The 52,490-nt window shown below is 37.9% G+C and overlaps 5 protein-coding genes, 2 long non-coding RNA genes and 3 pseudogenes across 12 annotated transcripts; 5 read left to right on the top strand and 5 right to left on the bottom strand.

The window, feature by feature from the left end:
- Window positions 1–7,172: 7,172 nt before the first annotated feature.
- LOC126803477 (uncharacterized) lies at window positions 7,173–7,978 on the top strand. The gene is made up of 2 exons (XM_050531280.1): window positions 7,173–7,680; window positions 7,860–7,978. Exons 1-2 carry the CDS (start codon window positions 7,173–7,175, stop codon window positions 7,976–7,978), a joined length of 627 nt encoding a protein of 208 aa, XP_050387237.1.
- Window positions 7,979–12,990: 5,012 nt separating this feature from the next.
- LOC126803296 (cytochrome c oxidase subunit 6b-2-like) lies at window positions 12,991–14,379 on the bottom strand (annotated as a pseudogene).
- Window positions 14,380–17,436: 3,057 nt separating this feature from the next.
- LOC126803294 (protein FLX-like 4) lies at window positions 17,437–20,709 on the bottom strand. 4 transcript variants are annotated; one of them, XR_007673098.1, is made up of 4 exons: window positions 19,429–20,031; window positions 18,885–19,024; window positions 18,226–18,795; window positions 17,437–17,632 (listed from the first exon to the last, which is right to left on the bottom strand). XR_007673098.1 is itself a non-coding variant. In XM_050531077.1 (4 exons), the coding sequence occupies exons 2-4, from the start codon at window positions 19,962–19,964 to the stop codon at window positions 18,485–18,487; spliced, it is 987 nt and encodes a 328-aa protein (XP_050387034.1). In that variant the 5' UTR covers window positions 19,965–19,988; window positions 20,583–20,709; the 3' UTR covers window positions 17,741–18,484. The 4 variants fall into 4 exon arrangements, 3 of the variants coding, with proteins under 3 accessions (XP_050387035.1, XP_050387034.1, XP_050387033.1); XM_050531077.1 differs by lacking the exon at window positions 17,437–17,632 and adding an exon at window positions 20,583–20,709 and having other exon boundaries at window positions 17,741–18,795; window positions 19,429–19,988; XM_050531078.1 differs by lacking the exon at window positions 17,437–17,632 and having other exon boundaries at window positions 17,739–18,732.
- Window positions 20,710–21,251: 542 nt separating this feature from the next.
- LOC126803292 (malate dehydrogenase [NADP], chloroplastic) lies at window positions 21,252–26,399 on the bottom strand. Its single transcript, XM_050531074.1, has 14 exons — window positions 26,134–26,399; window positions 25,918–26,017; window positions 25,437–25,523; window positions 24,604–24,688; window positions 23,445–23,626; window positions 23,291–23,361; window positions 23,093–23,183; window positions 22,920–22,994; window positions 22,735–22,836; window positions 22,523–22,645; window positions 22,102–22,170; window positions 21,950–22,018; window positions 21,635–21,688; window positions 21,252–21,541 (listed from the first exon to the last, which is right to left on the bottom strand). Exons 1-14 carry the CDS (start codon window positions 26,286–26,288, stop codon window positions 21,488–21,490), a joined length of 1,317 nt encoding a protein of 438 aa, XP_050387031.1. The 5' UTR covers window positions 26,289–26,399; the 3' UTR covers window positions 21,252–21,487.
- Window positions 26,400–28,026: 1,627 nt separating this feature from the next.
- LOC126803295 (uncharacterized) lies at window positions 28,027–30,009 on the top strand. 2 transcript variants are annotated; one of them, XM_050531080.1, is made up of 4 exons: window positions 28,027–28,152; window positions 28,494–28,614; window positions 28,861–28,937; window positions 29,701–30,009. In XM_050531080.1, the coding sequence occupies exons 2-4, from the start codon at window positions 28,514–28,516 to the stop codon at window positions 29,844–29,846; spliced, it is 324 nt and encodes a 107-aa protein (XP_050387037.1). In that variant the 5' UTR covers window positions 28,027–28,152; window positions 28,494–28,513; the 3' UTR covers window positions 29,847–30,009. The 2 variants fall into 2 exon arrangements, with proteins under 2 accessions (XP_050387037.1, XP_050387036.1); XM_050531079.1 differs by having other exon boundaries at window positions 29,695–30,009.
- Window positions 30,010–30,575: 566 nt separating this feature from the next.
- LOC126803293 (serine/threonine-protein kinase STY8-like) lies at window positions 30,576–31,651 on the top strand (annotated as a pseudogene).
- A 10,326-nt stretch (window positions 31,652–41,977) lies between these two features.
- Window positions 41,978–42,796, bottom strand: LOC126803476 (pheromone-processing carboxypeptidase KEX1-like). The gene is made up of 3 exons (XM_050531279.1): window positions 42,700–42,796; window positions 42,350–42,526; window positions 41,978–42,306 (listed from the first exon to the last, which is right to left on the bottom strand). Exons 1-3 carry the CDS (start codon window positions 42,794–42,796, stop codon window positions 41,978–41,980), a joined length of 603 nt encoding a protein of 200 aa, XP_050387236.1.
- A 1,228-nt stretch (window positions 42,797–44,024) lies between these two features.
- Window positions 44,025–46,240, top strand: LOC126803291 (probable CoA ligase CCL5; annotated as a pseudogene).
- On the bottom strand, window positions 45,805–47,133 carry LOC126803299 (uncharacterized). Its single transcript, XR_007673101.1, has 3 exons — window positions 46,998–47,133; window positions 46,378–46,447; window positions 45,805–45,909 (listed from the first exon to the last, which is right to left on the bottom strand). It is a non-coding gene; the product is annotated as an uncharacterized LOC126803299 (long non-coding RNA).
- A 655-nt stretch (window positions 47,134–47,788) lies between these two features.
- LOC126803297 (uncharacterized) lies at window positions 47,789–51,506 on the top strand. 2 transcript variants are annotated; one of them, XR_007673100.1, is made up of 5 exons: window positions 47,789–47,941; window positions 48,212–48,449; window positions 48,632–48,809; window positions 50,793–51,054; window positions 51,178–51,506. It is a non-coding gene; the product is annotated as an uncharacterized LOC126803297 (long non-coding RNA). The 2 variants fall into 2 exon arrangements; XR_007673099.1 differs by having other exon boundaries at window positions 47,858–48,449.
- The last annotated feature ends 984 nt before the right edge of the window (window positions 51,507–52,490 follow it).

Raw genomic sequence — 52,490 nt, 5'->3', positions numbered from 1 at the left:
CTCTAGGATCAACGTTCACCACTCGTTGCAAGAACTGAAGACCGAGTCAGGCTCATACATTTTCTCTTAATTTCTCCAAGTCCTTTCTCAAAACTAGCTAGGTCAAAGTAACCAAAAAGCTTTGGGTTCTCCTTGTCTAACAGTTGAGAGGATCATGAGCCGATTTCATGGACTTGTTCGATCGTACTAACTTATTACCTAATAATGCACACCGTCCATTATGATCTTGGGGTATATAGCACAAACTAGATGTAGCAAGAAAAAAAATATTTTGAGGGGAAAAAATAAGAAGACACTGTAGACACATAAAATTTAATGAAGTAAATCATCTTCATTAAATGATTAAATCGACCAAGAACCCGATAAAATTACACACGTGGCCAAAAAGTCAACAAAGTTAGTGTGGATCTGAACAAAACTCGTGTCAGCACATAAATGGATGATCGTAATCAAAGATACAAGATTCCGACTTAAATCGGAAATTGAATGTCGTTGACGATTCGAAATGGTAATCAGACATTTGATTAAATTAATAAATTCCTTAACGGTTATGATTAAATCAATTATTTTCTGCTTAATTTAGTTATGAGAATAACTAATTTAAATTAATCAGAAAATACATATTGATTTAATTATACAATTAAAAAAATATTATTATTTTAGTGTCATTAAAATATTCTACAAAATTGAAGCTTTGACACTATAAATACCCCTTCCAACATGAAGAGAAAGGGACTTGAGAAGAGAGAGAAAATCACTTGAGCAAGATCACTCTCGAGAAATCCCGAAGTCTCCGAAGTCCACGAAGAATCATCAAACTACAAAATCGCTCGTTCTTCATCAAATACAAATACAAATCCAAACTCAAATTCTCAAGATCAAGTGCATGTCCCCTTGAGCCAAGTTACATACGGAGATAGAATTAAAGAAGTTCACAAAGATTGTAACCTCGCGCTTGATTATCAATAAATTACATTTTATTTGTACACGTGTCTGTATTTTCATTTGTTTTCAGATTCTCGTTCTACAAATTGGCATGCCCAATGGGACATTTTTGACCTCTCATCTCCTTCTCTGAAGAAATCTTCAAATTCGTTTGTGCGATGGCTTCCAAGAACAATCAAGCCGTTCCATCGACGAAGTCCAAGTCCACAACCGCGAGGTTAAGCGGTGAGGCCGAGCCAGTCATGATGGAGATGGTTGAAAAGCTCACCCGAATGGTTGATAAAAAGGACGTGCAAATCGTTGAAGTCTATAGCAAGTTGGAAGATCACGATGATGAGAACTCCACCAAAGCGTCGCATGGCAGGAGTAAAGTAAATGAAAATGGAAAAGCGTCCAAGAACAATGATGACTCGCTTGGTTCCTTGTCACTCCAGCAATTGCAGGACATCATCACCAACTCAATCCGGGCTCAATATGGAGGTCCTTCTCGTGACTCCCTCACTTACTCCAAACCTTACACTAAGAGGATCAACAACTTAAGGTTGCCGCCGGGGTATCAGCCACCAAAGTTCCAACAATTTGAAGGTAAAGGGAACCCGAAGCAACACGTCGCCCACTTTGTGGAGACTTGCAGTAACGCCGGGACAAAAGACAATCACCTTGTCAAGCAGTTTGTTCGCTCGTTAAAGGAAAACGCCTTTGAGTGGTATACAAACCTAGAGCCGGAGTATGTTGACAGTTGGGACCAGATGGAGCGTGAGTTCCTTAATCGATTCTATAGTACAAGGCAGACGGTGAGCATGATGGAGCTAACTAGCACGAAGCAACGGAAGGATGAACCCGTGGTCGACTACATCAATAGATGGCACTTACTTAGCCTTGATTGCAAGAACCGACTATCAGAGGTGTCAGCCATTGAAATGTGCATCCAAGGCATGAATTTTGATTTTCTATACATCTTGCAAGGAATCAAACCTCGTTCTTTTGAAGAGTTAGCTACTCGAGCCCACGACATGGAGCTAAGCTTAGCAAGTCATAAGGGAAAGAATGAGTCCCTAGTTGACCAACGAAAAGACAAAGTCTTCGGAAACAGATTTGATAAGGTTGTGAAGAAGCCTTCCAAAGAATCAATGGTCATCAATACTACACCGGTTAGATCTCTATGCGGAATAAGAGGGAGTTCAATAAGGTGGAACCTCCTCGAACCTACGATAGGAGTAAACGCACATTGAAAGAGATGGAGCGAAAGACGTACTCGTTCCCAGACTTTGATGTGGCGGGCATGTTAGACGATGTGCTCGAAAACAAGATAATAGATCTTCCGGAGTGCAAGCGTCCAGAAGAAATGCATCGTATCAACGATCCGAAGTATTGCAAATATCATCGCCTCGTTAGTCACCCTATAGAGAAGTGTTTTGTTCTCAAGGATTTGATAATGAACCTTGCCAAGCAAGGGAAGATTGAGCTGGACGTTGACGATGTTGCTGAAGTCAATTGCACTACCGTAACATTCAGATAGTTCGAGCCAGTTCCACTCCCTTTTCACCCGATGAAAGCACTGTTCTGTTTCACAGAGGAGACGCGCGAACATAAGAAAACCAAAGAAGTTAAAGAATGTCCTACTTCCATGCCTATCCTTCAAGTTGCCTCTAATGCTGATGATGAAGGATGGATATTGGTCACCCGGAGAAGAACTCGCAAATGTATGATGTCAAAGTCACTGATTGCCTAACCAAGTCATAAGAAATCACCTCCATGACGAGAGGAGAGTGGACGAGGACGTTTTGAGACGAAAGTCGTTCCATATTTGTGGAAGCCTCTTCGCCGGAACTTGTCAATAGAACACTTGCCTACAAAACAACTGGAGGTCGCTTCAATGGCCACAAGTTGTGAAGTCAGATCCAAAGAAGATGAAAAGTCTGAAGCAAGAGAAATAGGTCCAAGTCAAGTGTTAAAGAAAAATGAGGTGTTGAAACAATTGGAGAGTCTACATTTCCAACTTAGCCTCTCTGACTTGATGTAATTGCCAAAATCAACGACATGCGCACTTGTGGAGTTGCTCATTGATGTAGGAAAACACTCCACAAGCATGAAGGAATGTGGCGCGTGTGATGAATATTGTGATACCATTCACTTCACAGATGATGACCTCCAATTGGGCTCTAAGCCACATAATCAGCCTATTTTTGTGACAGGGTACATGCGAGAACAGAAGTTGAATCGCATGCTCATAGACGGAGGGTCCGTAGTAAATATCATGTCCAAGTCAACCATGTCTCAACTCGGCATCAACGTTGATGAGTTATCAAGGAGTCGTCTCATGATCCAAGGTTTCAACCGAGGAGGACAAAGAGCGATAGAGATGATCAGACTAGACATGGACATAAGAGAGCTAAAATTAAACACCTTGTTCCATGTCATCGATGCGAAGACCTCGTACAACTTATTGTTGGGACGACCATGGGTACATGAAAATAGCATCATGCCATCCACTTAGTGAAGAAAGAGATGCGGATGAAAGTGATCTAAACACTTTACACCAATGCTTCAAGTTCTATCGCGGAGGTGTGAAAATCGTGGTAGGAGATACCAAACCATTCACAGAAGCTGAATCATACTTCGCGGATTCTAAATTCTACATAAATGAGGAGTGAATGAAAGAAATCCTTCCGGTCAGAGTACTTTCTACGGGTGAAGTGTCGCAAAAGTCCCACCCGAAGCGAAAACATCGTCTGCGGAAGGAAAAGCCGGTCATGCCTTTCCGGTACTTCACTACGTTCCGAAGTCTAGACGAAGGGAGGGGGAGTCTCAATTTGTGGGGATAAAGTCACAAGAGTGCCCACGAAAATTAGAAGAGGATGACGTGAAATTGTTGAGGGAGGAGTCAATATACTACAACGCAGCCACTAAAGGGGTTTGTCAAACCAATTCAAAGTAAGACAGAACATGGATTGCTGCCCAAGAAAAGAACATGTGAAGGGTTCGATCCTAACACATACAAGCTGTTAGAAAAGGCTGGATACAACTTTGGTTCATCATGAAAAAAGGACGACCAAACTGCAGCAAAGATGGCGCATGAGCTTGATGAACCACAAAAGAAGTTAAGAGAGAAAGGGGCAACAATTGATTCTTCTAAGGCTGGTCTCGGTTTCACTTCGAGTATACCAATAAGAATTTCAGGAAGAAGAAGGGCAGAGTGAGCCAATGTGCAACATATCAGTGTTGAGGTAGTTGAAGAGAAGAGTCAAGAGATTCAGTCAACCCTTCGCATTTCGTCGTTCGATCGCATTCATCTAGGTTCCCGAATAGCAACATCTGAACGTATTGAAGTATCAATCACAAGGCTATCGGTTTTTGATCGTTTGAACATGACAGCAAGTAGAGGTTCAGTCTTCAATCGCATTGGTAGTACAACCATTCGGCCTTCCGTATTCAAAAGGATGTCAAGTTCAGACAAAGATAAGAAAAAGTCAAACCTCATTCTGTGAAAGCCTGCATTGGAAAGGATCCAAGCACCTAAGGAATGACAAATATGCAAGAGGAAAACGACTTGTAGTTGAGCGGAGAGCAAAGAAATCCGAAGTCTTATCCCGTCACACATGAAGAGGCATTGTCTGCTGGAAGTGGATTCCACGGATCAACTCAAAGTGAAGCAACATACCATCATATTCACTGGTGAAAAAGGAGATAACAACCTCGGTAATGGCGGTGAGGATGACATTGTCCAAACCTCTTATTATATCACGGTGGCAGAAGCAGATGCCGTAGAAGAAGACGATCATGAAGATTTTGATATTGAAATAGACAAAGCTCCTTCAGAACTTGAAGACGGGGGGGGGGGGGGGGGGGGGGAGGGGGGGCAAGCCACTATGGACGAACTTAAGGAGATTAACTTGGGAACATAGGGAGATCCAAGACTTATTTTTGTGAGTGCGTCTTTAAGTTCCGAAGAAGAAAAAGAATATCTCGATCTGTTGCTCAAGTACAAAGATGTCTTTGCTTGGACGTACAATGAAATGCCCGGTCTGGATCCAAAGGTAGCAGTTCATCAACTTGCTGTCAAACCGGAGGCTCAGCCAACCCAGCAAACACAAAGACGCTTTCAAACAAAACTTATTCCTCAAATTGAAGCATAAGTTGATAAGTTGATTGCCCCAGGCTTCATTAGAAAGGTTCAATATCCCAAGTGGATCGCAAACATTGTTCATGTCAAGAAGAAGAACAGAAAAATCCGCGTTTGTGTAGATTTTCGTGACTTAAATGAGGCGTGTCCAAAAGATGATTTTCCTCTGCCAATCATAGAGCTCATGGTGGATGCAACAACTGGGCATGAGGTTTTGTCATTAATTGACGGATCATCAGGTTACAACCAGATAAGGATAGCCTCAGAGGATGAGGAACTCACTGCATTTCGAACTCCCAAAGGAATTTATTGTTATAAGGTCATGCCATTCGGTTAAAAAAATGCCGGTGCAACATACCAACGTGCTATGCAGAAAATTTTCGGTGACATGCTGCAGAAGTATGTAGAGTGCTATGTTGATGATTTGATTGTCAAAACAAAGAAAAGAAGTGATCACTTGCAAGATCTACGAAGAGTGTTTGACAGGTTACGCAAATACCAGTGTGCCTTCGGCATTACTTTTGGAAAATTTCTTGGATTCATCGTGAAGCACAAAGGCATCAAGTTAGACTAATCAAAAATTAAAGCAATCTAGGAAATTCCAGAGTCAATAAATTTGCGCTAGTTGAAAAGCCTCCAAGGACGACTTACCTTCATCAGACGGTTCATATCGAACCTGGCAGGCCGTTGCCAACCATTTACTCGACGCATGAAGAAAGATGTTCCATTTGTATGGGATGAAGCTTGTCGCAATCCCTTTGAGAGCATAAAGAAATATCTGGCGAATCCTCCGGTGTTGGGTGGGGGTACACCTATCACCGAGAAACCTCTTATCCTTTACATCGCGGCTCAAGAGAGATCACTTGGGGCCCTTCTTGCCTAAGAAAATGAAGCCAAAAAGGTGAAAGCCTTGTACTACTTAAGTCAGACCCTCACCAGACCTGAGCTAAATTATCCGCCGGTAGAGAAGATGTGTCTTGCACTCGTCTTCGCCATTCAAAAGTTGAGGCATTACATGCAAGCTTACACAATGCACTTGGTGGCGTGAGCCGATCCAGTTAAGTTCATATTATCTAAACCAGTTCTAACCGGGCACATGGCTAAGTGGACGTTACTATTGAACTAATATGACATCGTATATATGCCCGCTAAAGCATTGAAAGGACAGGCGTTGGCCGATTTCCTGGCAGAACACCCTATTCCAGTGGATTGAGAATTCTCATATGAAGTCCCGGATGAGGAAGTCTTCCTTGCAGAGGTCCTCCCTACTTGGAAGCTGTTTTTCGATGGCTTATCTAGGGCAGACAGAGCATGGGCTGGTGTTATCTTTGTCTATCCACAAAAACAGATATTGCCTTATTCTTTCACTCTTGGGGAACTGTGCTCCAACAACGTTGCAAAGTACCAAGCGTTGATCATGGGATTGCAAACAACGTTAGAAATTGAAATCCAAAGTCTCGAAGTGTATGGAGACTCGAAGTTGGTGATTGATCAACTGCTCACTAATTACGAGGTCAAGAAGGAATATTTGGTACCTTATTTCCAACTCGTCACACAACTCTTGTAGGGCAGACGCATTGGCAAACTTGGCGGCGACCTTGTCTGGAGACAAAATTTTGGACATCCCAATTTGCCAAAGGTGGGTCGTGACAACAAAGCCTTCACTCCAGTGTGCCAGTTCTCATGTAGTGTCAGTTTACACCATTGATGTTGAAGATTGGATGCATCATTTTATCGACTATCTTGAGCACAACAAGCTTTCCGAAGATTCGAAGTAAAGGTGAAGCATCAAGCGGCGGGAACCGCGCTTTCTCTACTACAAAGAAACTTTATATAGGAGTCATTTGATGGAGTACTCCTTCGATCCTTTGGAAAAGATGAAGCGGCCAAAGCCATGGAAAAGGTTCATTTTGGAGTGTGTGGAGCACATCAATCAGGACAAAGTTATATTTTGAAGGAAGACGACTAGGGTATTATTGGCCCACTATGGTCAAGGATTGTATGGAGTATGCACAGAAATGCCTATTTTCATGCCAACTTCATTCATCAGCCACCTGAGACGTTGCATCTGATAATTGCTTCGCACCCATTCGATGTCTGGGGAATGGATGCAATCGTACCCATCACTCCGAAATCATCGGCTTATCATATGTACATTCTGGCAGCCACAGATTCCTTCTCAAAGTGGGCAGATGCGGTACCGCTCAAAGAAAAAAGAAAAGAAAATGTTGTCGACTTCATTACGGGAAGCATTATACAACGCTATGGTATACCGCGATGCATCATCACAGACAACGCTAAGTACTTCTTGAATATCGCAACAGAAAAGTTGAGCAAGAAATTCTACTTCAAGCTTCACTTCTCTTCGATGTACAACGCTCCGACAAATGGTTTGGCAGAAGCATTCAATAAAACGCTTTGTAACATTCTGAAGAAAACTGTCAGCAAGAAACAGAAAGATTGGCATGAGAAATTGGGTGAAGCTCTCTGGGCTTATAGAACGACCTATCAGACAGCCACAAATGCTACACCTTATTCTCTCGTCTATGGTGTCAAAGCCATGTTACCATTAGAGACAGAAATTACATCATTGAGAATCACTTTGCAAGAAGGTCTCACAAATGAGGAAAATGTCAAATTGCGCCTTCAAGAGTTAGAAGCTTTGGACGAAAAGAGGCTTGATGCACAACAACACCTGGGAATGCTACCAAGCTCGGATGTCACACGCCTTCAACAAAGGTGTTCGACCACAGTCATTTCAAGTTAATGATTTAGTTCTTGTTGTTCGAAGACCCATCATTATGGCGCACAAGACTGACCCCAGATTCAAGTCAAAGTGGTATGGTTGTTACGTCGTCAGAGAAGTATACACCAATGCAGCTTACAAAATTATGGCGGAAGACGGTTTGAGGATTGGTCTCATTAACGGCAAGTTCTTGAAGAAGTACCATGCTTGAAAATGTCAAAATATGCTCCAAGTCTTCACGAGCCTAAACTGCACAAGACATAAAAAAAGGCTCCACGCCTGCATGAGCTTAAACTACACAAGGCACATAAAAAACTACAACAAAGAAACTCTTGAATTACGTGATGACTTGATTCATTCTTTAGAAGGATATGTAGGTAGTTTGAGAATAACAATCTTAAGTTCAGTCACATCAAAATAAAAAATAAGGGTTTGTCCATCAAATAATAAAACAAATTCTTATTTCACTAATAATAGTAAGTTGAATTTCAAAATCGACTTATTACAAGATGATTGAAAAAAAAAACAAATAAAAAAAAAGAGCAAGTCTCAATCATTCAAGTCAGTTATCATATCCAGGTCAAACCCTTGAAGCTACTACCATGTTATTCAAAACTGGCTCGCAACTTCTTTGCCTCTTCAATCTCTGTTGCAGTCAGTTATGGAATCTCTCGGATTTGACACCCCTTATGTTTTAGATCAACAAGTCTTGCATCGTGAAGAAAAAAGTCTGCATCTAGTGAGTCCAACATCTGCTCTAGCTTATGTTGTTCTTTCTTCAATTTCTCATGGGACTCAAGCGTAGACTGACGCTGAACAAAAGTATTTTGTCGAATTTCTTGGGGTGTCGTGATTTCAGACTCTGTCTCTGCCAATTTTTGGGCACTTGTGCCCATGGCGCATTTGTGAGTGCATGCAAGTCTTGCCGAGTCATACAGGGTAGCGCTTGTCATCAACTGCTCCAATTTGTTTTTTTTTATTGTTGATGGGTCGACTTCATATTTGCTAAGTTCATTCGTCAACATATCAAGCTCATTCTTCCCAGCAATAATCATCTTTAGAGAATACGTCGCTATCAAGCCTTCTATCTTTGCACAAACTTCTGCAGGTGCTCACATGCGGATATCGCGGAGCCATTTACTTGTATCCACTACCTCAATATCACACACAGAAGCTTCAGGAAATATTTTTCTTTCTGAAGACTTTGTACTTTCCGTCGCCATGGACAAACCTGAGTATATGAGGGTGAAAAATGAGCAAAAATTATTGAAGAAATACGGGAAAATAATATATAAATATATTCGCGTGTACCTCTCTGGTCGACTGGCTGTGGTTTACTCTCATTTCGATATACGTCCTTTTCTGGGGGAATGTTAGCTGCACACTCCTCAAAAGGAAATTGAACGCCGTCACCTGAGCAGACTTCATCAAAATAACCGATATCTTCAAGCTGGGAGGAACAAAATTGGATCAAGTCGACAATAAGTGAACTGTTGAATATGATACATTCAACATAACTAAATGGGACAATTACAAAACCGAATACAATAAAAAACATTTATGTGAATACCTCAACATGCGCGGGCACGAGTTTTGAAGGACCAGGAGCATTCCTAAGAAAATTGCCGCCAAGATCAAAATTGGCATTGAGATTGTAGTAAATAGGGCCAAGATCAACAACATCCCGCTTTTGACATTTGAAGTGCACGTCACTATGGGTACTACTGCTGCTTCTACTACGCCTTCTGGATGTAGCAACCTTCTCCTTCGGCTTGGGGCGAAAATCTGATGAATCTCTGATTCCTTCCAAAACTGGAGAAGGTGGAACCTGAAAGGTATCAACCGGGGGAAAAACTTCGGCGGAAACCAAAATTTGAAGAGGAGTTGTCGCACGGTCGTCTACTTTAGCTTTTGGAGGCTCTTGTTGTGGCAAATTCACAATGATTATCTTCATAGGCGTCTTCAACGCACGATGATGAACTTTGAACCACCATTGGATGTAGTCCTGAGTAACCTCATGATGTCACTTTTCATAGGCTGGATTGCCTCACCCTTTCTGCCAAGCTTCATCAAGTTATCCCAAAACAAGTATGTCCGAGCCAAAGTTACGGGCTGACGATTTCCTTGGGAACCTCCGGGAACACCCTGAACATATCCGAATTGTCGGCTAAGTCATTGAGGGTTATAGGGTTCGACTATCACCAACTATCTTGCCGTAAGGATACAAATTTGGAGCGAAGACTAATGAGATAGGAAGAATCCGAACGAGAGGCTCTGTGGGTGTCAATGATCAGTTTGCACACACTTGGGACTTTGGTAAATCGTTCCATCTGCACATCATTACAAGCACTAAACAAGGCAAGGGCCTGCCCATCGTCGAAATGTCTTGCCGAAAATTCCCTGAAATATGAACCATCAAGGGCCTGAAGCTTTTTGGATGTCGAGAGAAGAAATATGTGCTGAAATATTCGCCCAACCACCCATACAAGTATTGAAAAGGAAGCACAGTTGGACAATTTCCTAGATCATTAGAGACATATATGGCATTCAAAACCTGATATATATTCGCCAATACGGGAACCGCCAAACAGTAGTTTTGACCTCGGGACATTCTGTGAGCGATCTTAAAAACTCTCGGACGAATAAAACCTGCATCATTCTTCGGGAATACGAATAAACAAAGCCAACACGCATAAAAGGCAGAGAGGTAAATAGATTTCATGCTTGCTTCTTCTACCTCTAGATCCTCGAATGGTGAAAGGTCTTCCGGAGTTCGCTGGCGAATCTTCGGAATGGCACCAGATGGATTGTGAGTACTAGCGGGCGAGTCCCTCTTGTTTCGTGTACTCTTGGTGGGAGGTCTCTTGTATCTCATTTGGCCCTTATACCAATACCATATCCATGTAGTTATCTTCACGTTGCTACGCTCTCTGTTGCACAATCTATGGTAAGCAAGAAACAAATAACGACAGCTTTTGGGGATGAGAAGCTCCGCTTCTTTACTCTTTGTAGAAAACTCATCAATGGGTGGAACGACTTCGTCATAAAATCTTTCAAGGATAGGCAAGCCTCCAATATGCTCAATGTCCAAAAAAGATATAGACATCTCCAATTACGATGTGTGCAGAGTGTTCGTAGTCGGGCACCAATATTCACAAAAAGCTCGCACCACGGGAGCATCACGATCATAGCTGAATAATGACACAAACACAACTCGATAGAGGCATGCCTTCTTGATGTGGTCTTTGTTTCAGTTTAATACATCTTCTACCCACTCCCAATAGTACTTTGTATAGGTAAAGCCGCCGGTAGTTAGAAACGCACTCCATTGCACAGAGTTGTTAGATATAGAGTCGTTGAGAAGCTCGAATGACACCGTAGGAGCATCTTTTTCACGATGTACAGACTTCAGCATGAAAACGTCTGAACCTAGCTCCTCGTTGCCTGACTTGGGCGATTAAAAGATGCCTCCACATGCTTAACCACATGTGGCCATGTTAAAACATTCTCCCCCACGTTTGTTTAAGTCATGTGGATGAGGAGAAGTAAAAAAGACATCTTCAACATGTTGTTGCCAAAAAAGGGAAAAGTCTAAGTCATGTCCCCCACACGCTTGGGGAAGTACAAATTTGAATGCTCAAACAAATGAAAAACAAATGGTAATGCTTTCGGTGGTGGTGGGACAAAATGATAGAAAATGGAATACTCCCTCATGCTTTCATTTACAAAATGTTGACGAGTGGCCTTTGCAAGAAAGGGAGGGTTCGTGTCTTGCCAGGTTAAAGTAAAGGATAAGAATTGTCAATGGAGGAGGTAGTGGAAAATGATGGTGGCCCTTTTGTAGTGGAACATTGTAGTGGTGTTAACGATGAATTTGGATGGAAGTATCTTCAAAATTAAATTCATCTGATTAAAATATATGATTGAAAGATTATTATAAAATTTGCGGAGCCTCGGAAGCTAACTCCACAAATTCTCTGAATCAGAGTGCATACTTCAAAGCTGCGCTTTCGGCACGTGACGATGACATGTCTGCAACACGACTTGAAGTTGGGGCATTTGCAGACACATGAATTTTAATGAAGTAAATCATCTTCATTAAATGATTAAAGCGACCAAGAACCCGACAAAATTGCACACGTGGCCCAAAAGTCAACAAAGTTAGTGCGGATCCGAATAAAACTCGTGTCAGCACATAAACAGATGATCGTAATCAAAGCTACGTGATTCCGACTTAAATCGGAAATTGAATGTCGTTGACGATTCAAAATGGTAATCAGACATTTGATTCAATTAATAAATTATTTAACGGTTATGATTAAATTAATTATTTTCTGTTTAATTTAGTTATGAGGATAACTAATTTTAAATTTATCAGAAAATACATATTGATTTAATTATACAATTAAAGAAATATTATTATTTTAGTGTCATTAAAATATTCTATAAAATATACGCTTTGACACTATAAATACCCCTTCTAACATGAAGAGAAGGGGACTTGAGAAGAGAGAGAAAATCACTTGATCAAGATCATTCTCGAGAAATCCCGAAGTCTCTCAAGTCTACGAAGAATCATCAAGCTACCAAATCGCTCGTTCTTCATCAAATCCAAATCCAAACTCAAGCCCATGAAGAATCATCAAGCTACCAAGTCGCTCATTCTTCATCAAATCCAAATCCAAACCCAAGTCTACGGAGAATCATCAAGCTTCCAAATCGCTCATTCTTCATCAAATCTAAATCCAAACTCAAATTCTCAAGATCAAGTTCATGTCACCCTTGAGCTAAGTTACATACGGAGATAGAATCAGAGGAGTTTACAAAGATTGTAACTTCACGCTTGATTATCAATAAATTATATTTTATTTGTACACGTGTCTGCATTCTCATTTGTTTTCAGATTTTCGTTCTACAGACACCTCGAAGAGCTATCAAATAGGAAAACTATATATGTGTGTTGAAAATAACACATAAAACAAATGTCATTTCAAGTGTATTTCAAGTTCTTCACAAATGCAGTGCTTTCAATGAACCCAATGAAATTTGAACCGTTTACTTATTGATTCAAAATAATCCAAGTGAAAATCATGATACTCGATCATAAGAGTCAAAATAGCAAAAGTAAACCAAAACTATTTCAAAAGAAAGATCGTTTCAAGCTGCTGATGTAAAATTAAAGCAGACCCGGGAAGGTACCACTTTCCCTCTGCTTATTCCACTTCTCAACCTACAACAATTTAAACGCGCATGATGAGGTTAAGAAATTAGAATTAATAAGGTAGAAATTAGTAATATCTTTTGTTATGATTCTGCACTTCAGAAACCTATTTAAGCAACTAGGGAAAAATACTACAACCAGTAGCACACGTACATGGTCTAATTAGCTGATTAAGAAACTAGTCTTCCCCTACAATACCCTCAACCCTCCCATCCATAAATTTGAAAAAAGAAAAAAGAAAAAAGAAGAGGAAACATAAAATTAGTTACTATGAAGAAACAATTGAGGAATATCAAATGTGAATCATATTCTATCAAAATCTTCACCAACTCCCTTTTTTTTATGAGGAAACACAACCATTCTTTTATATCTCTACTCATACTATATCTAAAACAAATGCATCATTCCACATTTCCAGATGTTGAAATAACACATTTTGCTCACCTTATAATAAAGACTAGAGAGCAAACTACCATAACTTTCTATGAAAGTTCATTTTATCTCAAAATTATGTAATAGAACTTGTGGTGTTCTTGATTTATTATTTTCCCACTATTTTTTATTTCTGCTGCTTACACACATGCAACCGCTTTATTAAAATTACAAAACAAGAACAATGTATGAATCAGCCTGTCAAAAATTTCCACAATTGCAGAAGAAATGAGCAAGAAAATACTCACCCATTCGCTTGGACAAAGCGAACGGTACTATTTGGAAAATCTTTAACATTCACTACTCTTCACCATTTGCTGCCAAGCACCTGCCATTGATTTAAAATGTTTGAATTACGCAGTCAACCGTATTCCATGGAGCTACTAAAGCAATAAAGTATGGAAATCTACCTATGAAACTCAATGTATCGCGTGAAACAGTGTCTGGTTTAATTTGTTGTAAGGAATTGAAAATCAGCAAGTGTTGTTTTCAACTCCATCTATGATACATAGCAGAAATTCAATGCATGAAATGTCTCAAATTGTCAATAGTAGCCAACTCGACACGATAACTCCATTTTTGCAAAGAGTTTATCAATTTGAGAATTAGAATCAACAATATTGAAGTGTCACTAAAATGTAGGTAAGACTCGCAGTTAAAAATTGACAAATCGATTTGATCACATTATGCATCAATCACTGTAAAATACATTTGATATAGGTACGGTATTCATTTCATTCAACCATTAATTACACAACTACAAATCATTCAATTTATTCAACCACAACTAAGAATCTATCTCCAAACATCATATTAATATTATAAAAAATCAAACACCGAAGAAATCATCAATCAACAAATTAATCCAGAATTCAAAATGTTAATCAAGAGAGAGAGAGAGACCTCGGCCATGATAGATAGTTGGTCTGTGAAAATGAAAGAGGGAGAAAATTGGGAAAATTTGGGGGAGAAAAGGGTGTTGTGTATATGAAGAGGAGGGTTGAGTTTGTCTTCAGGTCGTCAGATGATTAATTGTCCACCGAAAAGTGATGTTATACAAACTATTGTATTCATTTGCCTTGTGTATTATTTTATTCCCCTCATTTCATGGTTTGAGTCAATTTAGTTTAATTTTGTTGTATATGTGACTCTTTAAAGCTTATATATTTAGACATATCATACCTATATATAATCGATCACCACCATAAGCATTTATTTGATCCGTGAGATTTCATCATTAATCATTTAGAGCATCTTCAAGAGATTATGCATTTTGGAGAAAAATTGCCCAATTTTTACTCCAATAGCTTCTCCATCTCATTCTCCAATATAGAGAAATAGATGAAAGATGAGAGATGATTCTCCATATTTACAAGATTTGGCAAAAAATTTGCATAACTAAATATTAAATGCTACATTTTCTCCAATAATTCAAACATAGATTACAACCAATCAAAAATATGAATAATTTATTGCAAGTTAACAATATAAGAATATACAATAATTTATGGTAATAATAAATGATAAAATTGAATATTTTATTATTGTGATAAATGAGAAATCTGTAAAATAAGAAAGTTGTTAGAGTTTGAACATGAAAATTTTAGAGATTTTGAAATTTGCTTCTCTATTGTAGAAAAAATATGGAGATGCTGTTAGAGATGCTGTTAGAGATGCTCTTAATCCTAATGAGAGATGTTGATAGAATGATCTCATCATCGAAGAAAGCCACACCATTCAAAGGAAGAGGGAAAGATGAGAAAAATGTGGAAGATGATAAACAAGTTAAGGGCAAATTTGGAGTTAAGGAGTGTCGTTTGTAAAAGTTGAGGTGCAAATTTCACTCGTGAAATGTATCATCGTGAGTCAAATGTGGGTTGAGGTGTTTTTTCATCATTACGAAAATGTCATTAAGTCCAAATAACTACTATTATTACTTAAAAGTTATAAATGTTTTCTACTAAAATTAGGGACCGACAATAGTGACATCCTTGATCGCCACTTTGACTGCGGTTCACTAATTGATGTCTAAGTAACTCTCCGTCTATTGCAACATCAGCCTAACGACCAAGGAACTCGAGGAGAAAAGTATAACCATCCCTACACCGCGAAGCCGAGCTCCATACCTGTTGACACTTTGTGATACATTTGAGTTTTTTTTTTGTTTTTCTTTTTGTTTAAATTTTTTTTATACATTTGAGTTTTGAAAATGAATGCAACCTAATTTGTTATTCTACTCTCATATGCAACTGACAGTATACATTTTTTGGTTGCCTTGCATGTCCCCGTCTGAGTTGTTCATTCAACTAATATCGTAGTTGCCTTGCATACTATCAAGGTATCAAGTCATAAATATGGCTTAAAAGCTAGAATTGTGAAAACTTATTTGTTTTCTCAAGGTGTATTTGGAAGATTAACTCACATATTGTGCAAAAACATAATATTTAACGTGAACTCTCATTTTTGAAAAAATTGCGAAGTCGTATTATCCACTGATATAATTTAATGGTTCGACCAAGAGCTACCATTTATTCAAGATGAAATTAAATTGTAATTACACAAACACAACATGATGTGCGCCCCAAACACATGCTATTAGTCTATTGAATCATGTTAGTAAATGACGTGAACCGATGATAAATACTAGCGACCATGTGTTACAGAAATTCGTTCACCAATTTATATCGGTTGTTTACATAGCTAGAAAGTTGTAAATCATCGCACCAATTTAGCATTCACTTTTGTCTCCTTGCATCAAATCCCCTATAAGCATTTTTTTTTGTTTGTTTGTTGAAAACCGGATAAGGCCCTTTAAGTGGGTACCTTCACCAGGTGCCTCCATCAGGCCCCAGTAGCTTACCATCCAGGCAAGCTTCACGTTCACTTTCTCAACTGTCAAATGCCTCTCAATTCGGCCTTAGGCGACCAGCCTTTTGATTCATGTATAAAAAGATACAATTCAGTGGCTTTTTTTTTAATTAAATAAATCATGCTTTGCGTTTTCTATACCAACTATGCACCAAGTAATCTGAGGAATCTATTCGGGGGCAGAACAACAACAATTTGATGACAAATATTGATATTGCTGATTTGAAAAGCTTGCATTGTCCAAAACTGTACCATCTTGAATGAATTGAGACAGAGGGGAGAGGTCCTAGGAAGAGAAGAGAACATTGTAAACCTGCCTAGGAAAGGTTCTAACTTTCTCCTCTACCAGAGTCCCCCATAATGCGTTAACAGAAACTCAACGTGAAGGTTTCATATAATTAGAAAAAAGCTAAACTTGACGTATGCAATTATAATTAACTCAACACCACATGTAAGTGATGTAACCCAGAAACAGAAAAACTATCCAGCACAGTATGGCCATTTCATATGATATTATCATGAAACATGAGTCTTGAACAAAGGTTGTTTGAAAAGTATCATATTATAAATAGAAACAGAGGAAAACGGCAAGAGAAGATCAGTCTTTTCTGAAGAAAGGAGAAAGAGAAGAAAGATTCTAGAGTAACTAAGTCTGAGAGCAAGAATTAGAGTGAATGAATATTACCCAGTATTGAAGGGGGATGTGCAGAAGCGCTTCACCTCCGTCATCAAAGTATCCCATAACTCAAATATCTAATAACACCAACTATTATTTAAAACTTTTTTCACCGAACCCTCTCACTCGTATTCTCTCTTTCAATCAACCTCCAAACCCACTTAATGTTTTTCATTAGAAACTATTAAAAATCAGAAGGTTGCTTTAAGGTTGTTTGAAATTCTCATTACACACATATACCAGCATCGTGTACAAGATGTTGCACTATCATTTTGAACTTCCACGTTGAACACAAAAGACATATTTGGCAATGAATCAGTTAATCAGTTAACTAATGTCTGCCAAAACCTATATGAAAACTCTAACATGAGATAATGCTGGGAGGAGATAAATCTGAGGGCAAGTTCTGAAAAAAAAAATACATGAAATGAAAATATAAACAAAAGACAGATGCAGCACACAAGGGATATTTGATAGCATCTATATAAAAACGTTAAAAAACATGATCCAGGTCTAAATTCCATTTATAAGCAAATTCAATCTCTTAATCTGTTTTAAGCTTCACGGTAGAGTCCATTTATCTGAACAGCACTCCCTTTGCAACCAGACTTTTTGTTCCACCTGCCAACTATCGTTTATCATCTCTGTTCTCTATCAACTAATAAATTCAAAAGTTGCTACCATTTCTACATTAATTATGGCAATTTCGGAAAGAGGAAGAGATAGGAAGAGATTGACATGAAATTTTAAAATAAACAAATAAAAAGACCTCCACATAGATTTTGCATGACCTAGCCAATATTTTCATGTGACATTAGTACACAACAAAGAGTGTCCCAAATTAATTTGATACCCGAGTCCATCTTCAATGTCCCACCTGTAATTTCTATTCTGTACACTTCGTCGTTTATTAAAATACAAGTTTTACCAATTTTACAGAATAAAGTATGATACAAAAGGAAGATGTGACTTCCGACCACCAACTTTCGCTTCTATCCCAATCAATTTGCCTTCTTTTCTTAGCAAAACTTACATGACAAAAACCACAGCAGAATAACCAATAGAACATGATGACAGACAATCTAGGGCAGCAAAATAACCAAATAATACTACTTCATTATTCTGTTAAAATATTATTGCCAGTGTTTAAACAACAAAAAATAGTGACCAAGTGTAGAAGTAATTAAATGATTGAAAAAAAGAAATTTTAAAACCTGGATTCCCCATTCCTCAGTGATGCTCCAAAAGGTTTTCCAGGGCGATGCACTTTATCTTTACTCAGCAGCTACTTATAACCCATTTACGATAAATAATAACCTAAAAACAAACCAATAATAATTACATAAATACCCACTAGTTAGCCTCGAGTATAATAATATAACATAATACACAATTAAAAAAAATGAATTTTCACATAGGCATAGGGCCATTTAAAAATTAGCCACCCTGAAACCCTCAGGGCTGGCTCTATGTTTATTCCCGAGCAAGTGCAGAGTCATATGCTCCTCCCCATACACTGTTCCCAGTAGTAGGGACAGTAACACCACCAGAAGCAGTGTCAAGCAAGGGATTATATGCTGCTCCCCAGATACCACCATCCCGAGCAGTAGCAGCATGCTGCTTGCTACTGCTGCTGGCAAAGTGAATTATTCCCTCTCCCAGTGACCTATTACCCATTGAAACATAAGGCCTTCCATAACCATCAAAATATGCACTAGCACCTGGCACGGTAACAGTGTAATAAGAATCTGGATTTATGTTTCCGCCATTATGTGCATTTGGGGCTAAAATAAGTAGAAACAATATCAGTACTAAGCTATCTAAGAAAGCCTTAACTGATAACAGGAGCCATATAGACAGGCAAGGAACTTACCTTGTGCTCTCTTTTCTGCATTTAAGGCCTCAGCACGTAACCTTTCTACTTCTCCAGCCATGCCCATTATATTCTTCTCCATAGATTTCATGTGCTCCACTTCTTCTATATTTCTACCTTTTTCATATTCAAAAGTAGCACTGTTTTACAGATGACAGCTTGAGAGAGTCAGCACATAAATTTAGAGGCTTTATATAATAGAAAAACCCAAAAATGAAACATGAGTTTAACCCAAGTGATAATTGTAATTGTATGGAGTGTTTAGTGACTGATTGGAAAAGTCATTACAATTTGAATATATGTTAATAAACCGACATGTGATTCTAATAAAAAAATGGAACAAAAGTGCATGGAGCAACCTTCCGTAATACTTCCAGAAAGAGAAAACATAGAAAGATATTCAGTACCTGTTATACTCTAAGTTTATCAAGACTTATGAGGATGTCAATTAAATTGAAGATTGATAGTATATGTATTGCAGTTAGTTCAATTGGTTTCACTCAGGTAATAGCACGAAAGCAGTATTACAAGGTCAGTGACTCACCACAGCCTATGGTGTTCTTGCCTCAGAATTTCAAGTTCATCATGCAGATCCGGCAGTTTCTTAACCTCAACACGAGTTTTCTGCAACTCATCAGTGGCCTGTCGGATTTGATTTCTCAGCTCTTTCCGTGCTTCCACCAAGCTGTATGCTTCCATTTGAGCCTTTTGCAATTCCTTCTTCACAACCTCACCGGCAACAACTTCTACTTCCTTTTTGGCAATCTTATCAACCATCGCCCGGATCTGAATGTCACTCTCAGTCTGGATGCTTCTCATGTGTGCCTTGACAGTTTGAACTTCCTCCTCTGCAGCTAGAAGCTCCTGCCTCAACTCCACCTGCGAAGCGGCCAATCTATGATTGTCTCCTGCAAGTTGTTTTATCTCTGCTGCCTGATATGCAATTTTGTTTTCCAATAATTCAGGAGGGGGTAGTGTCTCTCCTACTCGGTAGCCAGGCAAAGGTCCGTGCCGCATCATCCCTGGAGACTGTGCAGGGCGTCTATCAAAGGATGGCAGAATATGTCGTCGTCCTGCCATCTTCCCCTGATATTTTTCTTTTAACTATACAAACAGCAATGGTAGTTCATTTAGACCCAAGTTCTAGCTACCTACATTCGAAAAATACCAATACATCAAGTAACTATAAGCTTCAAGAAGAATACAACAGGTCACCAGTCTTAATATATTTTTCAAATTCAAAATTAGAAATGTGACATGGAAAATTTAACTTTTAGTCAAAACTCATCTCCAATGGAAATGCCCGATTTGAAACTTAAACAAGCATTAAAAAACCAAACACAATAAAGCTGTAAAATTGGGATGAAGATGAACATCTCCAAACTGAGCCATCTGTGTATTATTTGCCATATCCTGCATTCATTGGATTTTATAGTTGTAGTATTGTGACGTAGTGCATATCATAGCTGTAATTTATAGAAGCATGATTACTAGCTCGTGATTACATAAATATGATAGGCAATGTGAGCAGAAACACCAAATGAAGGATTCGCAAATGCAATGTCACAGAAACACCGAACCCAGATGCCAAATTAACCCCCAAATCCCGAAACCCATAACAATTAGCTCCAGAAATCGGCATCTTATTTAAGCAAAGCTAGAAAGAGAAAGAGGAGAGAGTCGCGAGTCGGACTTCACCTTGCCGTCAGCGGTGGTGATGACAGGAGGAAGAGGCTCGGCGACGAGGGCGGTGGGGTCCGAAGTTGTCGGAGGTTCAAGTGTTGAACTATGCCAAGGTTATGGCGAAAGGAGTCTCAAGTGTGGAACAGAAAAGGCAGAAGAGTACTGGTTTCATACAAACAAAAACTTTAGACTATTGGTTTCTTAATGGAATGACGTCAAAATACTTTTAAGAGAAGATAAGTGCTAAATAAAAATTTTCGTCGTTTCGATGTTGGATTAGTTCATATCAATCACAAAATTGCCTTTTATACTCGGAAAAAAAAAAGTGAAGAATGATGGCAATTGTGGTAGCCCTATGATGATACCCTTTTATGATATTAATTACTACCAATTCAACTACCAATTGTATTTGCTAACAAAAATTATATAAAAAAAGGTTTCATTTTAATGGAAATGATAACAATAGTCATCTCATCTCACTCAACTGATTTTATATGAAATTATAATATAGTCATATTTTGCCTTCTTTTCATGACTTTTGAAATTTACATCTTCTTTGTGATGGTAGGGGCAGTGGACACTACCCATCATGTTTTGCTCTGGTTGAAGAATGGATCTTGAATATCATATATCGCTTCTGAATCAAATATAGTCGTTTGCAACTACTTGCATTTAAGCCACACACAACTAAACAAACAATCATACAATCACAAATAGGTAGATGACAATGTTTAAGCTATATCCTGCACAATGTACAGAAAACTTATTACAACCTCAAAATTTGACAAATGACGTGATGCTATTCCCTCTAATTTATTGTCATGCTTACTTTACATAAACAATTCTGTATGGTTTGATCCAGTCGCTCTTTATCGTAGTTTTTGTAGAAGTTTTCGAGATATAGAATTATCTGATTGCAATTACATCTCTCCAGGAAGCATAGTATCCTCCGGTAAATCACAAAAAGCAATACCCTAGGAAGCAATAATCATGAAAGTTAAAAATTTAAGACGAGATGAGAAGACTATCAAAAGAAGGTAAATTTGCTGTAGCAATGATATATTTACCTGTCCAATAAGGTGACCAACACATCTTTTTTCAGCTAGTAACTCAGCTTCACTCTGCAAAATTTTGACACCATATAAAGCCATTTAATAAAAATGTAATAACAGCAGCTGATTGATTGAAAATCAGAATGGGAAATAGCCTCTCTCTCTCTCTCTCACAGATAATGCAAGAGAGAAGATGAAATTAAACAATTTTGATTTTCGCACTGGTCTTTTCTTTCTTATAGAGTATCTATGTAAGATAATAACACTAAGAGTTAGAGCATTTCTTAATGCCTTGCATCCAGTCATTAAATGGATTTCAAGAGGGAATACCTTTGTTATTCTCTTGAGAAGATAGTCATCAAACTTTATGTCCTTCACAAGTTCATAATCCCCATCTCCCTGGAGAATAAACTTGAATTATTGGCAGTGCCCATCTTTTAATCATTAACAACAGGTAAGCTTAGTTCCCTACATAAACTTACTTTTGATCTGCATGGCATACTGAACACTATATCCTCTGCTATACCATAGGGATTTCCGCTTGTGTAAACCTACAATATTCGGCAACAAAAACAGAATATAAACGCAACCCAAAAACAGAATATTAAACACAATCCTTTATCCGCATGGCTTCATTAACATGTTAAAAGACATCTTCTTTATCTTTCAGCTACCTTCCTCACGAATGTATAATACTGTATCCATTTGATTTAAGTAAGACAGGGATGAAAAGCAAAATGAGTTGCAAGAAGAAAAAAATTATAATTTTATAGTTTTTTGTCACTTCAGAAACAAAAGTGATCGTAATCGTCATATGGTTTCTCAAGAAATATTTAGTTTTTAATATGAAATATATGGTATAAAGATAACTTGAATCTTCTTATCAAACAAATATGAACTTACACCGGAAGAAAACCAATCACCCTCCGGGGTAGGATTGACCAAGGACTTTATGGCATCTACAATCGAAACGGAAGTTGATGCAGCTGAAGATCTTCCCCACTTTTTTATGAGAGCACCTCCCCTCTGGAAATTGAATCTATAATTAGTTAATGATGATGAAGGACACACATACCCAGAGAAGAATATTGAAACGCATATTTTGACATTCTTACCGTCTGGACCTTGTGCGTAAACTCCTCTTCCAACCACCTGTGATCCTTGATGACCTCTTTGACAGGCAAGCCATCAATTTTAGCATTTAAGAAATCTGGGACCTGTTATGCTTTTCAGTATTTGTCTTCAAACGCAAGCTAGAGAAAATTAATCTTTCGTTTACAACATATTGTTTTCAAATTACCTGAGTGGTAGAATGATTTCCCCAGATTGTCATGTTTGACACTTTATCATAGAAGACACCAGCTTTGAGGGCCAGCTGAATAAACATGACACGTTTATAAAAGCTAAATATTTGTTCATAAGAGAAGGAAAATATCATATATAATTTATTAATGTACACAAGCTATGTTTTACCTGACATTTTGCTCTATTCTCATCCAGCCGAGTCAACGCATGAAAGTTTTTAGCAGGAATGTTCGGAGCATTTTTCATACAAATTAGTGCGCTACAAAACGGATCAATGTAGTCATCAGTAACAAGCATAATCTACTACTCCAGACATTGCATCCTTTGACCTGAGAGATTTGGAAATAAAGGAACATAATGACATACTTTGTGTTACAAGGGTTGCCAACCACTATCACCTTGACATTACGAGATGCAACAGCATTAAGAGCCTTTCCCTGTTAATTCAAGTCAGTAATATATTAGCAAAAGTCATTCATTTGTATATCAAAGGAAGGCCATAGTGGTATCATAAGGACACCTGCTCTGCAAAGATCTGCCCATTTTTATCCAACAAATCCGCTCGTTCCATTCCAGGACCCCTAGGCTTTGCTCCTATTAGTAGTGCCCAGTCCGCATCTTGGAAAACTTCATATGGATCAATACCTATGATCACCTCCCTTAACAATGGAAATAGGGAATCCTCCAATTCCATAGCAACTCCTGCAAAATTTAACTGTCCACTCAATCACCAGTTCAGTAGGGAAACCTGGCAGTCTTCATTTAGATGACTTCTCTTTTAGTAATTGCTCGGTTTCAACTCATGCAAGTTACAATAAATCTAGGTACTTGTTGACTCTTCTTCAACTCATGCAACTCATGCAAGTTACAGTAAAGTCTTATACATATAAATATATAATATACATAAACAGAAAAAAAGGGATCCGTTAGGGGGAAGGCCCTGTACATATATATGTATATATAGGGTATATCTCAGACTGACAGGCACGCGACACATTGACACTTTAAATCCATGGGAAATATAAGTCAACTCTGTCAAACACTATATTCAATTCTGTGTGCATTTGTCCGCAATGCTGGTATATGAAGATTTTGGTATGGCAATGCAGATGTTGATTGAGCTAGTTTATAAAGGTCACTCTGAATGCTGGATTCAATATAATTCTAGTAACTTCTACTTGAATAGCAATAATGCATCAGAGAGGTTTGGTACTGGTTTTCTAGTGTCTTTTGGTCCTGATTTTGTTGATTCTTCTGCGCAGCGAAGGCTATAGTGGCAGAATGATCCAACTAAGCTGAGTACAGGGGCCTTGCTGAACAATTTACTGTGGCACGTGAGCACGGAAGCAAATAACTGGTAGCTAAATTATGTAAGTCTTCTGTGATCAGATGACTGAAAGAGACTAAAGTATTCATTCTATACTCTGCCTTTCAAAATTCTCTAATTACTCGAATCAAATTGAAAACCTAAATTCATATAACACTACATGCCTCTATACACTTTTACTCACAAGTATTAGGATCGAGATTTATTATGTGGTTGAACAACAATGTAATTTTGCATAGTTCATTATTTTTTTCAAATTTCATATTGGAGTTTAGATAATGCTGACAAAATAAATAAATTTATTGTAATGCAAATTTGTACATATTAAACGCTGACTGTGTTAGAACCTTACCTTCAAGAGCTTCAAATGATCTTTCAGATCCCAGTAGTTTCAATGCAATAGGTTGGTCTGCCCCAAAAACCTCACCCGATGCAAGCTGGAAATCATATTGCAAAATGTTGAATACAGATTCTCTAAAATTGATTAAAAAAAATAACAATAGTTTCTATTCACAATTATGAACATAATCTCAAATTTCCAGCAGCATAACTTTAATCAGTTTATTTCTATGAGAAGAGCCAGAGTTTTCTTTCTTTATGATACCTAAAAATTTAATGGATGGGAACAAAACAATCTTCTACAAACCCAAGAATATTATAAGGTAACTAAATCTGAATTTCATGGCTTTTCGAAACTCTAGTCTGGAGTCACTGAGGGCAGGAAAAGCCAGGAACAGCCGCCAATAAAACTAACAGCATACGTCATTTCGTGATTTTTAGCTGCTGATATGCCAAGGCTCCATGCTGATAGTTAAATTACTACATTTTATTGAGAATTAACTGAAAATACATCATAGGTCAAAATGCTTCTTTAGTGAATTTAAGTAAGATCCGACTCTTGTCAGTTTAAACAGACACATGATAAATGCTCAGGTTTTACAGTTTCCCAATGTTCATTATTCCCATTTCCCAGTAATAAACTCCAGACGTGATCGCTCATCAGGCCCCCCAAAGTTTAAACGTTAAAGTTAAACAGTCCAAAGTTTAGTGGCAGCAAGTCATTTGAATCTATACACACTACAAGCTAAGTATGTTCATATTGTCTCCATTTTCTAGTTAATAGGACAGCCCCAAAAAATATATATATAAAAGAGAGTCTGAAGTGTAGTTGCAACAAACACTTACCTTGAACAGTAGATGATTCGAAATCATTCCGGCTGCACCAGAGACGGCAATATTAATTAACTTCTTCCAAGACTTTGTCTCCTCTTCCTGTGATCATTGAATCGCAGTTATTAGTTAGACATGCAGATATAGAAAAGAATGATCTTGATAGTGAAATGCATATCAACGTACAAATCATGCAGTGCATTTTACACTAAACACATTCGGATATTATCAAAGCAAATGATTATTCTTTCAGCTAAAAGGCGCTCGGTAGTACGATATTAGGATTTAAGTTTGATAAACAGAGCAACTGATCGTCAGCTCATACAATTACAAACTTAATGGAAAACAAAACAAATCGTACTTATTGGTAAAGAAGCCAATACATTAGGGTAACTCCCAACTGGACTAGGCATACTGACAAACACCACCAGTCCGTATACTTATGTAAACAAAGAAGGGAGCAAAAAACCCAGATCAGAAAACGTAGAAAGCTTACAGCTTTGAGATCATAAGTGAGGCAAAACACGCCATAACACTCGGGCTTGTTCTTGGGTTCTTCAGTTTGCGCAGGAACAGGAGCAGGAGCTTGAACTTGACTGAGATCATTAAAAAAAAAAACAACAACAACACAATTACCACAAGCATAGATAAAACCAGAACAAAGTAAAAAAGAAGGGTTTGTTAGAAAGAGTAGAAGAAAAAAGGTAATTACTTGGCTGCAAGAGAGCAAGAGACTCGAGCATGTTGGGTGCGAGAGAGGGGTGGAAAAGCAACACGACGGAGATGGGTGGTTGAGAATGAGAGCTTGGACGGGTGAACGAGGCGGGTGGCGGTGTATGAAGGCGTTGAGAGCTCTGCTACTGCCATGGCAGCAGAGAAAGGTGGAAGCTTTTGTGTGAGGAAAAGATTGAGAGAAACAGAGGAGGAACTTGAGAAGACAAAGAGAAGAGAAAGAGACTGATTTGGAGGGAGAGGGGCAGATAGGTTGGGAGATGAGTTGGGGAACTATGGGGAAGTAAGGCCATGCACATGACACTTGTCAACAATACTGTCACTTCCTCATATCCATAAATCTCCCCCTTCAATTTTTTTCTTGATTTTTTGGTGGGCAAGAGTGACCGACTTTCAGTTGGGCAATATAGGAACATAAAAAAAGAACAATACCCATGTGACAAAATGTATGATATACTAAGATAAGAACATAAACATTGCTTTCTTAGAGGGAGAATGTATGAGAAGCTATTATGAACTCTAATCACATTGATTATAGGGTTTATAGCCTAAGATAGGGGATTATTTTAGAAGCAGAGGGACACATTGGAGTGTTGAAGAGGCTTCAATTGACACAGATTAGTGTTACTTTCAAGATCTAGATACATATTAGTGTTACTCTTATGAATCAACAAGTAGTTGCTTGCAGGAATTGCAATACAACACAGAAGCCAATCCTGACTTGGAGTTAGATCTAAGGGGCCGGGGAGAAATTCCGCAACCTAATGATTTACAGATAAGGGGAACTTACAAATTACAATGGGGTTTTGAATCAAAGTTTATATGAGTTTATTGAGTTAAAGAGTTTATTATTCGACATGAATTTTCTGATGGTTAAATTGTCATATCTGTGTTTCTTTTGGCAAGAAAGCTGTATGGAATTTCTGGTGCTAATTATATATACATCTGATCAGCTGCTTGAGCTCTCAGCTGTACTTCAAGCTCACCTCTTCCATGTATTCAGCTGTTCTAAAAATTATTTATTCCTTATACACAGGTTGTTGGAGATACATTTGGACTCGGACCAGGATGAATGATTTGATTTGCTCCTACTACTTTGGATGGTCTTTATTTGCAACAAAATGCGGCCAAGATTTCCGTTTTGGTTGGGTTTCATGTGTAGTAATGAACTATTAACCTCCCAATTAATATTTCAAAAGCAATGTATGATAGTGAAACAAGAAGAATAAGAAAATAGCAGTGGTTTTCCAACAGCCAAAGTCCAAGACTTGACACGGACACCACCTAAGAATCCAAGTTCGCTTTTGGTTTTGGTCACAATTTCATGTATAATAAACCAAAGGGAATAGACCCAAAACTAAGGGTATCTATCTCCATTTAGCACCATTGCTAGTTGTTGTTGCTTGTGCGCATTCAACATCCTCCGGACCAAGACAAGAAGAGTATCGCATACTACTTTGTATGGATTCTCACGAAATAGCGATCTGCTTTCATACACAATTGATTGAATTGAACTAACAAATCTCAATAAGTTCAAAAGTTTTTATATGCTCAGAGTTTTGATACTTAACCAGATTGACATCAACTTTAACTATTAAATTTTAACTTGTTGTCATTATATTGTCAATACGTCACAGTAATACTTTGAACATGTAGGACGTTCATATAAGTTCATTCATTATAATATGTTCCACTTTGCTTCAAACAATTAAATGTAGCATGCTCACATGAAATCACTGCTACAATGGAATAGTGTTATTAAGGAAGAAAACCCAGGGAGTTGATGCACTATGCCGTTTCTGCCCTTAATGTCATCATGTGTTCTGGAACACACGAGGGTATATTGGACTTTCTAAAACAATATCTTCCCTTCCTCTTGTCCAAAACAACAGAGCGCCGTCAGTGGACATCTCTGCGGCAACTCTTTCTTCAGTTCCTCCTCTTTGATAATCTCTGCTTACTCTACTCACTCTTCTCAACTCTTCTTTTTAACTCTTGGGTATGTCTTGTTATCTCTTTGTTTAATCTTTAAGACTTTCAAGTTTCCTAGATATCTTGGGTATGCTATTTCTGACTGGGAATGACGTATATCGTGTTCTTCGTTCAAATTTTCAGTATTGTTTTAGTATATAGAGATGGGTTATGTTGATTCTCGTCCCGCTAGTTCCAGTATTAGGTTCGGTCTTGTATTTTTTATTAGGAATAAGGAATGTGTTTTCTGGGTTGAGTAGAGGTCAATGCATACGGGAACTCATAATTTGATCTTAATGTAGAATCCCAGATGTTGATTATCGTTTTATAGTTTGATATAGTAATTGTAATTTCTTGTTTCTTTGGCAGGACAAAGGTTTTGTATAGAAATGGAACTTGGATCCCTTTCTGATCCCTCTCAGTCCACATTCTCTTTGATTGATGAGGATCATACATTCGCGAATGCTATCAGATATACTCTGAATCAGGAGTAAGTGCTTCCTAACTCTGTTTTGTAACTTCGCCTCACGTTTTCACCTGGTATAATGTTGAAGCATGAATCATAAATTGATAGTCGTCATTAACGTTACTGTGGTGAACTAATTAATCTTACTTTTCGTGCTTGGGAATGATGGTGTGGTAAAACCGTAAAAGTAATGGTAGTTGTACTTAGAGGTGAACTACATGATGTGCTTAAGGGTAAACTAAGAAGCTTTAATTTGATCTCATCTTGCAGTCCAAGGACAAGTTTCTGTGGGTACAGCATTCCTCATCCATCAGATAACCGAGTTAATGTTAGAATCCAGACTACAGGTGTGTATATTTGTATAATTTTTTGCCTAGAGCAATATATGTATATGTATACCAGATATCAAATACAAGTATTTTGTTCTGTCATAGACTTTTGTGATTGTTTCTGGTTGTAGTGTTCCCTATTTTTAAGAGAGAGAGAGAGATGATAGATATACTAGATTCCCCAGTTATATTCTTACGTTAATTATCAGCCAACTTTAGTTTCTATTCAGTTGGTTGTATGTCCAAAAGGCACCTGTTGTGTACTCGTGTATATGTGAAGAAGAGCCAATGTGTGAGTTTGCAAATTTTAAGAGAGTTTGATCACAGAAGAGCTACTTACTTGAATATGGTTCTATTATTTTTGTATTCGAACAATTTAGTATGCTGCAATTTAGATCACAGAAGACCTGAGCAGTTTGTTTTAGGAAAGAAAAGAAAAAAAATTCCCATCTATATTTATCGATATTAAGAGGAATTAGACATTTAGATAGAGCACATATATGCCTACATTGACCGATTAGTTTTTCCTTAACCATTCCTAAATCTTTTGCATTACTAAATGTAAGGCATCAAAAGAGTGCTATGTTTGGTGGTTGATTACTACTTAGATTATGTCTTGTGGCCTTTTCTTCCAGGCCAATCAGTTATGTAACTTTAACTTGTCCTGGCCAATTCACAATCCCTACAGCAGATGTTCATGTGCTTCTCATCATATTATTAGGAAATGCAATTCTGATTTTTAGTCTAAAGTCTAAACCGGGTCATTTCATTCAAGTTACAGGTGATCCAGCAAAAGATGTATTCAAAGATGCATGCCAGGATCTCATGGTGATGTGCCAACATGTGAGCAACACTTTTGACAAGGCTGTGGTTAATTTCAAAATGAGCAACTCTGTGGAAGGCATGGATATTGAATCAGATAGTTAGATTCTCAGATTCTCATCTATATGATTACTTCATTCTTGATTACGAATGTAGGTTAATACTGTATGCACTTACAAGTTCTATTTCACTGTTTCATGTATTTGTGTTGGTAGCAAAATTATGTCACTAGCTGATTCTTCTAATGGAAGTAGTTAATTATCTAATTTTCTCTCTGTTTGTCAGTCTCTAGTTTCAGTCACTAATTGGTGTACAATTTTGCATCATACATACTAGCAATAAACTAACATATGACTGACAAAATGAGCAGAGCTTTCGGAACTGAACGTCATTGTTTCTGAACTAAACACATGCCGTCTTATCTTGGTTGAGTATTACTGTATTCGTATGACTGATACTTTTACTCTCTACCAGTTATAGATTAAAGAGACAAGGCCACAAAGATTCATCAATACAACGGAAACCTAAACTGTCAAAGAAAAGGGCATTGGAAGCCGTCAGGAAGAACGATTGATTCGAAACTGACATTGGTCACATCACGACTAGTGAGCAAGAGCGCCCGTAAAGCCATAATTACACTTACGATGGAAGAACAATACCATTCTAATTGGGATTATTTACCTTCGCCAACTATATATGTATTTCTAGCTTTACGTATCCCAGCAGATTAGGGTTTCCCTTTTCATGCTCGTGAACTGATACTCCATATATATAGAGTCATAGCCATTTGAAAGGAATTTCGAAAAAGTGAAACCTTGAATAAAGAAAGTAGAGATGGAAGAAATAAGAGAAGAGTCTGGTCCGGCGAAAAACAAGATTGACAAGAAGGTTTTGGACGATCAGCTGCAGAAGTATCTTGATAAAGTACATGAGATGGAAAAGAAGAAGAAGAATGATACGCAGGAAATCACAAAGTTGGAGCCACGGAAATACGGGAGATTCAAGAGTGGGAAATAGATCCTGAAAAACTGGTTATTCATAAAGAACCCTTTGCTCATGGCACCTTTGGTCATGTTCACAAAGGTGTTTACGATGGCAACCCAGTTGCAGTCAAAGTGTTAGATTGGGGAAAAGAGGGAGAAAGAACTCGAGCTTTGCAAAGAGATTTTCAGGGTGAGGTTTCTGTTTGGTTTAAGCTTGATCATTGCAATATCACCAAGTGCATTGGAGCCACAAAGATGATGACTTCAAAGCTCAAGTTACAAATTGATAACAAGGAGTTGAGTAGTAATTGTGCTTGTGTGATAACTGAGTATCTTGCTAGAGGTACTCTCAACTCTTACCTCATTCGCCAAAGGAAGCTGCGTATGGAGGATGTCTTGCAACTAGCAATGGATGTTGCAAGAGGATTGAGTTATTTGCACTCAAAGAACATCGTTCACAGGGATGTGAAAACAGAAAATTTACTTCTTGATAAAAATCGGGTAGTAAAGATAGCAGATTTCGGTGTTGCTCGTCTTCAGGCTTCAAATTTGTGTGAGATGACAGGCAACACCGGTACACCTGCATACATGGCCCCTGAGGTGTTGGAGTCTAAACCATAGGACAAGAAATGTGACGTTTATAGCTTTGGGATTTGCTTATGGGAGATTTACTGCTGCCAAATGCCCTACTCTGACTATTCAATCTCAGAATTGAGTCAACTAACTTCGGCTATTGTATACAAAAAGTTAAGACCAGAAATACCTAAAGGCTGTCCAAGATCCTTGGCCAAAGTTATGAAAAGATGTTGGGACGCAGAACCAAGCAAAAGACCAGAAATGGAGGAAGTTGTTACCATGTTGGAGGCGGTTGACTACTCGAAGCATCCCCACGGTTGCTTCTGCTTCTCTATGCCGAGCACCAAATAGGCATAGCACAGCACATATATACGTAGACAATTGAAGATACAACTACTTAGAGGACACCACGATTGTTTCTTTTTATCTTGACTGTATTTATTTCATACAAAGCTCAAGATTTATTGTCAGTAACTTGAGTTTTGGTTTTTGTCAAGAAATGAAAGGCGAGTTTAACTTAAAAAGGATAGTCTGTATTTTGTTATCCGGGATTCGTCTGGAACTTAATCAACTCTTTGCTGACTGTTGAGCGTGCGGAAGTCTTCGCTTGCCAAGCTGCCCTGGATCTTGATGATGATGCCTGTTGTTCTGGAAATTAACAGAGACTCAAGCTTGGTGCAATGTCAAGTTTCAAGTTGGGCTACAAAGGAAAACTTAATGACTGGGAAGAAATTATGTATGATGACGGTGGAGGTGTTAAACTACTACCAAATATGAGCATTTGCTGATTTGCACATACAGGGAGGGGAGCCAATCTGGTTGCATTTGCACATCTCTTGGCAGATACAGGATTTAGATAGAAGTTTAATTTACGCTATATTTATATTTGATCAATACTGTAGTTGTATTCATATTTGATCATTTGATATTGCTTTACGTTAAACCCAATGGTCTAAATATCGATTATCGGTATCGTATCGGTCGAGTGGTAAAACGATATATCGATATATATCGGTTTCATCGGATTTGCTTATTTTTAATAAAATTTATAAAATTATACTTCAATATAAACCAAATAAACTAAAAAACGGTACTAAGTAAACTAAAGAAAATAAATACTTGATTTTGTGACAATTAAAGTACACGAACAACACCTAATAATAAAAATAGGCATTTAAGAAGGATTAGTTAGACTTGAAATTCATCATATATATTTAAAATATATATAAAAATTAAAAATATATATGAAAAAATGAAAAAAAAAAAGAGGGAAAATTAGAAAAAAGTGACATCTCTCATTATCAATTAGAAAAACATAATCACTAATATCCTAATTATAAAAGGGTCAGCTATTTTATATTAAAATTATAAAATAGTTAACAAAATTTGGAGAAATTATAAAATAGTCAGTTTTTTCATATTTATATAACCGTTGTACCTTTCTCTCTCTAACTATCAGTGTAATCGAATTTCACAGACAAGAAAAACACTGAAGCTTCCTTTTCTGAATTCAGAAAACCTCCCACGCCTTTGATCCTCTCGTCCGCTGACTATACCAGCTTAGCCTCCCCGCCGTCGTCGCCGTCGCCACCGTCATTTCGCTCGTTCATTCTGACAGTTTGGTTACTCTCCTGCAGGCTTCGCTCTCACCGTCGTCACTCTCTTTCATTTTGACATTTTCTAGCTTCCTCCAAGTTCGGTTGCTCTCCTGCAAGCTTCGCCGTCACCACCGCTGTCAATTCAGGTTAGTTTCGGGAGGTTTTCTGAGAACTAATTTGTTTCAATTCAATTCTTATTCATGTTGTTAGTTGTGCTTCCTTCGTTTCATTTTCGCGTTCTGATCAAGCATTTTGTTTTTGTATTTCAATTCCAATTCGAGCTTGCTACTACATTTTGGTTATGATTTTTCTTTCTTGCAAATTGATTTGATTTTTGCTGTTGTTGTTACTCGTTTTGGTTTTGCAGATCTTTTCTTCATGAATGCTTCAATGTACTGGTTTAGGTTGATCTATGACTTTCATATTTAAGATTTTTTGAGTTATATCACGAGGTTTTTGTGATTTTGAATTGTGCATTTCCATTGTATGTATGTTGGTTACACATGCTGTCACACCTTCTGTCACACCTGTTGTCACACCGCCTGTCACACGTTCTGTCACACAACCTGTCACACCTCGTGTCACACTTCCTGTCTTGTCACCCCTCGTGTCACATTACATGTTTTACTTTTTTGCAGGTCACAATGCATTTTGTTTATACAGGAAAGCTTTCATATTGTGGCAAAGGAGCAACGATTTCATTTTCAGATAACTGCAGCTTTTTCGATATTTGTGAGCGAGTGAGAGGTAGATTTCTAAATCTCAATAAAATGAACTTGAAACTGCATTTTAGAGTTCATCTTGATATTATTGAATATCAGTTGGAAAATGATATTGATATGAAGATGATGTTTCGAATGATGGCACGTCATGCCTAAGATTTTGTAGATATTGATATTCTTTATGTTGATATGGGTGTTTCCGGGTCAAAAAGTATCGTAAGTAATAATATTAGTGACAATAGTAGTGTTTTCTTCGAAGAGAACCAGTTTTTGGGTTGCTATAAGCGGGAGGATCTGAAGACATATCAAACTCAATAATGGGGTACACTTATTCGTTTTGTTGATCAAATTTTTGAGGGTGGGGTGGATGATTTTCGATTAAAACTCGCATGTATGCGGTTGAGTTGGGCTTTGAAATTGATTGGGTGAGGAACAGCAAGCAAACTGTTGTAGCTTGTTGTAGCAAGAAGTTGTCAGATAGTTGTGACTGGCTTGTGAAGGCATCCTTGCAGGTACTACTGTTGTTGATTTTTATTACTATTTGTGCATTTTCATTCAGTGTGATAGTCACACTACCTATCACATTGTCACACCCCATGTCAATCACCTATTGTCAAACTACTTATCACACCTCATGTCACATATGTTGTCTCACTTTTATGTTACTCCAGTATTCATACCATCCGTCACACCTTCTGTCACACCGCCTGTCACACGGACTGTCACACCGCCTGTCACACCTCCTGTCACACTTTGTCACACCTACTGTCAGATCTGCTTTCACACCACCTGTCACACTTTTTTAACACCTATTGTCACACTATCAATTTTTTTCTTTATATTTATGCAAGCACAACAATTTTTTTTGTATTACGAAGTTGGTCAATGAGCACAAGTGTCGTGGTGTTGTACGCCTTCAGAAGAGTAGCATGATGGGATCATAGATAATAAAATCACTTATGCTTGACAAGCTTCGTGCCGATCCTAATAAGTCAACTGTTGATATATCCAAGGAGTTGAAGATTGATTATGGATTGGATGTGTCGTATCATAAAGCTTGGTATGGAAAAGAACTTGCTAGGGATGCTGTAATGGGTAATGAAGCCGAATCTTATGCTCAACTGCACTAGTTTTGTCAACAGACCGTTACTGCCAACCCGAAATCTAAAATCAATATTAAGATTTGCAGTGAATCAAAAGGGTTTCGGCGTATGTTTGTTTCATATTTAGCTTGGATGAAGGGTTTTCAAGCTTGCCGACATCTTCTATTCATTGATGCGACATTCATCACCAACAAATACCAAGGTCAACTTCTTGCTGCAACTTCCAATGATGGAAATAGTGGTACTTTCTCTATCTTTTATTTTTCTTTGATTGTTACTGGTAGTGTGACAGGCACTGTGACTGATAGTGTGATAGGTAGTGTGACAGACGTTATGAACATGGATAGTAGTGTGACAGGTAGTGTGATAGGGATTGTGACAGGTTGTGTGACTGATTTTGACTAATTTTGTTTTTCAGGTATGTATCTGGTAGCTTATGCCATTGTTGATGCCAAATCTGAGAGTAATTGGAGATTCTTCCTCGAGTTTTTGTCTCTTCAGCTATTGAAGTACTCCTCATGTGAGGTTACATTTATTTCAGATCGAAATACCGGCCTTCTTGGTGCATATCCAAAAGTCTTTCCTCAAAATCCTTTAGGATTATGTTTTAGGCACCTTATTGCTAATTTGGATGGCCGTTATAACGGCAATGCCTACCTCAAGCATAGGATCTCTAATTTGTTTATGCAATGTGTTTATTCTTGCATAGTTGATGCATATGAAAAAAAATATGAAAGCGTTGCTCGCAGAAGGTGGCACACCAATTGAGGACTTTTTTGAAGATCTTCCAAAGGAGAGTTGATGTGCAGCTTTTTTCAAGGGTCAAAGGTATGATTTATGCAACTTTTTTTGCTGGTGTCCAATGTTTTTTTATTTGTTATATATGTTTCTGGTGGTGTGATTGGTTTGTTATATATGTGGTTGTAGTGCGACTTAGTGGTGTGACAAGTGTTATGACAGGAAGTGTGACAAGTGTTGTGACAGGTGATGTGACAGGGGTTGTGATAGTCGGTGTGACAGGTGTTGTGATAGGGAGTGTGGCTAGTTCTCTGACATTTTTTTAGAATGATATTATGATTTCTTTTCTAGGTATGGTGAGATGACAAATAACATAGCAGAATGTTTTAACAACTGGTTGTTGCCTATGAAAAGTCTTCCAATTGTTAAGATGAATGAGACTATTCGTGTGAAGTCAATGGAACTTATTGTGGCTCGGAGAGCAGAGGCAAAAGATTGGGTCTCAATTTTGTGTCCACAGATGGAACTGCAACTGAAAACCAACTTGGGTAATGGTAGACATTGGAATATAGCAAATCAGATCTAGATAACTAGGCTGTTACATTGGAGATTTTATAACTAGATCTATATTCATTATATTTATTATGAGTTGATCACTGTTTAGTTATGTTGAATGAAATGTATTCAATTGGTTGCAGAATAAAGCGTTGTAGCGGCTCACTACAGATTTTTTCAAACTATTTGTCTTAGGTGTCACACACCCTATCACAGTGAAATGTAATCAATTAATATTAATAAAATTCTTAAAGTGCAACAGAATACTCTGCAAATAATCACACTACATATTAGTTCTTCAACGATATATGTCGTTATGAACATATCACAAGTCACATAGGCTGTCACACAACTGCTCACAAGCGCTGTCACACACTATGTCACAAGTGCTGTTACAATTTTGTCACAACGCTGTTTGTCACACAACATGTCACAAGCTCTGTGACAAGTATTGTCACAAGTGGTGTCACAAGCACTATCACAAAACCTGTCACAAGGACTGTCACAGACGCTGCCACAGAACCTGTCACAATCACTGTCACGCACCATGTCACAAACGCTGTCACAGACTCTGTCACACGCGCTGTCACACAGTCACAGTATAAGAAAATCAAACCTGCAGTTTGAAATTTCTGGACAATACTTAATTTTTCAAAAGTACCAATTGCGATAAATTACTATCAATATTGTCGATGGTACAATCAAATTCAACCAATTGTTTTGATAATAACCTATAACCTATGAATTTTATACATTAGTTGTTTTGAACTTTTAGATATTAATTGTTTCAGAATTCAGTTTCTACAAAAATTGAGGGTGACTTATAAACTTCTTGATGACCTTTGCTCGCCACTTCTTGCAAAATTTTATCAATTTCATCTTTCTTATTCATCTTCCCTTGGACTGGTCGCTCCTTGGCAATGCAATGCATGTAATACATCACCAAAGCTCCACACTCTAGCCTGGTTGTCAAAAATTAGACTATCAAAAATGTGTGATCATAATACTATCTACAGTATAAGTCACACGCGCAGTCACAACAATTAAGTATGTGGGATGAAAATAGTTTGCACTTACGAATTATCTGGTTGTTGGATTGGTACAAAGTTTTTCCCCGGTAACTTGTAATGGCTGATGCTGAACTTTCCTGACTTTCTGTACTGCTTCGCCCAATTGATTGTCTTTATTTCTTTTTCAGTGAGGGCTTGTTTGTTGAAAATAAGATTATCATATGTGCTCTTGTTGCTGAACTTCATCCTACACCCTTGGCTGATCATTTCATCAGATTGCTCTGCAACTGCTTTGATCCAGAGTCCCACCATTTCAGCCTGTGCAATTATTTAAAAAACATAAAGAATCAAATACAGTCAAATTACCAGTGTAAACGTTATGTGACAACATGTGTGACAGAAGCTGTGACAGCATGTGTGACAAGATCTGTGACAGTCAAACCTCCTTTCACAACCTTTTTTTTCAAAGTGTAAAAGGTATGTGACAGCAGGTGTAAGAAATACAAAGAAAACACTAAATCAGAGATGAATGAGTTGCAAAGGTACCAATTTCTTGGCATCCTCCCACGATAGCCCCCGTTCTTTGTGCCTTGGCTCTATATAATCGACATGATAAAACATTGGCGGGCGTGTTTGAAATACCAGCAGCGTGTAGTGGTATGAGATTGTATGGATCATCGGGAATAACAAAATAGATGCTTCTCCCAAGTACTCATATAGTTTCTCCCCCATATGCTAATGGATGCTCTTGACATATAGATTTTCGACAGCATACTGTTTGAATCAAGAAAGTAGGCAATCAGAATTCCAGTAACAACATCAGTTAATACAAAAAATGGTTCGTCAAATTAAATTAATGTCTCACCCATGTCAAAATTGGCATTGCCTTTGCTACCGAGTCACTCATTGATGGAGACACACGAATTTTGGAGTTCAGAATACAACCAAATGCATCTATCACATTGCATGCGGCTGCTTTACTCTCTATGAACCACTTAATGTCAGTTTTGGTGAATTATGTTCCAATCGGGCCATCAAACAATAGCGTCCTGCAATGTACATATTACACATGATGAGTCATCATCACAAGTTACAACTACATTAATAGATCAAATAATAAAGAAATGAAAACTAATTTATGAAACCAGCCACACCTCCTGTGAAACCATCTGTCACAATAACATTTTTGTCATGTGACATATATTGTGATAGAATTGTGACAGGCAATGTGACAGACATAACTCATAGAAACTCACTAATGAGATCAAACACACCACCTGTCACATACCCTATCACACCATATGTCACACCTCTTATCATAGTAAGATTTCTATTGAGACATGAATTGTGACAGGGATTGTGACATGAATTGTGACAAGTAATGTAACAGGCAATGTGAAACAAGTCATACAACAATTTTTACAAAAACATATAAAAGAAACAAATCACATTTTGAAAAGAAAACTACAATGGTGTAGAAAACATAATTCATACCCGCTGCTTGTATTATTTAATCACCGTGTCCATTCTCTCATTGTCTTCTCATCCATACATTTGACAACGTCAAATTCATCCCAATCAATAGCCTAAACTTGGCTAATTGCTGATGGCATGCCATTATCTGGTATATCATATACCAAATCCCCGTCATCTTTGATGGTATATGATTCCCATACCTCCTCGTCTTCTACTGGTGCATCATTCTTTGACTTCTCCCCTTTTTGCTTTTCATTCCACTCCAAATTCTTCTTTCGGTTTTCCTCTTGCTCATTCTTTTTTTCCATCATTTTCCTTTTCACGTCCCCCCACCAAAAGATGTCGTCCCTCTTCTTTTCCATTCTTTTTCTTGTTTTGATGCGTGAAATGTATGAATACATTCCCATTGTCTTAGTAGTCTCTCCAGATTTTTCATCATTAATCTTCATGGTGAAGCTATTTTCAGAATCATATGTGTTATCATCAGGATGCAAGCAACTCAATGGATATGCATCCGGAGAAAATGGAACCTGGTTCTTCTTGGCTTCAGCCTCCGTGTCAATGTTAGCCTCTAGTATCTTGAAGTTTTCGAGTGGAATGTTGATTACCGGTGCGGTTGGAGATGAAAAATCCACTAGAAGAGAGAGGCCAGGCATGAGTTTGAAGGCGGCATGTCAAACTCCGGTGTGGATGGAGTCTTTTTGGCTTGTGTAGGGACTGCTCCAATTTTCACTATCACAAAGGTAGCTACAAGTCAGTCACAATATCAGCCACATAATAAGTCCCATCAAAAGTATTTAACTACAAGAGTTGTCACATATTATGTCACACCATCTGTCACACTACCTGTCACACTAATATTTGTCATGTGACAGGCCATGTGACAAGCCGTGTGACACTAGCCATACAACAATTCTATAGAAACATGTAAAAGCAAAAAAATACATATGGGTAGAAAAACACAAGGGTATACAAAACATAATTCATGATTCCTAGAAACTCACATATAAGATCAGTCACATATTCTGTCACACCACCTGTCACACTAATAAATTTCCTGTGACAGGCCATGTGATAGGTAGTGTGACACAAGTCATAGAACAATTTTCTACATAAACATGTAAAAGCATCAAAGTATATATGGGAAAGAAAAACACAAGTGTGTATAAAACATAATTCATCATTCATGATTCATAGAAACTCAAATATAAGACCAGTCACATCAGCTGTCACATATTCTGTCACACCACTTGTCACACTAATATTTTTCTTGTGACAGACCATGTGATTGGTAATGTGACACAAGTCATACAACAATTTTCTACAGAAACATGTTAAAGCAACAAAGTACATATGTGAAAGAAAAACACAAGTGTGTATAAAACATAATTCATGATTTATAGAAACTTAGAAACATTTTTTGTTCGATGTTAAATATAAACAGATTATGTTTCATATCAAGTAAAAAAATTTCTCCCCTCTCCTCTTTCATTTTGCATGAGTTTTTGAGATTTAGTTACCATGATCATTTTGTTTCTGCTGCAGCTCATTGCCTTTTCCCACTTTCTCATTCTCTTTCTCTACAACCAGCTCAGTATCTTTGTGGTGCATCTCTTTCTCCTTCTCTAAAACTAGATTAGTATCTTTGTGCTCCACAATCAGCTTAGTATCTTTGTCCTGCATCTCTTTCTCCTTCTCCTTCTCCATAGCCAGCTCAGTATCTTCGTGTTGCATCTCTTTCTCCTTTTCGCTATGTTCATGTGGCTCTTGTTCCATCAGAGAAGTCTTGTATTCTTGCTCTTCAGATCATGCTGATAGCGCATTTATCATCCGACTGTATCCTTGTATTTTTTTCATCATCTTCTTTGCTCTTCTCTCTTAATTTCTCCAAGTCGTGTCTCAACCTTTCGTTCTCCTCCTCATCCTTTACTACTTTCTCCTCCAGACTCGTCTTAGTTTGCTGCAATCTAATATTTTTCTCCTGGAGGTCTGCTATTTGTGCCTCCAGTGCCTCGACATCACATTTTGGCATTGGGCCTTCATCTTTCTCAGCATTTTCATCTTCGTCAGAGCTGCTAAACTCATGTTCTTGTTTCATCTTGCGAAACAATTTCTGAAACACATATAGATATATCACAGTTACACATGCTGTCACACAACCAGTCACAACAAACATAAAGAACCATATAAAATAAAAGACCATCATATTGATACATACCGCAAGGTGATTATTGTCATACTTCTCAAGAATCGGCACCAGTTTTGACAGGTCCCACTTCAGTGCCAGAGGATATTTGTTTTCTCTACCTTTAATTGTTTGTATGACAAGGGTCTTCTCACATAGCCAGTACTGTTCACCAATAAGATGTTAATATGGCTTACTAAGTCATATATGAGAAAATAAAGAACGAAAGAATCAAGTCATGCTTACCAAGAGTATGTGGCTTGAGCGTGTAATTTTTGCATTGAGCGAAGACCGAAAGATGTGGCCAATTTCCCTTGCCCATGCATAGTCTGCATAGTCTGCCAGTGGTGTTTTTCCCCACAACGCCCTGACATACTCCCATGCGATGAACGATCCTAAGTTGGGGACAAAGAACCTGGCTAACATATCTAGCAATACAAGTCTTGCGACATTGATGTCCCTCTTTTCATCTTCCCCATCCGCAGGATATTCATTTAGCGTCTTTTGCAATGCGTCTGTGATTTTCTTGTACGTTAGTCTATTGTTGGTCAAAAGTTTTCCAAATATGAGTCATGCCTCCGGAACTTCCTCCTTTAACTTGGAATCCACAAACTGCCCCTTGAGCGGCACACTAAACAATTGCGATTATCAATAATCTGTTGATCGACTTCGTCATCATTTTCCTTGTGATCACTCCATCATATACTGCAGAGAAGAACTGCCCAAACGACCATTCCCTCAATATTTGCAAGGAGCGTGCCTTGATCTTCTTCTTATAAAGAGTATGATCCGGGTATGCTGATCTATACTTTGCGCTTTGGTCTGTATAGAAATAATTAAAATATTAGGCATAGTTACTCCATAGTACAATTACTGTAAATAGCACATCCCCTCACACCTACTGTCACACTCCATGTCACACCACCTGTCACACTGCCTGTCACACCACCTGTCACAACTACACCTACTGTCACACCTGTCACAATTATACATACTATCACACCTTTTGAAATGCATTATGGCATTAAAATTCAAGGTTTAGCTCAAGCTGTGATACATGCTATCACACATACTATTGCTACTCTACATAGCACAGTTATGTTCACAAACAATTAGAGTTTAGCTTAATCAACAATATTTATCTTTTTTGCTCTTCTTTTTCTCTTTCGGTGCCGTTTTACTGGTTTTCTCTTTTGACTTGTTAGTTTTGGATTTCTTTTGTGCTGAAATCTTCCCTTTCACCCTTTCTTTCACCTTAATCTGCCTCCCCTTCATTTTTGCATTTTTTTTCTATCGAGGAATCTCCTCCTCCGCATTGCTACTGTTGCTACTCTCATCATCATCTTCACCGTCATTGTCATCATCATCGTCGTCATCATTGTCATTGTCATCGTCACTCCCACCACTGTTGTCTTTGTTTTCCTCTTCATTGTTGGAATCATGACTATCCTCACTGTCATTCTCAGTGTCATCTGCACTTATTTCATTGTCTGTTTGTGTTTCATCGTCACTCTCTTCAGACTCTTCCCTCTTTCTCTTCCTTTTTACTTCCTCCTTGCTAATTTTCCGCCTTTTTAGAGTTGTGTTTTTCTTGCTTGATGGGTTTTTACGTTTTGAATCTGCATAGAATCAATCATAGTGAAAAATTGAGTAACATTTTACCACTAACAAATGCAACCAGAACTACTGTCACACCCACTGTCACAACGTCGATCACACCATCTGTCACACATACTGTCACACCTACTGTCACAACATCTGTCACAACATCTGTCACACAAACTGTCACAACATCTGTCACACGTCCTGTCACACCTACTGTCACACCTCCTGTCACACCTTTTGAAATGCATTTTGGCATTAACATTTCCTATGTTTTAGCTTAAGCTGTCACACATCCTATGACATCTACTGTCACAATTGTTTTTTTGAAATGGATTATGACTTAAGATTTCAAAGGTTTAGCCAAGACTTATCTACATACCTACAACTTGAAATTCAGGGATTAATACCTTGCTGGCGGTTGTGCTTCTGCTTGGTCCTCCATTCGTCAAAGTCTTGATCATCATCATTATGGATTTTGGACTTGTTTCTTCCTCCTTTTTCCATTTTTGTCCTGAAGAACAAATAAATAAAGAAATTCAAATCGAGTTCAACAACAACCAAATCAAACCCATCGAACGAGAGAGAGAGAGAGAGAGAGAGAGAAAGAGAAATCCTGAGATTCACATTTAGCGGTTGAGAACAATTGTGTCGGCGCGTCGAATTCAGATTCCTAGTAACTTCGTCGTCATTGTCGTCGCTGTTGTAGTCGTCTTTAGGAGAAAGAACTGTTGAAGAAATGGAATGAGTTTTGAAGAGAGGTCTGAGTTTGGGTTTTTGAGAGAGAATATAATAGAGAGCGTTTCGCGGTTATAGGTTGCGGTTTATTTGAGTTGCATTGTCCGTAATTTTTCTGAAAATTTGGGGCTACGTTTTAAGCTGTTTTAAAAACGACTTTTTTCTAATTTCAAAACTTATTTGATATTTTTATAATTTCATGCATGAAAAATGACTTTTTTATAAGAACTCCAAAAAATATAAGTTTTGTTTTTAAAAAGAGGAAAGAAATATTTAAAAATTAAAAAAAATCAAAGTTTAACCGATATTTGACCGTTGACTGATATATTCAACCGATATGGGCGATATCGTATCGTCTTGTAAATATTACTAATGTATCGCCGATATATCCGATATTTGGAACACTGGTTACACCTGACTGATCGAACATTACCAAGTAGGTGGAAATTTGTACCCTATTTTGGTCCAAAAAGTGAAACGTACCAGCTAATTTGTATGATTTTCTAGCCATCCAATATGAGGTTTGTAATTGAATATTTTCTGTTTCAAGGAATATTTCAATTCACTGAGAGACCATCAATATATTAAATACTCTACGCAGTCAGTAGAAGTTCTTAGGTTCTCTGTAAATTTCTGAAAAATGAGGGAGTGTGTAACCTAAATTCAGTATAATCGACTGAGAACCTCATGAATTCCGTAAGTCTGTCATCAACGCTGACTCGGCATCACTTTCCAATCTTCAGTACAAACTGCACACAAGAATTGGAGAATGTGCATGACTCAAGAATTTGTCTCATGAAAGGCTTTAGTACATGACCTATTATCAAGCATAATTACGTTTGCCAAAAGCACACAGGAATATTCATGGAATTGGTATGCCGGCTACCACTTAAAAATACATATATTACAATTCTAAAGGCGTTTTTAACAATGCTATAACCCTCGGACTTGTCATACTCAACCAACAGCTGGCCTATTTATTTGCATATCATATTGTAAGTATGAATGTAAACAAATTGCAACCTCTTCAGCAATGTCTATGGAAGAACTGTCCGGCGAGTACACCGGTGGTTTTGATCCCCAAACCGGAGTATACCATTCTCTTTTCAACCTTGGTGATCGTCACAAAATCCCAAGTAGACCTAACCTTGACACTGCAACCTTTGTGTTGTCACAGTTCCCACACCCTCATCTGGCCGAGTCACGAGTTGCCCTCATTGATGCGGCCACAAACCAACGAGTCACTTATGCACAACTTCATCGATCGATTCAGTCTCTAGCTTCAGGCTTGCACCAAGCACTTGGAGTTCAAAAAGGTGATGTGGTGTTTGTGTTGTCACCAAACTCACTCCTATATCCAACAATATGTTTGGCAGTTTTTTCAGTTGGTGCAATTCTAACTACTGCCAATCCACTCAACACCAAGTCAGAAATAGCCAAACAAGTCAGTGACTCGGGTGCCAAACTTGCTATTGCATCACCTGAGGAGGTTCACAAGCTGATCCCAACTGCTGTGCCTACAATTTTAACATCAAGGCCATCAAATGCTACTGATAACTCACTCTCCATTGAAGAGTTGATTGAATCCTGTGATCCAATTCCAACCGAGTTAGCACTAGCACGTCCAACTCAGTCAGACACTGCAGCCATACTGTACTCTTCGGGTACAACTGGGACAAGCAAAGGCGTAGTTTTGACACATGAAAATTTCATTGCCATTATGACACTTCTGAAATGGTCTGTGGTTCAAACATCAGCTCAAGATGATGTGTTCTTATGCTTCATTCCTATGTTCCACATATATGGGCTTGCTTTCTTTGCACTTGGAATGTTTACCTCAGGAGCCACCACTGTCCTGATGAAAAGGTTTGAGTTCAAAGCCATGTTAGATGCAATACAAACTCATAAAGTGAGTAACATTCCTGCGGTGCCCCCTGTGATTCTTGGACTAGTGAAGTATGCAAGCCAAGCCGGGTGTGACTTGTCATCATTGAGGAGGATCAGTTCAGGAGCTGCACCATTAAGCAAAGAAGTGGTTGATGAGTTCAGACTAAAGTTTCCTTGGGTTGAGCTGAGGCCAGGTTATGGCCTAACTGAAAGTTGTGGCGCAGAAACTTTCTTTGTGTCGGATGAACAAGCTAAGAAGCATACTGGCTCATCTGGGCCTCTGGTTCCAAAATTTGCTGCTAAGGTTGTGGATATTGAAACTGGACAAGCTTTGGGACCTTATAAGGAAGGAGAGCTGTGGCTGAAGAGTCCAACTATCATGAAAGAGTATTTGGGGAATGTGGAAGCAACCAATGCTACTATTGATGAAGATGGGTGGTTGAAAACTGGTGATCTTTGTTATTTTGATGAGGATGGGACAGCTTTACATTGTTGATCTTATCAAGGAGCTCATCAAGCATAATGGGTATCAGGTACTGAACTTATTTCATATCAAGAATGTAATCTTCAGTTCGATCACACTTACAGTTAACTGTTTGGATCTTTGAACTCTCCTTGCAGGTTGCTCCTGCAGAATTGGAGGCAATACTCTTGAGTCATCCTCAAATTCTTGATGCCGCTGTCATCCCGTGAGTTGCCTTATGATCTCCCATTCTTGTTGTTCTTGCTTTTTATTTTTTATTCTTTGGATCCTTCATCTTGCTCAGTGAATCTAAATAATAAAAACTATATGCAGGGTTGAAGATGAAGAAGCAGGACAAATACCAATGGCATATGTGGTGAGAGCAACTAGTACTGACCTGATCACTGAGGACCAAGTCATTCAATTTGTTGCCGGCCAGGTTTGTCTTCTCCTAATTGCCTCTTTGTAGAAGAAACACTAATTTAAGACATAACCCTTTTAACTTATCAACTTGGAAATTTTAGGTTGCCCCCTACAAGAAAGTTAGAAAAGTTGGGTTTATAACTGCCATTCCAAGATCAGCTGCAAGCAAAATCTTAAGGAAGGAACTTGTTAGCTTACAAAGCAAACAACAAATTGTATCCAGGTTGTAATATTGTTTCGTGCAGGCCAACTTTTTTCAAAGAATATAAACAGCAAGAGGCCCTTCAACTTTGGAAAGGTAATTAAATGGCCGATAAAATCATCTGCTAGTCCATTTATGGGAGAGTAAAGAGAATTAGTACTCTCTCACATATATCAAAGATGAAAAAATGAAGCATACAGATTTGAAGGTTGAAAGAGTACTCTGTACAAAGCATGTCATTGTCATTTGAATCGCACAGTTGATTTATTTTAATAACTGATCAAAGTTTCCATTCTAAACACCAATTCATAAAGATTTCAATGATCCGTGAGCGAACATATATTGCTCCATAATGGTTTTAAATTAAATTTGTACCTTAGTGATGAAGTTTATCTGGTAAGTGGTAATTCATGTCCCATTGTAAATCAAGCAACTGGGCCTTTTTCTGTTCAAAGTTTAACCACAAGGATTCACAATGTCAGTGTTGAATCATTTTCTACAGTCATAGGATCAGAATGACACTGATTTCAAGAACCAAAACACTTGAATAACATTGTATAAGTAGACGGTGCAAGTTACACAGTAATAGGTTTCTGTGTCAACTACATTTTCACTAAGAGCAATATTTGTTTTTTGAGAAAGTTAAAGAAATCCCTTGAATCACATCCTTGCAATCATAGATCTAACAAAGCATTAGGAGCATATATATCACATCCTTGGTGATTCTAAATTTCTCAACAGAAACAATCAGTTTTTTTTTTCAGAAGTATATCATCAAATTAGATAGTTTATCCTAAAATCTTACTACTCACATGAGTATCTATCACATAGAGAAATACAGTAACGATCATATCACATTTCCAGCAAGTCACACTGATAAACGATTTAATGTAAAATTCACGATCCATAGCCATCGGCTGGTACTGAGGGCAAGCCTTATATGATTATATCAGCTAAGCAGTAGACAAATTTCTAATGGAAGAGTAAGAGCATACCTTCTGTGACAAAGTCCCATAACAAGAGGCGTTACAAGTCATCTTGATCAGACAATTAATGCACCTCTAGATTAAGAGCTCGATCAAGTATGCAGTGGTCCACAAAAAGTGCTTCCGGTTCTTGAGCTGAACATTGTAACACAGCCACTGCAAGGATCCAGGAAACAAACAATAATTCGTTCTATTTGACTTTTGCTATATTAAGCTTAAGCAATCAGGCCTCTCTCTTCTGGACCAGTGTGGAAATCATCTATAACAATCTTAACTAGTGTATCCAGAAGCTTCTTGTTTTAGCACCCCTACCAGCGGAATTCAAGACCTGAGTCCGAGTTTTCTACAACCTCAGTCTCCATAGAACCAAACTTCGAGCCATCACTTCTGCCATTGAAATCAGTGGCAGACAAGGTGTCTGTTACAGCTGAGAGAGTTGAATCTTGCAGGGTCATGAGACTCTGAAAGTCATGATTAAAGTCCTCAACGATTTAAAAGTCTCAAAATTCAAACTATCAAGCACTATCTGATAACCTATAACCAAAATAAAAAGTAACCAAAATTTAACATTGCAAAGGATTTGAAATCATTTTTGATACCAATACTATACTAACACATGAAACCCGAAGTAAGAACTATATACTCTGAACAAACTAAACAGCACTACCAGATATCTTCTGCACTTGTTCAGGTAACAAAAAACTTCATACTATGAATGAATCAAAAGCTTTATGATAGAAACACTTGAGCAAACACATGTAAGTAACCAAAGAGGATCTAAAATCATCACTGACCTCAAAAGTCATTTCAGACCAACCAATTCTATTAATAACTATCTAATATGTTTCTCTTTAAGACATTTCGTCAGTAACTGAAGGTGCACTCTATATAGGCTAAAATACCCAGGCCAGCTGCTCTCTCCTTACTCGCGGCCAATCTGCCTGAAACTCGAGGTGAGCTCGAAGCCTCTCTTTCTTGCTTTGTCTCCCAAGTCTTGCTTTTGAACACCGCCGTTCCTGATATACCAACCCCCTTAAGTTACTGACGAAATGTCTCAGAGATTAATGAAGGATGTCGAGATTGGTTGTGGTTAGGAGTTGGGGATGGGGGTTTGATTAGTTTCTTGAGAAGGTTTTCAGGGGTTGTGGGTGTCGAAGCATATCAAGGTCTGTGCTGGAGATGCATTTCAAGTTGTGGATAAACTATCTAATGCTTGTTTTCAGGTCGAGGTGGGTTGTGACGTGGGCAGCTGCAAGATTCTGATACTGAATTTGATGTGATTATGGTTTATTTGGGTTCAAGTGATGTTAGGGATGGTCTATATTCTCCCGAGTGAAGTTTGTTGGTAAATCATGTCCTTTTGTCAGCCAGATCGATTCTCTCTGATACCGGGGGATCCTAGCTACACTGTCATTCTTCCAAGTTCATCATTTTACAAGCCATTGATCCATGAGTTTCGAGGTAGGTCTTTTTTATGAGTTATACAAAAATAGATGTGGGAAACTGGGAATTGCTTTTTCTTATCGCTGTGGTATCACCTCTTATGACTTGTAGTGATTGTGAGAATCGTTTCCTCACCAAACTAGGAAAAGCTACATCTGGGGAATTCTTGAATTCCATAATGAAGATATTTTGCTGTGCAGGAAGACGTAAGAGCATGGAAGGAACCGTTCAATGTCATGTTATGAATGTCAGGAAAGGAGGGGGGATGAACAGCCGAGATATTGTATTGTGGATATTGTATTTATAGTGAATCATGCCCAGAAAGTGTGCTTGGGAAGATAAGCTGGATGTGGTCTCCTGAGAAGGATCAGACTTTAGGTATGCTTCAATGACTATTTAGAATAGCTTGGCCGATTATCAATTTATCATAGCCAACTTCAGCTATTATGAATTAGTATGTTCGTTTATTGATAGAAGCTAAGTTTTGTGTTTGTGCATATACTGAATTACTGATATACCACTTGTTTACTGCTCAATTCAGATAGTGGAAAATAAATAAATAAGAGATGAAGACATAATTTTTGCTTTTGTGCCCATCGCCATTTACGATCGTCCTATCCTATCTGAACGTCGTCAACTCCTCTTTGGCTGTGCTATTTTATTCCTTAACGAGGTGTAGATTTCTGGGAAGAGTTGTGGTGGTTGTGTCAGTAGTTTACGAAACAACCTTTTATCAAGCCATGATTCATGATTCTAGTTTTCCATGATTGTAAATCTCCAAATCACCATTCATATCTCATATTTTTCTTAATTTTGGCTTTATTAGAATCTTTATGTTCCTACTTAGAAAAATAAACTCTGTGGCCTGTGATATATCTAGGATTTGAACCTCCCAGTAAAAAGCACATGTGCTGGGTTAAAGTTTTTTTTTTTAACAGTGGGGTTACATCAGAAATGATGTGTTTTTTTTATAACAGAAATGCCTGTCTTCTTTGATCATTATCAATAGAAATTCTTTTTGAAGCATGAATTAGGAGTTGGATTCTTTTGGCCATAATTTATTTTTATTTATTTATTCAACTGGTTAGTTTAATTTTGTCTCTGAGTTTATTGCTGTAATTCTGCATTTTGTAATACTAGAATTACAAATTACAACTCTAATTGGGTACGATTTTGATACAAGCAAGGCATGAAGGATAAATTGTAAGGATGGAAATGTTTTTTGTCTTTGAACATATGAATCTGATTCATTGGTGAAAATGAGTGACAAATTTATAGCAATCAATTGGATCTCAAAACTACCATTCAATTGGCAAGTCTTCCTTTTCTGTATAATGTTTCTATGTCTTGGAATGGTAATAGTTCAAGTCCAAGCCTATCTTTGTTACTGGCATGAAGACTAATGTATGAGGATGGAAACACATATTTAGAAACATATGTTTTCTGATTGTTTTCTAGATTGAATCCAGTGGGATATTTTGTCCACTGTTCTCTACATTCTCCTTTTCAATGGCTTGTTGTTTGTTATAACAAAAGTCGGAAACATATATGAACGGTAAAGCCGATGCTTGCTTAGATATTGAAAACACACGTGTTTTCGAGTCATGGTTGGTGTTTTCTTTGTATGGTTTGTAGACTGAATCCAGTGGAAACTTGACCGCAGTTCTCTACATTCTTTTTTCCAACGGCTTGTTGTTTGTTATAACAAAATTTGGAAACGTCTAACATATATGAATGGCAAAGCCGATGCTTCCTTAGAAATTGAAAGATATGGTATCGCAAATGCTTCTACTGTTCGGATCTCTGAACTACCACCATTTACTCAAGTGGCAAATCTTTATTGTCTTTGACAATACTTACAAGTTTTATATGCTTTGGTGTAGTAATAGTACAAGTCTAAGTCTAACTTTATTACTGGGCTTGAAGGATAATGTATAGGGTTGTTATAGCATAGCTTCTCTGGTTTTAGAAATATATCTCTGATGTTTGGGAATTAAGTTGCGGTGCCTTTGATATTTTTGCTGATGTCTTCATTTTCTTCAGCTTTAGCTTGTCGATATATTGTCCACTGTCCTGTTTGTTAAACTTCCACTGACATGTTGTTTGCTGTAAGAGAAAAACATGCAAGGAAATGTTTTGGGAATGGGAAGGAGTGACATAGCTTCTCTGATTTTGTTCTTGCCCTGCAGCAGTAGCAACACTTGGCTCAGTTATTAATGTAGCATGAATAAAGAATTGCATTGCAATTGTTAGTGTACTACAACTACAATTTTATTTACATTTTTCATGTAGCTCTTGCTTGGTTTGGTATCCTAGAAGGAATTTTTCTTCCACACTGACGAAAAGGAGGTGTTCTTACAGAATAATCACTTAACAAGAAGGGATATGGTGGCTAGAAGGAAGGAGAAAGGAGGGGGCAACAATTTGACTGGGAAATAAATGACTTTAGCTCCATGAAAGAGGGTTATAGATCCTTACGTACATAAGCTCTTTCATTCCCCCAAAAAAAAAAAAAAGTTGAAAATCTGATTTGTCTGCAAAATGGGCTAGAGGCTGATTCAGTTATGGGTTGGAGTAGCTTCAAAGTGTAGAGGAATGCAAACCAATTAACAGCCTGCAGCTGGTATGTGTTTGTTTTCATTTTCAGTTAGTGTTTCAGCTTAAGTGTTTCAAACTTCATCAGATTTTCCAACTCATAATAGCTACTAATTTGTTCTTTTTATGCATAACATGAAAATTTTGATAGAGAGGAGGTCGAGAAGTCTAAGGCCACTGGTGTTGGTGATTTGCAGAAGTAGCAAGTGCCAATAACCAAGACTTCTGTGGCTTCGGACTCAGCCTACTGCCAAGAAGAAGAAACTGAAAAAGTTGTAAGGATATGCCTAAACAAGTTATGAACAAACCTCTAATTGCATAACTAGAATAACATTGAATTGCAGATATAATTTTTGCATAATATGTAAGACTAAACCTAAGTCGTTTCATATATAACACTGGTCCTTGCACTCTCTTCTCACCAGCAATTAAATATTCAGTCCCCTAGAAAATAGAGTTAGAGAGCAGTGCAGAAGACTAAGTGTGGCCTTATAAGGTTGTTATACTCGTGCATTTGCTTATATCTTTAATTCATGTACTTATTTCTATGCTTAAAGACTTGAACGTAATATTGGTTTTGTCTATCAATATTGTATGTTTGTTCCTTTAGATCAATGAATCAAGGGATGTAATTTAACATAGTGCAGGTATTTCAATGCTAAGAACCACATTTAATCTTCATTCTTAAATTATGCGGATGAGATGCGCAGTTGTGCGTTACAGATGGAGTTGGCACTACATTTGAAATCTGTCGACTTGTAGTTGCTTTGCTTCCTTTGCACTAGTTTGTAGTTTTCTTTTTTAATCTGCATTCTGGTTAATTGTTTGAATGTTTCAAATTTTTAGCCATTGCAAGAATTCTGTTGGGACGGCCACATTTTTTCTTTGCAGTTTTAACTGACTGCTGGTTCTGTTGTGGTTTCACAATTTGGCATACTGCATTGTTTACTTTTAGTTTGTACTTTGTAGCTTGCTTTCGCAGTGTGCAAATTGGACAGTTTGCAACTTGTCCGGTTTCAGACAGAGTTTGTACGTTGTAGTTGTGCAGTTTGCATTTTGCAAGTTGTTGATGACAGTATTTGTTATTTGCTTATTTGCTGGAAGTCTGCTACTTATTTGTTGGTACGGATTAATGGGTACCAAATGTGTGATTGATTTTCGAGGGTCTTCTACATATCTGCTTTAATTTCAGTTTGGTCGTCTGCAAAATCATAATGCATAATGTAGCGATGCAGATTTAACCATAACCATAGTCTCCATTGTGGAACTGACAATTCAGTTCCTCTAGTTTTGAAAGGGCTACTTTCACCATAACTATTCATAATGTATGTCTCTCCTTCAATATGCTATCTAGTGGCATTACAGAGTAATCGACTAGCTAGTCTTGAAAGGCCTCGCTTTATCTAACACGAATACAAAGAAAAATTTGTATGGCCTATAGGCCAGTTTCGTTTGTACTTTGCT

Source organism: Argentina anserina, chromosome 7 (genome assembly GCF_933775445.1).
Source record: "Argentina anserina chromosome 7, drPotAnse1.1, whole genome shotgun sequence".
Taxonomy (NCBI): domain Eukaryota; kingdom Viridiplantae; phylum Streptophyta; class Magnoliopsida; order Rosales; family Rosaceae; genus Argentina; species Argentina anserina.
This window is presented reverse-complemented; position numbering and strand designations above follow the sequence as displayed.

What these genes read in the sequence shown, in the direction of transcription:
- LOC126803477 (XM_050531280.1), top strand. Translation starts at nt 7,173, where the DNA reads ATGGATGCAATCGTACCCATCACTCCGAAATCATCGGCTTATCATATG. An exon ending in GAGAATCACTTTGCAAGAAG is followed by an intron (nt 7,681 to 7,859) that starts GTCTCACAAATG and finishes TGTTGTTCGAAG; the next exon opens with ACCCATCATTATGGCGCACA.
- LOC126803294 (XM_050531077.1), bottom strand. Translation starts at nt 19,964, where the DNA reads ATGGCAGGACGACGACATATTCTGCCATCCTTTGATAGACGCCCTGCA. An exon ending in CAAGAACACCATAGGCTGTG is followed by an intron (nt 19,025 to 19,428) that starts GTGAGTCACTGA and finishes TCTGTAAAACAG; the next exon opens with TGCTACTTTTGAATATGAAA. An exon ending in TGCAGAAAAGAGAGCACAAG is followed by an intron (nt 18,796 to 18,884) that starts GTAAGTTCCTTG and finishes TACTTATTTTAG; the next exon opens with CCCCAAATGCACATAATGGC.
- LOC126803292 (XM_050531074.1), bottom strand. Translation starts at nt 26,288, where the DNA reads ATGGCAGTAGCAGAGCTCTCAACGCCTTCATACACCGCCACCCGCCTC. An exon ending in TCACTTATGATCTCAAAGCT is followed by an intron (nt 25,524 to 25,917) that starts GTAAGCTTTCTA and finishes CAATGATCACAG; the next exon opens with GAAGAGGAGACAAAGTCTTG. An exon ending in GGCAACCCTTGTAACACAAA is followed by an intron (nt 23,184 to 23,290) that starts GTATGTCATTAT and finishes TCCGTTTTGTAG; the next exon opens with CGCACTAATTTGTATGAAAA.
- LOC126803295 (XM_050531079.1), top strand. Translation starts at nt 28,514, where the DNA reads ATGGAACTTGGATCCCTTTCTGATCCCTCTCAGTCCACATTCTCTTTG. An exon ending in AGATATACTCTGAATCAGGA is followed by an intron (nt 28,615 to 28,860) that starts GTAAGTGCTTCC and finishes CTCATCTTGCAG; the next exon opens with TCCAAGGACAAGTTTCTGTG. An exon ending in TGTTAGAATCCAGACTACAG is followed by an intron (nt 28,938 to 29,694) that starts GTGTGTATATTT and finishes ATTTCATTCAAG; the next exon opens with TTACAGGTGATCCAGCAAAA.
- LOC126803476 (XM_050531279.1), bottom strand. Translation starts at nt 42,796, where the DNA reads ATGGAAAAAGGAGGAAGAAACAAGTCCAAAATCCATAATGATGATGAT. An exon ending in GAAGCACAACCGCCAGCAAG is followed by an intron (nt 42,527 to 42,699) that starts GTATTAATCCCT and finishes GCATTTCAAAAG; the next exon opens with GTGTGACAGGAGGTGTGACA. An exon ending in TCTGGTTGCATTTGTTAGTG is followed by an intron (nt 42,307 to 42,349) that starts GTAAAATGTTAC and finishes GATTCTATGCAG; the next exon opens with ATTCAAAACGTAAAAACCCA.